This window comes from Esox lucius, chromosome 11 (genome assembly GCF_011004845.1).
Source record: "Esox lucius isolate fEsoLuc1 chromosome 11, fEsoLuc1.pri, whole genome shotgun sequence".
Classification (NCBI taxonomy): Eukaryota; Metazoa; Chordata; class Actinopteri; order Esociformes; family Esocidae; genus Esox; species Esox lucius.
The window spans coordinates 5,423,017-5,494,217 of NC_047579.1; the positions used below are offsets into that span (position 1 = coordinate 5,423,017).

The window sequence follows — 71,201 nt, forward strand, 5'->3', positions numbered from 1 at the left end:
AATTATGGCTTCAAAGGCTTTTTGAAGAGGATCATTGGACTTTTCCATATGAATATTGAAATCGCCAAAAAGACAATAATTCTGGAAACTCAGTGAGGAACATTGTGTATGGCCCGGGGGGCCTATAAATAGTAACTATGTAAAACGATTAATTGGCGTGGTTAACTTTCATTAGTAAAACTTCAAAAGAAGGAAACTCAGTGATATGTTTGAGAGTAAATGTATATTTACTGTCATAAATATTAGCGACACCCCCTCCTTTTCGGGATGCAGGAGGGATATGATCACTAGTATAACCAGGAGGAGAGGCCTCATCTAAGGCAGTGAATTCATTAGGCTTTAGCCACGTTCACATAAACCAATAACATCTAGTTTATGGTCAGAGATTCATTTACGGCAATTGCCTTTGGAGCAAGGGATCTAACAATTAGGAGTCCCATTTTGAGATGCGAGGTGATACAGTCATTTTTATTTTTATTTGTGACCGAGGCGGAGGAAGGGTTTATCTTAATAAGGTTGTTTTTGTTAGCACAACCTTGTTTAACTTTCCTCAGCCTGGAACGAGTCACAGTGGCAATAGATAAAGCTGTACTAACTACTCTGGCTATGCAATCGACAGACTCCACTATGCTAGCAGGCTGGCTAACAGCCTGCGGCCTGACCCGCACCCTATCTCAGATGACACCACCACTGTGGTGTCATCTGTGAACTTGACGATGGTGTTGGAACTGTGTAAAGGAACGCAGTCATGTGTGAAGGGGGGTTACTGGAGTCATGTGTGAAGGGGGGTTACTGGAGTCATGTGTGAAGGGGGGTTACTGGAGTTCCTGCCTTGTGGGAATTCAGCTTTAATGGCTCTTTGTTGTCCCTGTCGAAGCGGGGCCTGTTTAACTCACCGGGGAAGGAGACATCTGGCTGTGGTGGTTCCAAGCACAAACAAACAAGACTATTTTGGGTGAATATGGAGTATGGGTTCTTTCACTGTTCCAAGGTCTAGTTCTGATGCCCATGTGCCCATTGTGGGTGCGTTTGACGGTGGTCACACGGGTCATCATGGGCACTCTGACCCGTCTGCAACTATGCAGCCTCATACGCAGCAGGGCGCGATTCACTACAATTAGCCATCATTAACATTTTCTGAGTTTAATGCCACAGTAGCCCTTCTGTCAGTTCAGACCAGACAGGACAGCCTTCATTGCCTTTTTTTTTATGCGTTCCACTATTCTATTAAGGTACAACGCAATGGATTTGTCCACCATAGGTGGATTACAACAAGTTTATGCTTTATTCTAACCCTCCTAGTCTTCATGGATTGGTTGATTTTTTTTGTTACGAAATTGACATGGCCCTATAGGGTGAGGGTGCCTTGCTATGTTCAATAATGATTATGTCCCTTATAAACGTCTAGTCAACATTTTATTGTTGATATTAGATTTTTGTTACTGTAATAGCCCTACATTTTGGTCATTATTTATAATTTCTATGAAGATAATAAAGAATGCACACTGTTGATAGAGGTCTTTGGTCTCATTGTAACTAGAATTTGCTGTAAAACCAAAAAGCAGACAGCAAACCCAGCTCAACATTTATTCAACAAATTCAGGAGTAGGACTTAATGTTTTGTGATGCTCGAAAAGAACAGTGCTTGCATAGACTGCTACAACATCCATTACTCTAAAACATTGGCATATATTTACCAGAAGCCTTCCTCCACAAATCTATTACACAGTTATTGACCATCTATAGGTATCAATATATTTTGTTACATTGCTCTGTAGTTGATTACAGTAGACACTTATTTTCATATATGAAAATCCATCAGGAGAGAAAAAAAAAGCCAGGGGTCCTGGTACGAGCCTAGAGGCTGTAGTTTAGCTCTTGCTCCCCAGGGTGTGCTTGTCAAACAGGTACTCTGCCATCTTATTGTTGGCGGCATCCATCTTGGTGAGGTTGGTGATGTAGTTGCCCAGCTTCTTAATGGCCTCCACCTGCTCAATGAGGTAGTGGGTCTCCAGGAAGTCAGATAGCTGATGAGGGAAAGGTCAGAGGTAAGACAAGAGAGTGACAAAAAAGTTTTCCATTTGTGGTCTAGAATAGTGAGGGGTTTGAATACCGTATGGTGCCATAAAGCACCATAAACAGAGCTCGGTCAACAGGTAAAATTGTTAAGCTTGTTTTACTTAACCCATTTTAATTGTTGATATACTGTGTCATTTATATTCTCTATAGGAATTATGTGGAGGCTACTAGACCGCAAAAACAAACCAGAGTGTTTAAGTTTGCATTTACCTGGAATTTCTATACATGTTGAAAATATTATACTGTGACAAATACAATGTACAACCTCAACTGTTGGGACAGTCCTGCTATGTTCCATGTGTTATACAGCTCTGTATACAATGAAGAGACCACTGCACCTTTTTCTTTCCTTTCCAAAAAGTTGAAAAGGAAAGTTTTGAGTGAGGAACAAAAGCGTTCAATTTGCAGTGGTCCCTTCACGGAGCTGTATATGTGATGTGTCCGGACATGGTTACAGCATGGAGGACATTACTTACATGGGGGTCGACCTTGTCAGAGGAACTCTTGTGCAGGTCCAGCAGGGCCTGGTTCACAGTCTTCTCCAACTGCAGAGCACACTGCATGGCCTCCAGCCCACTGCCCCACTCATCACGATCAGGCTTCTACACAGGACAGATGGAACACAGGGGGGTTAGGGACCTACAGATAATTGAAACTTGGAACCAATGCCAGCAAAGTCAGTAATCATCAGTTCATAGTCCATGGTGCTTCCACATTGTCCACATTGGCGCCATGTCACGTTGTAATTTGCTGATGTTAAGGTTGTGGATGTTTTTGTCATGGCATTATGTTTGTTGTTGTTGTTTAACTCCTCCAGCTAGGTTGACGTGTTGTTGGTTATCAGGCTTAGAACCATAGTGTCATCTGCAAAGTTGATTTCAAACATGGCAGAGCCATGTAATCGTGGCTGAACTGGGAGTAAAGCAGAGGGTTGAGGACAAACACCTGGGGGGCCCCAGTGTTAAAGTGATGCGTTAATGTGATTTAGGACAACATTTTGTTTCCAATTCTCTTAGCCTGAGGTTTGCCCTGTCGTGAAACCCGAAATCTACATGCATAAGACTGTGACAACACGCAATGCTCCAAACTTGGTGGCGATTTGCAGAAAAAAATATTGTTGGAAAGAGAACTATAGTGAGTCAAATGGGGAATAGAGGTTACACAGTAAGGATAAAGATGCACACCAGCTGGTTGGCGTACACAAAAGAGGTGTCGGGGGATGCTTGTTGGAGACAGTTTCTAAAAGGGCTTACTGGCCACCTTTCTCTAACACCATTGTGTCAACTTAGCATGCGTTACAAGGTCTATCTCTATTGACATCCAGCTGCTCACCTTGATGTCCTGCAGGAAAATGCGTCCTCCTCTCTTGTTCTGGAAGGAGAGCAGCTTGTCAGCGTGCTCACGCTCCTCATCGCTGTTCTCCTTGAAGAAGTGAGCGAAGCCAGGCAGAGTCACGTCGTCACGGGAGAAATAGTAAGCCTAAGGAAACAAGAGCACATTAATAAAAAGTGATAAACATGAATCAGAAAACTGTTGTCAACAAAGGAAATAAAACCTGAACACTTAGAAATATGATCCTTGGGAGCTCCCAATTAACTTGTCAAGCTCCTAGAATAGCAATTTCCAAGCTTTATTTGAATGATACAGAAAAAAGCAATACCTGGGCCTTATATTATTCAATACCAAATTGTAGTGCAACATTGTCTTTTAGTAACCAACTACAATGTCCTTACCATTGATGTGTAAGTGTAAGAGGCATACATCTCCATGTTGATCATCCGGTTGATGGCTGCTTCACAGTCACGGTGGTAGTTCTGGCGGATCTGAGACTCCATTTCAACAAATTTTCTTACTTTTTATCAAAATGAATGATAAAAATGTTGTTTATTAAACTATTGTTTTAAAGAAATTGGATGAAGTGACAAAGACAGAAGAGTTCCGTTCAATCACTGTTGAAGCAAGAACTTCTTTATGGGGTAGTGAAGTTGAAGTTTCTCTGCTCGCTCTATTTATTGTTCCAAAAGCAATGCGTCATTGAAATTCAAGCAGGTGAGTGAAATGAATCTCACTTACAAACTCCATGACATTTAGAATTTCAGCAGAAAATATGCAGATCATGTCATTCATACAGGTGTTTGGATGGTACCAACATAGAGGTTGTAGCTGACTTAGGTTGAATTATTACAAAACGTGGCCTTTTACATTATTTCGTATAAATGTTTTATTGAGAAATAGCCTTGCTGTAGATATATATTACACAGTTCTGGAAACCTATCTTTAATATAACAGCCTTATTGCTCATTTTCAGAATGCAATCCAAAGAAAAGCTTTATTTTTATCACACTTTCATAACTAAAATATTTACATTGTGAGATGTGGTTTTTGGATGGAGATAGATACAGTGTTTTGGATTCAGTAGATATGTTATTTGACTGATACACTTTTCTGTTTCAAATGACAATAATTGAGCAGTTGTCTATCTGTAGATCATTTTAACATCCATATAACTATAAACACAGAAACTATGAAAATCATTAGTTACAGAGTCTGATCTTTCCCCGCCCTGAAGGACAGATGGCACACATAGTCCAGTCGTTTGAGCCCTGAAAGTATGCTGGTCGACCTATTATCTACCTAGCAACCCAGAAGAGGAACATTCCTTCCTTGTTTCATTAATTGACAGTTGTTTTAATTGACAGAATGTTTAAATTACAATTGGTTTTCATGGAACTAAGAATCTACTTTAAATAGTTAATGAAAGATAAAAAATGGTCTTGGAATGTGCAGTAGTTAACATTTTAATTTTGTCCTCCTCTGTTACCTGGATCTCCTCTTCTACAATGAACCTCACTTTATTTATTTTATTCATTAAAACCTGACATAGCCATGTCAGCATATCATCTTCATTTACAGTATTTACACCAGGCACAAACACTTCTAACTCTTCAAAGATACATTTTGTGCAGTATGCAATTAATTATTCACTATGTAAATATTGAAATGCAGGTTTAAGTCAAATGAAAGAACTAGAAGCCCCTGTATATTATTGAGTGACAGTAGACAGTAGTAGTGACCAGTGTTACAAGAGGGCTGGCAGACAGTACTTGGGATTGTTAAGTGAAAAAAATCTACAAAGAAATCTATTATAATTAGAATATGTATGTTTTTTTTTTTACATTTGGTATACCTTTTTACTGTTCCTTACTATAACAGTACAACAGAACAATTTTTATCCAAGGTCTGAATAAGTATTATATTACTTCACAAATCAGTGTCACACTATTTCCCTGTCCCAGTTCATTTCTGTAATTTGAGCAGTGTTGACTCAGGAACAGACAGTATATATTCCGTATCAGTCTTTCTAATGGACTCAGGTTCACCTAGCTGGATTTCTGCATTATCATAGTGACTATGCATTTTGGAGTTTGAGGCATCATCATGGCAATGATGGAAGGAAGTGGGATCTTGTTTCTGAGTAAACAGACTTGAAAAGAAAATGAAAAAGACAGATCTTAACAGCCTTGTGACTTGATGGTGAATGTTGTTCAAATTAACAGATAATCTAACATATATTTATTGTTATTACCAGTAATGTGAGAGGTGTCAGAAGAAGAAATGTAATCAAGTGACAACAGCAGAATCAGCTATGTAACTTAAGTTAAACCAGTCACCATGACATAACTTTGTGTGGCATGCTTCTTATTAACTTGATCTGTATATTTATTTCCGTATTTTAGCAGACACTTCAGTCTGGAGTAACAGACAGTTGTGATTACATACATTTTCATACTGTGTAAAATGCAAGCACAATTATCTTTTAACAAATGAGCTACACAAATACTGACATTGTCCTATAACCAGTATTATTGTTCAAATTCTGAATGCTGATTTGCTGAAAGTCATGGTATATGTAAGCAGCACAAGGGGGTGTGGTATTGCGGTACTGTTGGTGTGCCTAGACACAGCACTGGTATATTAGCAATATATTACAAACTCCTGAGATGCATTATTGCTCTTATAAGCTGGTAACCAATACAATTATGACAGTACAATGTCATATGATGTCATATCCGTGTTTTCTCGTTTCATATACCACAGCTATCGGCCAATTAGCAATCATGATTCAATCCACTAGGTTTAAAAGAGACCATATGAACTTAGTTGTTTGAATCCGGATTACTGATTGGATGATATTTAAGGCATGTGAACTTTACCACGGGAATGACATCACATGCCTTTATACTGTTCTAAGTGTGTTGTTAAACAGTTCATAATAGCAACACTGCAAAAAATGCTGCCTCAAAAAAAGGGGGGAAAAAAGGACACAATGCTTGAATCAAGTAAACAGATCAGCCAACTGGGTGATAAAATGTGGTCAGTCATTTTGCTTAATTACACAAAAAAATCTGATTTTCTGATGTTTTGCCTTATTTTTGATGAAGCATATTTTGCAGGGAATAGGTCATGCTCGAGACAGTTTATCGTTATTAATTATTACAGGAAACATACAAAGCATGTGTTCACTTTGACGCTGGTTTTGATTGAATACTGTATATAGTACTGATGATAACACCGATCAGCCATAACATTATGACCACTGACAGGTGAAGACAATAACACTGATACACTGATCAGCCATAACATTATGACCACTGAAAGGGGGAAACAATAACACTGATACACCGATCAGCCATAACATTATGACCACTGACAGGTGAAGACAATAACACTGAGACATCGATCAGCCATAACATTATGACCACTGACAGGTGAAGAGAATAACACTGATACACCGATCAGCCATAACATTATGACCACTGACAGGTGAAGACAATAACACTGATACACCGATCAGCCATAACATTATGACCACTGACAGGTGAAGAGAATAACACTGATACACCGATCAGCCATAACATTATGACTACTGACAGGTGAAGACAATAACACTGATACACTGATCAGCCATAACATTAGGACCACTGACAGGTGAAGACAATAACACTGATACACTGATCAGCCATAACATTATGACCACTGACAGGTGAAGATAATAACACTGATACACCGATCAGCCATAACATTATGACTACTGACAGGTGAAGACAATAACACTGATACACCGATCAGCCATAACATTATGACCACTGACAGGTGAAGACAATAACACTGATACATCAATCAGCCATAACATTATGACCACTGACAAGTGAAGACAATAACACTGATACGCCGATCAGGCATAACATTATGACCACTGACAGGTGAAGACAATAACACTGATACACCGATCAGCCATAACATTAGGACCACTGACAGGTGAAGACAATAACACTGATACACTGATCAGCCATAACATTATGACCACTGACAGGTGAAGACAATAACACTGATACACCGATCAGCCATAACATTAGGACCACTGACAGGTGAAGACAATAACACTGATACACTGATCAGCCATAACATTATGACCACTGAAAGGGGGAAACAATAACACTGATACACCGATCAGCCATAACATTATGACCACTGACAGGTGAAGAGAATAACACTGATAATCTTGTTATCATGGCACCTGTCAGTGGGTGGGATATATTAGGCAGCAAGTGAACATTCTGTCCTCAAAGTTGATGTGGTAGAAGCAGGAGAAATGGCAAATCTGAGCAACTTTGATGAGGGCCAAATTCTGATGGCTAGACGACTGGGTCAGAGCATCCCCAAAACTGCAGCCCTTATGGGGCGTTCCCAGTCTGCAGTGGTCAGTACTTATCAGAAGTGGTCAAAAGCTCATTGATGCGTGTGGGGAGTGAAGGCTGGCCTGTGTGGTCTGATCCAACAGACAAGCTACTGTAGCTCAAATTGGTTAAAAAGTTAATGCTGGTACAGATAGAAAGGTGTCAGAATGCACAGTGCATCGCAGTTTGTTACGTATGGGGCTGCGTAGCTGCAGACCAGTCAGGGTGCCCATGCTGACCCCTGTCCACGGTCGAAAGCACCTAAAATGGGCACGTGAGCATCCGAACTGGACCACAGAGCAATGGAAGAAGGTGGCCTGGTCTGATGAATCACGTTTCTTTTACATCACGTGGATGGCTGGGTGTGTGTGCGTCATTTATCTGAAGAACACATGGCACCAGGATGCACAATAGGAAGAAGGCAAGTGGGCAGAGGCAGTGTGATGCTTCGGGGAATGTTCTGCTGGGAAACCTTGGGTCCTGCCATTCATGTGGATGTTACTTTGACACCTACCTGAGCATTGTTGCAGACCATGTGCACCCTTTCATGGCAACGGCATTCCCTGATGGCATTGGCTTTTTTCAGCAGGATAATGCGCCCTGCCACAAAGCAAAAATGGTTCAGGAATCATTTGAGGAACACAACAATGAGTTCAAGGTTTTGACTGGTCCTCCAAATTCCCCAGATCTCAATCCAGTCGAGCATCTGTGGGATGTGCAGGACAAACAGGTCCGATCCATGGAGGCCCTACCTCACAACTTACAGGACTTAAAGGATCTGATGCTAACGTCATGGTGCCAGATACCACAGCATACCTTCAGAGGTCTAGTGGAGTCCATGCCTCAACGGGTCAGGGCTGTTTTGGGGGCAAAAGGGGGACCTACACAATATTAGGCAGGTGGTCATAATGTTATGGCTGATTGGTGTGTTGTGCTTACTTTATGGTTTATTAGTTGAGACCTTAGAATCTGGTTAATTTAGATCCTGATCTCTTTAGGATCATCCTACTGCTTTTTGACAAACTAGAGATGATCCTTCTTGTTCTGGGTGAACATTTGCTTCCGCCTTGCAACTCGTGAATTCCCGTTTAGTGCAATTTCTTTCATATGGTGGAGTCATAAACACGGACCACGTTTTTGAGGTAGTGTTAATAATTTATTTTAACTGTGACATGATGTTGCTTTGGAACATGTGTGCTGACAACGTCGAACTGATGGTAAGGTTAGTCAGATTTATTATGGGCAGGGCTAGTCCTTTCTCCAAAAAAGACTGGGAAAATATGCATGCATCAAGCAAAAGAATCTGCCAACCAGGTGAAAATATTTGGCAAAATTATTTTACTCAATTGTAATTTTTTTCAAATGTTTGGCTTATTTAAAAGAAAAAACATGTTTTACAGTGAATAAATCATGTTGGAGCCAGTTAATCATTATATATTATTACCAAAAACATACAAAGCATGTATTCACATTGATGATTATTGATACAATCAATGTATTCAGACATCAAACCCTAAAATTCTCCTTTAAGTTTGAATTCACTAAGGAGGCATTAACTTTTCCATTCTGGAAGATTTTACATTTGATTACCTAGCACACCAAATAAATCATACTAGCACCAACTAGCATTTAAGTACAGGTAACATGGGCAGCAGCCCAGGGTGGCCCCTTACTGGTGGCGTCATAAGGCGCCCACACAAACACATTTGGCATGGTGCCATTTGCATGATCTCCCACTCATAAGTACAAATGGGAAGGTCCCCCCAAGGAAGCTTGAGGTAGTAGAGGAATCTATCAAATTGCACACCTCTAACTTTGTACAGTACTAACCCAATTAGTAAAATCAGTCACACTATCAAATGTTCCCAAGTAAACCACAATTCATTCATAATACTGTGAATATGTTGTTTCACAGATAGTTATTGTTGCATTTTTTCTGGTTAAAAAAATCATAAAATCAGTCTGCACACCACCAAGGAGAATTGGTTTAGTCTTGACTCTTGGTTGACATTACTGGGGGATGTATTGACGCTTGAGGGCCAAATCAACACAAATTGAGAAGAAAAAGTCTAAGCCTTAAGTGCCCAGTTTAGGAAAAAATATGAAAGGAGAAACGAGTAAAAGATAAAAGTATACAGCTATGTCATCTCATTATTAATATAATATTATGCATGTAGTGAAATAGGCTAGTATAACACTGTTTGTTAGTTAATGTTGTTTGCTATGTAATTATACATAGGGTGACTATATTACATTTTCTGTCCAACAAGCTTACATACCATTGGATGCAGTTTCACACAGTTTCATCATGATAATGTGTGTAGCCTACAGCAAAACCATTACAACCTATCTAGCAACTTTATTGATTTGGTTAACTTTCATTGAGGTGACAGCATAGCGGTTTTCTGTGATTGTGTTGCCTAGGTCCTGAGCTCAGTGAGGGAAATTCCAATGCTGTAGGCTAACTTAGAGGACGTCTATATTATGCTCAGTATTCAGGATTCAAATCAGTATACAGGATACAAACCACACGTTTTTTATGAGACCAGGGCACCTCTCTGTGGTTTTTAGCTAAGATGTCCCTTATCAACATTTCCAGTTGCAATGATCTTCATTCACTGTAAAGGGCCAATATCCATCCATCCATCATCTTCTGCTTATCCGGGGCCGGGTCGCGGGGGCAGCAGTCTAAGCAGGGATGCCCAGACTTCCCTCTCCCCAGACACTTCCTCCAGGGCCAATAGTTTTGTCAAAATGGATTATTTTTGAAGAAAATATAGAATGCACACAGACGATAGATGCCTATAGACTTATTGTAATGTTTGCATGAGGGAGCATTTGCATTAAAATACAACAGCAGACAATTAATCCAGCTCAGAATGTTTTATTCATCAGTTACACTGAATGTATTGGGATGCTCCAACAGCAAAGCTTTTGAGTACACTTCTACAACATCAGCAACTACAACTATGTTTATTTTACCAGACACTTTGCCTCTTAATAGAAAAGCCAGCCGGGAAGATCTGAGAAACAGTTGCATGCTGTGGTCTGTGGTGGGGTTGTAGTTTAACTCTTGCTCCCCAGGGTATGCTTGTCAAACAGGTACTCTGCCATCTTGTTGTTGGCGGCATCCATCTTGTTGAGGTTGGTGATGTAGTCGCCCAGCTTCTTAATGGCCTCTACCTGCTCATTGAGGTAGTGAGTCTCCAGGAAGTCACAGAGCTGAAGAGAGAAAGGTCAGAGGTCAGACAAGAGTCAATATAGTCTTCCATCAAATCCAAATCTAGGCTATGTGCCCCCCCATACTTTATATTGGCATGTTGCTGATAAAACTCAGACGGTGACTTCCACTCAGTGGCTATGGCTTTAATAAACCTTTCAACTTTAGACACACACCCAAAGTTGAAATGATGTATTTCCTGATCCACTTTTAATAAAACAATAATACAATTCAAATAACAAATTCCTTAAGATTTAGAGGAAATAAACCTCATTAATAAGTGAACGTTTGTTTCGTATGTGTGAAAATCAGACATAAACAAATTGAAATGTTATCATTTTGAATGCCTATCCATTCTTTGGTGTGAAATTGCCCAAACTAAAACAACAACATGGTGCCTTATGGGATTCCATTTCTCCCCACAAAGGGGGTGCTTCAGAATGAAACCTTATATTTTCTGGTCGAAGCAGGGTGAGTTTGGGGAGTGGATGTAGATGCTTTGGGGTAACAATAAGCAGCCTGGATTTAAAAAGAACGAAACCAAAATGTCATCCAGTCGTTGTTGTTTGTTACGTCTCTTGTAAATCAAGTATGCCATAAAAGTTATGTTATGTCTTATTATTAATAAAAGCCAAAATAATGCATGTGGTCCAGATTTGATTGAATTTGGGAATTATGCCATTACAACACAAGTTAAAGTGTATTAAAATAATGCTCACTTAGAGCATAAACTGCATATTTTAGGAATAGTATTTTGATTGTAAATTAAGATGAATTCTATTGATAGAACACAGAATGTGTATGAAGTAGAATTGCATTGCATGTTTTATACATGCTCTGAAGTTTAAACTGTGACAAAATACATTGTACAACCTCCTGGAACAGTCCCGCGATATGGTGGTATGATGAATGACATGTATTCATACATTACTTACATGGGGGTCGACCTTGTCAGAGGAAATCTTGTGCAGGTCCAGCAGGGCCTGGTTCACAGTCTTCTCCAACTGCAGAGCACACTGCATGGCCTCCAGCCCACTGCCCCACTCATCACGATCAGGCTTCTACACAGGACAGATGGAACACAGGGGGGTTAGGGACCTACAGATAATCATATTCATAAATACTAACAATTAGCACAATGCAACATAAATCAGTAATCCAAATCATTGTATTCCATTGCGCTTCCAATAAACATTTTAAACCGTTGATAACAAAATCTACAACTAAAAAGTTCTACTTTTGTCCCTTGTATTTTAACAATTTATCATGCAAAGGTCAGTTTCAACACCAGCTGCTCACCTTGATGTCCTGCAGGAAAATGCGTCCTCCTCTCTTGTTCTGGAAGGAGAGCAGCTTGTCAGCGTGCTCACGCTCCTCATCGCTGTTCTCCTTGAAGAAGTGAGCGAAACCAGGCAGAGCCACGTCGTCACGGGAGAAATAGAAAGCCTGGGTGGAGAAAATAGTAGGGTTAGAAAAACATGGGATGAGATAAGAAAAACATGGGAAACATGACTCTCTTGTTGTGGTAACAAATTCAACTAAGCCCCTGGGGTCAATATGATTCTTGGTGACATTGCAAAATGAAATTAACCAATAAACGAGATCTGTCCTGGGATGGAGATTTCTCTGCTTTTTTTTAATGATTAGAAATACAGCAGGATTTTATAATACATACTACCAGGTAGTAGAGCAATATTCTCTTTTGGTAACCTACTAAAATGTCCTTACCATTGATGTGTAGGTGTAAGAGGCATACATCTCCATGTTGATCATCCGGTTGATGGCGGCTTCGCAGTCACGGTGGTAGTTCTGGCGGATCTGAGACTCCATTTTCTTTTTTTATATTAAAATAAATCTTACAAAAATAAAGTTTCTTAGACTTTTCTGCTATCAGAGTTCAAGTAAAGTGGGACGAAGATGAAAGAGTTCCGTTCAATCACTGTTGAAGCAAGAACTTCTTTATGCGTCTTCCCAGTGTAATGAACTGGAAGAGTCTTTGCTCGCTCCATTTATTGTTCCAAAACCATTGCGTCATTGAAATCCAGTCAGGCAAGTGTAATCTTTCTCACAAGCTGCACCCTTGCACGTTTTGATTTCAGCAGGAAATGGGCGGATCATTTGAAGGCAGTCAAATGATCTCTGTCATACCCATTACCTGAGGTTAACAATACAGTATCACGAACATCTTCAACACAATTCAATTGTAGAAGTTCAAAGGTCTAGCTAGATAAGTTGTGGTTTCCGCTGTTGTGTTTATTAAGCTACAGTCAAGTAAAATGACTGTAGCTTAATAAAGAAGACTTTGATATTTGATATTGATCAAATATTTGATACACTGCCAATTTTGCAGGTTTTCCTATTACAAAGCATATAGAGGTCTGTAATTTTTATCATAGGTACACTTCAACTGTGAGAGAAGTAATAAAAAAAAAAATCCAGAAAATCACATAGTATGATTTTTAAATAATTTATTTGCATTTTATTGCATGACATACATATTTGATCACCTACCAACCAGCAGGAATTCCGACTCTCACAGACCTGTTAGTTTTTCTTTAAGAAGCCCTCCTGTTCTCCACTCATTACCTGTATTAACTGCACCTGTTTGAACTCGTTATCTGTATAAAAGCCACCTTTCCGCACACTCAATCAAACAGATGCCAACCTCTCTACAATGGCCAAGACCAGAGAGCTGTGTAAGGACATCAGGGATAAAATTGTAGACCTGCACAAGGCTGGGATGGGCTACAGAACAATAGGCAAGCAGCTTGGTGAGAAGGCAACAACTGTTGGCGTAATTATTAGAAAATGGAAGTTCAAGATGATGGTAAATCTCCCTCAATCTGTGGCTGCATGCAAGATCTCACCTCGTGGGGCATCAATGATCATGAGGAAGGTGAGGGATCAGCCCAGAACTACACGGCAGGAACTGGTCAATGACCTGAAGAGAGCTGGGACCACAGTCTCAGAGAAAACCATTAGTAACACACTACGCCATCATAGATTAAAATCCTGCAGCGCATGCTAGGTCCTCCTGCTCAAGTCAGCGCATGTCCAGGCCCGTCTGATGTATGACCATCTGGATGATCCAGAGGAGGAATGGGAGAAGGCCATGTGGTCTGATGAGACAAAAATAGAGCTTTTTGGTCTAATCTCCACTCGCCATGTTTGGAGGAAGTAGAAGGATGAGTACAACCCCAAAACACCATCCCAACTGTGAAGCATGGAGGTGGAAACATCATTATTTGGGGATGCTTTTCTGCAAAGGGGACAGGACGACTGCATTGCATTGAGGGGAGGATGGATGGGGCCATGTCTTGCAAGATCTTTGCCAACAACCTCCTTACCTCAGTAAGAGCATTGAAGATGGGTCGTGGCTAGGTCCAAAACACACAGCCAAGGCAACTAAGGAGTGGCTTCGTAAGAAGCATCTCAAGGTCCTGGACTGGCCTAGCCAGTCTCCAGACCTGAACCCAATAGAAAATCTTTGGCGCTGAAAGTCTGTATTGCCCAGCGACAGCCCCGAAACCTGAAGGATTTGGAGAAGGTCTGTATGGAGGAGTGGGCCAAAATCCCTGCTGCAGTGTGAGCAAAACTGGTCAAGAACTACAGGAAACGTATGATCTCTGTAATTGCAAACAAAGGTTTCTGTACCAAATATTAAGTTCTGCTTTTCTGAAAGTATCTAATACTTATGTCATGCAATAAAATACAGATTAATTACTTAAAAATCACAGTGTGATTTTGGGGATTTTTGTTTTAGATTCCGTCACTCACAGTTTAAGTGTACCTATGATAAAAATTACTGACTTCTACATGCTTTGTAAGTAGGAAAACCTGCAAAATCGGCAGTGTATCAAATATTGGTTCACTCCACTGTAGCCCTGGGTCTGTATTTTAGCCTAAACCTTTGCTCTTCTGTGGCTATCATACAGTTCTGTACATTTCTGTATCCTTTTTTTCAGATAGCCATCAAAAGAATGGGTTTCTAAATCTTTACATCAGGCAGCACATCTAAATCCCAGTGTTCAATCCACAACAGGAAGACAAATGACAATAAGAATGACGTTTGTCTAAAAATTTATTTTCCTCACCCTGATGCGCTTTAATTCAACATTTGAGTCAGGATTAGATGAGGACATGTGTTTTGGAGTTGAAACTATTTTCCATGGTGTCAGGTATGGAAAATAGTCTGAGCAATGTTATGTCAGGAACAGTCCCTATATGTTCTCAGTCTACTTGTCACAGGTTATGCCTTGTCCGCATTTCATCCTTGTCATTGTGACTCAGCATTCTTGAGTCTCAAGGAATCACCATGACAATGGTGGAAGGTGGCTCTGGGACTATGGAAACATGATAGGTTGTGGAAGAAAGGCCCTGGGGATGACATGTGAAGGGATATGTGGTTACTCAAAATATGTTTATGTAAAATCATCAACCCTGTGGACTAGATGTATTATGTAGCTAGTTGGCCATCATATCTGATAACATTTAGATTCTTTAAAGAACTATCTGTGAAAACTAAAAATCAGGTACAGAAGGCTACACATGAGAATGAGAAGAAGAAACACAAGAAATGGACAGAGTGGTGGAAATTAGTCCTTTTGTCTGATTCCTAGTTTGAGAGTTTTGGTCCCAACCGCCGTGTGAGATGCAGAGTGGGTGAACGGATTATGTCTGCATGTGTGGTTTCCAACCGTAAAGCATGGAGGAAGAGGTGTGATCGCTAGGTGTCCTTTGCTGGTGGCACTGTCTGTGATGTATGTACAAACCCAATTCCAAAAAAGTTGGGACACTGTACAAATTGTGAAAAAAAGGAATGGAATATTTTACAAATCTCATAAACTTATATTTTATTCACAATAGAATATAGATAACATATCGAATGTTGAAAGTGTGTAACGGTCCCAGCCTGAGGGACACTTCGCATCTCAAAATGGGACTCCTAAATATTAGATCTCTTGCTCCAAAGGCAGTTGCGGTAAATGAATTAATCTCTGATCATAAACTAGATGCTATTGGTTTATGTGAAACGTGGCTAAAGCCTAATGAATTCACTGCCTTAAATGAGGCCTCTCCTCCTGGCTATACTAGTGATCATATCCCTCGTGCATCCCGAAAAGGAGGGGGGGTCGCTAATATTTATGACAGTAAATATAAACTTACTCTCAAACATATCACAGAGTTTCATTCTTTCGAAGTTTTACTCATGAAAGTTAACCAGGCCGATAAATCATTTTACATAGCTACTATTTATAGGCCCCCCGGGCCATACACATTGTTCCTCAATGAGTTTCCAGAATTCTTGTCTAACCTTGTAGTCATGGCAGATAGTATTCTAATTTTTGGCGATTTCAATATCCATATGGAAAACCCCAATGATCCTCTTCAAAAAGCCTTTCAAGCCATAATCGACTCAATGGGTTTCATCCAACATGTCTCGGGTCCAACACATTGCCACAATCATACCTTAGATTTAGTCCTGTCACGAGAAATAGATATTGTAGATCTAATAATTTACCCCCAAAATCCTGGATTATCGGATCACTGTCTTATTACATTTACCGTTAAAACAAGAAATCCACTTGCCCCCCAAACAATGAGTTTCAAAAGCTGTACTATTAATTCTCGGATTACAAATAAATTCCTTGATATTCTTACTAGTTCGCTCATAAATGACAGAGTAAATAAATCTGTAAACGATCAAATCGAGGATCTAAACTCAATACTGCGAAATACATTAGACATAGTTGCACCACTAAAAACTAAAGAAATACGCAACAAGAAACTTGCTCCTTGGTACACCGACAATACTAGAGCACTTAAGCAAGCCTCCAGAAAATTGGAGCGAAAGTGGCGCTCCACCAAGTTGGAAGTATTTAGACTAGCCTGGATAGACAGTACAGTACAATACCGAAAATCACTCATGTCTGCTCGATCAGCTTATTTCTCCAACCTGATTGAGGCGAACAAAAACAATCCAAAATTTCTCTTTGATACAGTTGCAAAGTTAACAAAAAAGCAAAGCTTAGCAAGTGAAGTGGGTCTTCACTTTAGTTGTAATGAATACATGAACTACTTTGATGAAAAGATCGTCACCATTAGAAAACAAATAACTGAATCCTTAAATAGTTATGGTCCTAAAATCTCAGTTGTCCAAAAAATTTCCGGAACCTCCCTGATCAGGTGTCAATGGGGACACTTGAGTTTTTTGATACCGTATCGCTCGACACATTTACAAAATTTGTAATGAGTTCTAAACCCACAAACTCTCAGCTAGACCCGATTCCTACAAAATTACTTAAGGAGTTATTTCCTGTGCTAGGTCAGCCAATGCTGAACATAATAAATTGCTCCCTTTCCTCCGGATGCGTACAAAACTCACAAAAAATTGCAGAAATTAAGCCTCTTCTAAAAAAATCTAATCTAGATCCCGACATATTAAACAATTATAGGCCAATATCGAACCTCCTGTTCCTCTCAAAAATCTTAGAAAAATGTGTTTCCCTACAACTGAATGCCTTCCTAAAGACAAAAAACATTTATGAAATATTCCAGTCTGGTTTTAGATCCCATCATAGTACTGAGACTGCACTCGTGAAGGTAACAAATGACCTTCTAATGGCCTCAGACAAAGGTTCCGCATCCGTCCTGTTGCTTCTTGATCTTAGTGCTGCTTTTGACACCATTGATCACTCCCTTCTCTTAGAGAGACTGGAAACCAATATTGGGCTACATGGACATGTTCTAGCCTGGTTTAAATCTTATTTATCTGAAAGATATCAGTTCGTTAGTGTGGATGGCATAACCTCTGACAAGTCAAAGGTATGCTTTGGAGTTCCTCAAGGCTCGGTTCTGGGCCCATTACTTTTCTCACTATACATGCTCCCTCTGGGTGATGTAATCCGAAATCACAATATTAACTTTCACTGTTATGCTGATGACACACAGTTATATATTTCAATGAAGCATGGAGAAGCCCCTAAATTAGCTATTTTGGAAGCATGCGTTTCAGATATTAGGAAGTGGATGACAGAGAATTTCTTGCTCTTAAACTCAAATAAAACAGAAATGCTCCTTTTAGGACCCAAAAAACAAAGAGCGTTGTTAGCAGATCTCACTGTGAACCTCGACGGCTGCATGGTCGTATCCCAAAAAACTGTAAAAAACCTTGGCGTTACCCTTGACCCTGACCTCTCCTTTGATGAACATATAAAATATGTCTCAAGAGTTGCTTATTTTCATCTTCGAAACATCGCAAAAATTAGAAACTTTCTATCAAAAACTGATGCAGAAAAATTAATTCATGCTTTCGTTACTTCTAGATTAGATTACTGCAATGCTCTTCTCTCTGGTTATCCAGACAAATTAATAAATAAACTTCAATTAGTGCTGCACACAGCTGCTAGAATCCTAACTTGAACAAATAAATTTGAACACATTACTCCTGTCCTGGCATCCTTACATTGGCTGCCTGTTAGGGTTAGGGCTGATTTTAAGGTTTTACTCTTAACCTATAAATCAATACATGGACTTGCTCCTACTTACCTTGCTGAAATGATCCAGCCATACATACCTACACGTAACCTTAGATCGCAAGATGCAGGCCTTTTAATTGTACCTAGAATTTCTAAACAAACAGTTGGCGGCAGGGCCTTTTCTCAAAGAGCTCCACTCCTGTGGAATGATCTGCCAATTAAGGTTAGAAATGCAAACTCAGTGCAAACTTTCAAGTGTCTACTAAAAACTCTCTACAGCACGGTTTATAATTAGGTGTAGCCTGGCCCGGGGGCGTGAAGGTGACCAGTAGGCTTGATACTGTCCACCCTTGCTGTCTTGCCAGGTGGGCTCTCGTCGCCACTGGGATGCCCTCCCTCCAATGCCCTTCGGGGGAAGAGTCAATGGCTTGTTGTTGACTCTCTATTGCGCACTTGTGCAGTTGGGCTGTACGCTGCTAGCAATACTCGGCCCTTATTGGTGGGTGTCCCTTTGGTTGATGCCTGGCAATGTGGGTGGATTGATTTCCTGCCTGTTGGGCCCTGTCCGGGGCCTCCCCCGGGTAGGGCCACAGTGTCACCGGACCCCCCCGTCTCAGTTTCCAAGGTGTTACGCTGCTATATTATTGTGCTGGGGGACATGAGGGATGTACTACTAACTTTTCTCAGTTTCCTCCAATTTTAAATTTTAGAAGGAGATGAGGTCCTGGTCCACACCTGCGGATTACCTGGTTTGGGGGGACCATTGCTGTTCCTGTCCTTGTCCACCTGGTCATACTTCTGACCTAGTCTAAAATCGAATATACTCTGGATTTAGCCAAGAGAAATGTATTTATTATTCCAATTGGACTCTTAATATCTCACCCGGCACAGCCAGAAGAGGACTGGTCACCCCTCTGAGCCTGGGTCCTCTCTAGGTTTCTTCCTAAAATTCGACCTTCTTAGGGAGTTTTTCCTAGCCACTGAAATTCAACACTACTGTTGTTTGCTCCTTGGGGTTTAAGGCCGGGTGTCTCTGTAAAGCACTTTGTGACAACTGCTGTTGTTAAAAGCGCTTTATAAATAAATTTTGATTTTTGATTGATTGAATGTTGAAAGTGTGTAACGGTCCCAGCCTGAGGGGACCGTTCCACTTCGTGTTTTCTGTTTATCCTTGACTTGTCTTGTCCTTGTATGGTTTTTCCTGTTCTTGTTTCAGTTAATCGGTCTATTCCTTTCACCTGTGTTTAGCCCCCACCTGTTTCTGTTCTCCTCGTTAGTCTGTGTATTTAGTTTAGCCATTTTCTCCATGTTCCTGTTGGTCATTGTGCTTGTGTGTGTGTCTCATGTTTTCTGTACTCCTGAAATGCTGAGTATTTTGTAGTGCCCGGCACTCTGTTTTGCTTTCTTTGCGTTTGTTTTCATAAAAAGAGAAACGCCTCAATTCTGAGCCTGCCTCCATCTCCCTCTATGAAACATGACAAAGTGAGACATTTTGTAATGTCATGCCAAATATTGGCTCATTTTGGATTTCCTGAGAGCTACACATTACAAAAAAGTTGGGACAGGTAGCAATAAGAGGCCGGAAAAGTTAAATGTACAGATAAGGAACAGCTGGAGGACCAATTTGCAACTTATGTCAATTGGCAACATGACTGGGTATAAAAAGAGTTTCTCAGAGTGGTAGTTTCTCTCAGAAGTCAAGATGGGCACCAATTCCCCCAATGCTGCGGCGAAAAATAGTGGAGCAATATCAGAAAGGAGTTTCTCAGAGAAAAATTGCAAAGAGTTTGAAGTTATCATCGTCTACAGTGCATAATATCATCCAAAGACTCAGAGAATCTGGGACAATCTCTGTGCGTAAGGATCAAGGCCGGAAAACCATACTGGATGCCCGTGATCTTCGGGCCCTCAGACGGCACTGCATCACATACAGGAATGATACTGTAATGGAAATCACAACATGGGCTCAGGAATACTTCCAGAAAACATTGTCGGTGAACACAATCCACCTTGCCATTCGCCGCTGCCGGCTAAAACTCTATAGGTCAAAAAAGAAGCCGTATTTAAACAGGATCCAGAAGCACAGGCGTTTTCTCTGGGCCAAGGATCATTTAAAATGGACTGTGGCAAAGTGGAAAAGTGTTCTGTGATCAGACAAATCAAAATTTGAAGTTCATTTTGGAAAACTGGGATGCCATGTTGTCTCTTTCAGGGAAGACCTTGCATTTTCCAACATGACAATGCCAGACCACATACTGCATCAATTACAATGTCTTGGCTGCATAGAAGAAGGATCCGGGTACTGAAATGGCCAGCCTGCAGTCCAGATCTTTCACCCATAGAAAACATTTGGCGCATCATAAAGAGGAAGATGCGACAAAGAAGACCTAAGACAGTTGAGCAACTAGAAGCATGTATTAGACAAGAATAGGACAACATTCCTATTCATAAACTTGAGCAACTTGTCTCCTCAGTCACCAGACGTTTGCAGTTTGTTATTAAAAAAAAGAGGGGATGCCACACAGTGGTAAACATGGCTTTGTCCCAACTTTTTTGAGAGGTGTTGATGCCATGACATTTTTCCCTTAAAGTGATACATTTTCTCAGTTTAAACATTTGATATGTCATCTGTATTCTATTGTGAATAAAATATAAGTTTGAGATTTGTAAATTATTCCATTCCTTTTTTACTCACAATTTGTAAAATGTCCCAACTTTTTTGGAATCGGGTTTGTGGAATTCAAAGCTCACACAACCAGCATGGCTACCACAGCATTCTGCAGTGATACACCATCCCATCTGTTTTGCGCTTAGTGGGACTATCATTTAGTCTTTCGACAGGGCAATAACCCAAAACATCCCTCCAGGCTTTGTAAAAGCTTTTTGTCCAAGAAAGTGAGTTATGGTGCTGCATCAGATGACTTGCCCTCCACAATCAACTGACCTTAAACCAATTAAGATGGTTTGGGATGAGTTGGATCACAGAATGAAGGAAAGGCAGGTGACTACCCTCATGAAGCTAGTTGAGAGAATGCCAAGAGTGTGCAAATGTCTGTCTTCAAAGCAATGGGTGGCAACTTTAAAGAATCCAAAATATGAGTTTATTTTGATCTGTTAAACACTTCATTATTTACTAAATTATTCCATATGTGTTGTTTTATAGTTTTGATGACTTCATTATTGTCTGTCATTATTTGACAATGTGTATACTAGTAAAACTAAAGAAATACCTGAGTGGTAGAAGAATCTATCAGTAATACAATTATAGGAGCATTGAATGATTTGGTCCTATTCAGGTCAAGGTCTCTTTTGGTTGGCAGCCCTGTATCATACAGTTTTGCAACAAACATAAAGATAGATCAGTATTTTGTTGGTCTAATTTATTCCTCCAAAGCAATTACAATATTTTTCCCTATAGAAATGAGGCCAATAACATATTGGTCTATGTTTCATTGTTCATGGTTGCCCATCTTCATTTTCCCATTGTGCATTAGGTTGATCATACACTCTGAATTCCGGTTAGAAACATAGGCTATTGATGATAGCTCATCATCTAAACATGCTAAAATATTGTCCTAACATTATAATGTACTTTTATCATTTTCACCCAGCACCCCCAGAAGAGAATTGTCCACCCCTTCGAGTCCGGCTCCTCTCTAGGCTTCTCCTACCCACTATGGGGTTTTTCCTTGCAGATGCATCAGTTTCTTGTTGTTGTTAGCTCTTTGATATTTTTGTCTGGTTATGTGTATAAGCAGTATGTGACAACGGCTGATGTAAAAAGGGCTTTATAAAATACATTTTATTTACTGGTTTATTTTATATGCCCAATGCACCACAGAAAAGGAGTATATTAGGCACCGGCCAACTAACCTCTTTCTATATTGGAACGGCTGTTGAATGACTAAAATGTCACAATGTTAGTGTCAGGAATTTTGTAGCAATATCTAAAGGCATGAAGTTAGAGCCGACACTCCTCCATGACCTGTATCAGGGCATCAATAAGCTCCTGGACAGTCTGTAGTGCTATTTGGTGGTGTTGGATGCACTGATACATAACATCCCAGAGGTTTGGATTCGGGTATTGGGAATGTGAGAGCCAGTCAATGGCATCAATGCCTTCATCATTCAGGAACTGCCCACACACTCTGGCCACATGATATTGGGCATTGTCCTGCACCAGGAGGAACCCAGGACCCACTGCACCAGCGTAAGGTCTGACGATGGGTCTGAGGATTTCATCCCGGTACCTAACAGCAGTCTGGGTACCGTTGGCTAGCATGTGGAAGTCTGTGTGAACCTCCAAGGATATGCCTTCCCAGACCATCACTGACCCACTGCCAAACAAGGTCATGTGACGGATGGTTGATATTTGAGAGAGGACACTACTTTTAACCAGTGCAAATTTATGCCAGTTAGCCTGTAGAAAAATCAATAGGAGATTTTGGAAAGAGATGAGATCCTTTTCTTTTCAAATGAATAGGCTACAAAAATGGCACGTCTTTGCGGGTCTCTCACAGGGGTTCTGATGGGGAGTCATTTCAAAGCCATGCATAGGTCCAAACCAAGAGGGGGTTTGGGAAAATTAGATCGCTTATATTACAAGTCTTATCTCATACACTGGCACTGAAATTAACCCATTTCAATGCCTGGAAACCTGGGAGGTTGATTTGAGATTCAGACAATGCTTTTGATTTTCTCATTGATCACATAGCGTAGTGGTAAGCAATTGAACTGTTACTGTACAGTATGGACGACCATCTACAGTAATCTTTGTACAAAAGAACACTTTAGTTCCGTCAATGTAGTACGTTTTGTCATATGTTATTTGAGATTCTGCCAATGCTTTGACTTTCAATATTTTGACCCTGGTTTGATTCCCCTCTCAGACGTTCCAATTTTTGTCTCTCAGAAATATTCATCCACTCAGTTCTTTTCAGCCATCACACAACAATATACATCCACTCTGTAATACCATGAATCTCATATATTTAAAAAAAAAATTGTATTATGTGATACAATTATATTTGTATTGTTTTCTAAAGAAATAAAACAGCCATGGAGTGATTGGAGTCATTGTTTTTGTTATAGGTACTGTAATGTAATGTATAGCCTTTAGCTAGCCATCTACAATAATGTTTGTACAAGATTATACTTTAGTTCTGTTAATAAACATTCTGTTGTCCATATTATTTCAGCAAAAATGTAATGGCTGAGTTGCATTCCTGTTGTTTAAATAGTATAATAGTTAAAGACACAGTCTGCCACTTAGAAAACCACGTATTGAAACCAGCCAGGGAGAACAATATTCATCCCTTCCGATCATGGCCTGGCTTAACTAGGCTTGCCTGGTTCATTTTTTATATAAATGTATTTATTGAGACATTTATTTATTTATTTCTAATTGTGGCAGGTTTTGTCCTCCAAATCAGTTATCTTGTCATGTTAGCACTGTTTAGTCAGGAAAAGTCCTTCTACGGTACAGAATGTTACCAGCCCATTTCAAAATGTTCACCTTTTGTTACCTTACAGAATGGGCAAATATTTCACATATTGTAGATGTGCAAAGTTAGTCGAGTCATATTCAAAGAGACTGTCAGTAATTCAACAGAATAACAACAAAGAAATCCAGGAAAACCCATGTCAAACATTTTCTAAATTAATTTGCATTTTAATGAGTGAAATATGTATTTGATCCCCTTTCAATCAGTAAGATTTCTGGCTCCCAGGTGTCTTTTATACAGGTAACGAGCTGAGATTAGGAGCACACTCTTAAAGGGAGTGCTCCTAATCTCAGCTGGTTACCTGTATAAACAACACCTGTCCACAAAAGCAATCCAAACTCTCCTCCATGGCCAAGACCAAAGAGCTGTCCAAGGATGTCAGGGACAAGATTGTAGACCTACACATGGCTGGAACGGGCTACAAAACCATCGCCAAGCAGCTTGGTGAGAAAGTGACAACAGTTGGTGCGATTATTCGCGAATGGAAGAAACAAAAAAGAACTGTCAATCTCCCTCAATCTGGGGCTCCATGCAAGATCTCACCTTGTGGAGTTGCAATGATCATGAGAACGGTGAGGAATCAGCCCAGAACTACACAGGAGGATCTTGTCAATGGTCTCAAGGCAGCTGGTACCATAGTCACCAAGAAAAACAAGTGGTAACACATTTTGCCGTGAAAGACTGAAATCCTGCAGCTGAAACCCTCCTGAGATGTGTGCAAACCTGGTGGCCAACTACAAGAAACGTCTGACCTCTGTGATTGCCAAAAAGTACTAAGTCATGTTTTGCAGTGGGGTTGAATACTTATTTCACTCATTAAAATGCAAATCAATTTATAAAAATGTTTACATGCATTTTTCTGGATTTTTTTGTTGTTATTCTGTCTCTCACTGTTCAAATAAACCTACCATTAAAATTATAGACTGATAATTTCTTTGTCAGTGGGCAAAAGTAAAAAAAAATTTTTTTTCAAATATGATATTTTACTATAATTAAAAACTCTACATACGAGTTTTAAGAATTCGTTTTTTTCATTTTGATATTGTCGATTACAGTTTTAATTTGTTTTAATTTCTGGCAGTAAGGCAACAAAATGTGAACATTTTGAAAGGGCTTGATGACTTTCTATATAGCCAATGTATATTCAGTATATCTCATGCTAATGGTCTCAGGTTTTGCCCTGTTAAGATTTCTGCTTTTTCATTATGACTCAGAATTCTGCGTTACAGGCATGCTAATGACAATGGTGGAAAGAGAAGGAGACTTTGGAGTGTGGAAAATACACGATGCACTATGGATGCTGGAAGAAAGGGAAAACAATAAACATAATTTCCTTTATTCATCAAGTACATTTGCACATACCCTGAATGTTACTTGATGTTAAAGGTATTGCCCCTTAAAGTAAAACAAGGGCATAACATTGTGTTAAATGTTTCCTGATAATTTGGACAACATATATATTTACAGTAATTTGAAAAATTAAGTGTACTGTACCCGTTTTCTTTTTTCTTAATTTCAAACATGTGGACATTTGGATATGTTCTTCTTCGCCATTGACGGATTAAGGTAACCTACCGTTAACAGATTTTTGTTTTTATATTTTTGAAAAAATAAGCACACCACTGGCTTCAATAGGTGATGTTTCCCCTAAAGAAACAGCTACATTAAGTTATTTAGTTGTTTCTTCATGTAGGCACCCAAACTGTTTATTAGTTTCTTATTTTGTTGCAATATTTTTACCCCATATTCCTTACAGTACTGCTTCAACCGTGTCATGCTTGAGGACTTTCTTGCATGGTTGATTAACTTCAAGTCAGCCAACAGCATTTCAAAATGAATGAGATCTGGGCTTTGACTCTGCCATTCCATAAACTTAGGTTCAGCTTCAGCTGTCTGACAGGATTAATAGTTGATTCAATAATGGCAAGTTGGCCAGGTCTCGAGACCGCAAAGCAGCCCCAAACCATAATGCTACTTCCTCCATACATTACAGTTGGTGTAAGTTTCTTCTTTTCAAAGACAGTGTTTCCTTTTTTGCTAAACATGGTGTTTGTCATTGCATCCAAACAAATCCACATGTAACCCATCTTTCCAGAGCAAAATTAAATTGTTTTGTATGATTTCTTACATTTGGTTACCTTTATCAATGATTGTTGTTGAAGCTTTTACCATTACAAGATATGGTGAAGGAGACATTGCTAGGGTAATAAGCAAAGATATCCCTTATCAATATCCTTTCTACATTTCCCTCTTATGATCCTCATTCACTGTAGTAGGCCTACAGTTTTTTCAGTATTTAATATGTCTACAACAAAAATAAAGAATGCCAACTTATTAGAGGACATTTGTCTCATTGTAATTAACATTTGCATTAACATAAAAAGGCCAACAGTGAATCCAGCTCAGAATTTTTTATTAAAGAAATGTATCAGTTAGACCTGTTGTATCAGTTAGTATGTTGGGATCAAAGAGAAAAGTGCTTGAATCGACTTATACATCTACTACCCCAAAAATGTCAGTAATTTTTTTTTACAGATAAAATCCCTCCTGAATCTAATGTGGTGTTTTCAAACCAAAGGTGTCAACATTTTAGCTGTTCTTCACTGCTTTGCAACTGTTAATCAACACACTTCTGTTTTTATAGATGAAAAGTCAGCAGGAAAGATCAGTGAAGCAGCTGCAGACAGGACCCTGGGGGCATTGACGTTATTTAGCTCTGGCTCCCCAGGGTATGCTTGTCAAACAGGTACTCCGCCATCTTGTTGTTGGCTGCATCCATCTTGGTGAGGTTGGTGATGTAGTCGCCCAGCTTCTTAATGGCCTCTACCTGCTCACCAAGGTAGTGAGTCTCCAGGAAGTCACAGAGCTGAAGAGGCAAATATCGGTCATGTTAAATGAGAGTGATTGTAACCTTTACTTTTTGATGTATCTGATATATCGCAAAGTTGTAGGATTGATGGCAGGTTGACTTGTTTGACAAAAAAATGATAATATTCAGACAGGGCCACTGCAATCAATATATATTCCCTGCTCTTCAGAAGAGGTGCAAAAGAGTAAAAAAAAATAATGATTGAATATGACTGACATTTCATCCTGCTTGTTTATTCTGTTTATTTGGTCATGTGTATAACCCAAGTATGCCTAGAAGGCTGTCTTCTGTGTGTCTTGAATGCAGTTCGGTTCCTATTTTCAATGTATTTAGGAGGACCCCATTGGAAATTGGTTTTTAAACTTTTTGTCATCCTCAATGGTTTCTAGTTCATATTCCAGTGTAGGTGGTACCGGCCTGACCATGGGGTGGAGGACATTACTTACATGGGGGTCGACCTTGTCTGCCGCAATCTTGTGCAGGTCCAGCAGGGCCTGGTTTACAGTCTTCTCCAACTGCAGAGCACACTGCATGGCCTCCAGCCCACTGCCCCACTCATTACGATCAGGCTTCTATATATGACATAGAAGACACAGGAGGGTTAGTGTAGCAAGTTGGGGGATAAAATAAAATGCACCAGCACAACTGAAGTTGGCAGTTTATATCTCTTTCATTGCGCCTCCAATGCCAAAAATTATGTGTTCAGTTCCTAGCAAACAAATCCACGTAGACGTGATGTGGACCAGATACATGCTACAATATCAGCGTTTCGTAAATAGTAACAGAGTAAGCATTAATAAAAAGCATAAAAAGGATATAGTAGCAGCAGTTATATTGTGTAGGTCCCACTTTTGCCACCAAAACAGCCCTGACCCATCAGGGCATGGACTCCACTAGACCTCTGAAGGTGTGCTGTGGTATCTGGCACGTTAGCAGCAGATCCTTTATGTCCTGTAAGTTGCGAGGTGAGTCTTCCATGGATCGAACCAGTTTGTCCAGCACATCCCACCAAAGCTCAATTGAATAGAGATCTGGGTAATTTGGAGGCCAAGTCAACACCTTGAACTTGCTGTTGTGTTCCTCAAATGATTCCTGAACATTTTTGTTAAATAAAATGTGATTCATCAGACCAGGCCATCTTCTTCCAATGCTCTGTGGTCCAGTTCTGATTCTCACGTGCCCATTGTAGGCACTTACGGCAGTGGACAGGGGTCAGCATGGGAACCCTGACTGGGTTACGCAGCCCCACACGCAACAAATTGCGATTTACTGTGTTTTGACACCTTTCTATCAGTACCAGCATTAACCTTTCCAGCAATTTGAGCTACAGTAGCTCGTCTGTTGGATCGGACCACACGGGCCAGCGTTTGCTCCTTACGTGCATCAATGAGCCTTGGCCGCCCATGACCCTCTCGCCGGTTCACCGCTTTTCCTTCCTTGGACCACTTTTGATAGGTACTGACCACTGTAGACTGGAATACCCCACAAGGGCTGCAGTTATGGAGATGCTCTGACCCAGTCGTCTAGCCATCACAATTTGGCCCTTGTCATAGTTGCTCAGATCATTACGCTTGCCCACTTTTTCTGCTTCTAACACATCAACTTTGAGGACAGAATGTTCACTTGTTGTCTAATATATTCCACCCACTGACAGGTGCCATAACGAGATTATTAGTGTTATTCACTTCACCTGTCAGTGGTCATAATGTTATGGCTGATCAGTGTATGTGTTTGTTTGTATATGGTCAGTTCAAATGTTGAGGAGTCAAATAGCTTGCAAGTCTGTTGGTATCCAATCGCATGCCCTGATACAGACTCCTGTCTGAACATCACGTGGCTTGGTTGTGCTGTCTTGACAATGCTCTGGCAGGCATTTCTTTAGATAAATGTCTTGGATGGCTGGGAGGTTGGTACCACTGATATAATGGGGTTCTGTCACTACTTTCTGTAGGGCTGAAATAAGTTAGATGAAAAAATTAAATTTCCAGATGGAGTGGGCATACATGTTAGAGACAAAACTGTTTAAGCTTCTTGTATTTCAAGTCTATAATGTTCTCAAATGTTTCAACACCAGCTGCTCACCTTGATGTCCTGCAGGAAAATGCGCCCACCTCTCTTGTTCTGGAAGGAGAGCAGTTTGTCAGCGTGCTCACGCTCCTCATCGCTGTTCTCCTTGAAGAAGTGAGCGAAGCCAGGCAGAGCCACGTCGTCACGGGAGAAATAGAAAGCCTGGGTGGACAGAACAGTGTCATTTGAAAATGATGCTAAACATGATTCAGCATTCTGTTTCACACTGGCGGCAACCATGGCAACACGGCCCCTGAGGAGAGCAGCAATGTGATCCATGGTCACCCACCAACAAGCAATTAACCGATCAAGGAGTTCATATCGGTCTTAGGATAAAGATTTCTGCAGGTCATTTTAATGAGACAGAAAAAAAGTGGGACATTAAGACATGGGCCTTACAATACACAATATCAGGAAACAGAGCATAATTGTCCTTTTAGTAACTTACTACAATATTCTTACCATTGATGTGTAGGTGTAGGAAGCAAACAGCTCCAAGCTGATCATCCGGTTGATGGCTGCTTCACAGTCACGGTGGTAGTTCTGGCGGATCTGAGACTCCATTTTGAGAGAATGGTACAGAGTTTCTTTGACTATTTTGCGATTAGCGATTAATTGGAACAACGGGAGGAAGGCAGAAGAGCTCCGTTCAATCACTGTTGAAGCAAGAAACTTGTTTATGCAGCTTCCCTGTGTTGTGAACTGAAAATGTCTCTGCTCGCTCTATTTATTGTTGCCAAAGAAATGCGTCATTGAAATCCAGTCAGGTGATTGAAATCAATCTCACAGAATCACGTTTCGGTGGATCATTTGGCAAGGAAGCCACTGATCTCAGTTGTACACATGATCTTTAGGCTACAATGTTATTAACATCTGAATATGTAGACTCATATAACAGTACAAACATATTGTTTTAAAAGTGGTGTATACATTTCTACCTATGTAAACATAATTTCAGTTAACTGTTTAATTGAGAAATAGCCTAAAAATAGGTCTATATTTTAGTCAATGAAAGTAATTGAATTTCGCTCTTCTATGCTTCTGACATAGTTCCGTAAACGTACTTTTAATTAAATAATTCAAATGATTGCTTATTCTCAGAATGCAATCAAAAGAAAAATGACAGGGTATATAACACCTTTCTTTTATCTATAAAGTTTTGTAGTATAAATTGTGGGAATACAGTTTTGGTGACGGAGACAAGTATTCATGCTTTTGAAAAAAAAAATATACATTTGATAAAATGCTTTGGGGTTTTAAATGATGGGTCATGACAAAATCAATCCCCTTTATAAATGAACCCAATAACCAGAAGTGTAAAAAGTACCCAGTAAAAGTACTTGGCTCAGTTAAAATTACCTTAATTGATAATTGAAATAAAAAGGAAGAGTGAAAAAATATTGATTAATGTTACTGGTTGAGAATGATCTCCCTTTACATGGTCATTTAGGTCTAAACTAGGGCATTTCTGTCACCTGGTGAACACTGACAAGAGCTTTAACTTTATTATTTTTACACCTCTGCAAATAACCCATATATCGGTCAAGTGTTCTATTTAGCTATAAACATGATATCTTGATCTGATGCAACATAGAGGCTGTACATAAATATAGTACATACAAAAGAGTCAAGAGAAGCATTGGATGGCATACCTGTATTTAACCCACAGTGCTCATCATTAGCTAAATTACAAACTTGATCCTTGATCCTCCACGGACAAATCGAGGATGTACAAATATACACTGAATTATGTAATCATAGATCTTTTACAATTAACTCATGTTATATTTATCCTAGTATTCTTCTATGCAAAAAGCAAACGTCCCAGTATGTCAAGTGTAACGACCACCCCTGCCATCCCCTCTGTCTACCGTTCATCCTCCCCGGAGTACTAGTTATGTTTTGTTGTTATTGCTCTTATTACATTCAGTCCTGTCCTGTGTTATAGTCAAGCTACAAGTCCTCTACCTATCTCTGTGCTATCAGCACCAGAGCACTGTGAACAGGTGTTTCCAGTTGCCTTGTTAGTATGGTATTTAGCCAGTGTTGTTCAAGGACTGTTTGTGGATTATTGTTTCATGTGCTGTTTCTAAGCTTGACGAGTCTTTGTTTTGGACTATTTTCCATTAAATTATTGTTGATTGCACTTGCCTCTGCTTCCTACCTAAGAAACGTTACATCAAGAGCCTCTTGTAGACTATGTAGTTAGCTAAAACAAATTAATGAATGTTTTATAAATTAAATGCAATGAGAAAAAAAGCGGGGTTGGTCCATAAGATGATGAAGACGTGGGCTTTAAAGAGTAGACAGGGAAGGACATAAGGTGATGAAGACATGGGCTTTAAAGAGTAGACAGGGAAGGACATAAGGTGATGAAGACATGGGCTTTAAAGAGTAGACAGGGAAGGACATAAGATGATGAAGACAGGGAAGGACATAAGGTGATGAAGACATGGGCTTTAAAGAGTGGACAGGGAAGGACATAAGATGATGAAGACATGGGCTTTAAAGAGTAGACAGGGAAGGACATAAGATGATGAAGACATGGGCTTTAAAGAGTAGACAGGGAAGGACATAAGATGATGAAGACGTGGGCTTTAAAGAGTAGACAGGGAAGGACATAAGGTGATGAAGACATGGGCTTTAAAGAGTGGACAGGGAAGGACATAAGGTGATGAAGACATGGGCTTTAAAGAGTAGACAGGGAAGGACATAAGGTGATGAAGACATGGGCTTTAAAGAGTAGACAGGGAAGGACATAAGATGATGAAGACATGGGCTTTAAAGAGTAGACAGGGAAGGACATAAGATGATGAAGACATGGGCTTTAAAGAGTAGACAGGGAAGGACATAAGATGAAGAAGACATGGGCTTTAAAGAGTAGACAGGGAAGGACATAAGGTGATGAAGACATGGGCTTTAAAGAGTAGACAGGGAAGGACATAAGGTGATGAAGACATGGGCTTTAAAGAGTGGAAAGGGAAGGACATAAGGTGATGAAGACATGGGCTTTAAAGAGTGGACAGGGAAGGACATAAGGTGATGAAGACATGGGCTTTAAAGAGTAGACAGGGAAGGACATAAGGTGATGAAGACATGGGCTTTAAAGAGTAGACAGGGAAGGACATAAGGTGTGGAAAGCTTGGGCAAATGTGGTTTACTTCAACGTTTGCGGCGTTCTGTTGCCGTTTGTACTGAACATCACATTCCCCTGAAACATTGCATGTATGTAATTCTTCAATAACTTTTGCGGTACAGTATGTTTGCTCCTGTTTGATGGCTGGGTCAATGTGTAGTGTGGTACTATCAATATCAGTGTGACAGCAAAACATTTGCAACAGACTAAAAGGAAATTATCCTTTGGGCCACCGCAATCACTACTTAAACTGTTACTGTGACGGTTTCTGAGAAGGCACTGTTTTCTTTACACATTGGGTGAGATAAGATAATAAATGCCTAACAATGTTTGAAATCAAAGTATGTGTGGCACGTGACGCGAAAGCTGCAGGTCTACACTGGAAAAGCCAGTTGGTGATACCTCTGAGAAAAACCAGGGTGTGCGGGTGGAGTTAACAAAATTCATTCACAGGTGCTAAGATGCTTAACACTGCTTATTGATATAATGACTAATAAAAAGTAATCCGTTTTAATCTATGTTTTTCAGGAAATTGCTACTGCTGAACATAAAAAAAGATATGGCTGATTAGGCAGATTTTGGATACACTCAGTGCAACCAAACATTTCTGTATTGACCAGACCTGTGTGTGATTGTGTGATTGAGGTAAATATCTTAAATACAACAAGAAAATGTTGTTGAATTTGTGCATAGAAAAACACAGTATTTCTGTGTTTTCTGTGGTTTTGATTTACATTATGTCCAGTAGCAATCTCTAAAACTCACAGAATCTCCACACATGTTTTTATATAACTGTCACGCCCTGATGTGTTTCACCTGTTGTCTTGTCCCCGCCCCTCACCAGGTGTTCCTATTAGCCCAGTGTATTTAAACCTTGTTCTCTGTTCGGCAGTTGCCAGATCGTCTTGTCTTGTACAGTCGTTTCCAGCGTTCTATGTGTGCATCGTCCAGTCTACCTGTCCTTCCATTCCCCGGATTACGACCCTTGCCTGTATTTCGGGCAACGAGCCTGCCTGCCCTCCCCTGTACCTTCAACCATCCGACCGCCCGACAACGAACACTGCCTGTCCCCCACCACGTGCCTGCCTGCTCTCCCCTGTACCTTCGACCATCCAACCGCCCGACAACGAACACTGCCTGTCCACCACTACGAGCCTGCCTGCCCTCTCCTGTACCTTCAACCATCCGACCGCCCGACAACGAACACTGCCTGTCCCCCACCACGAGCCTGCCTGCCCTCTCCTGTACCTTCGACCATCTGACCGCCCGACGACGAACACTGCCTGTCCCCCACCACGAGCCTGCCTGCCCTCTCCTGTACCTTCGATCATCTGACCGCCCGACGACGAACACTGCCTGTCCTCCACCACGAGCCTGCCTGCCCTCTCCTGTACCTTCGACCATCTGATCTTCCAATAACGACCCCTGCCTGTCCACCACTACGAGCCTGCCTGCCCTCCCCTGTACCTTCGACCATCTGATCGTCCGATAACGAACCCTGCCTGTCCACCACTACGAGCCTGCCTGCCCTCCCCTGTACCTTCGACCATCTGACCGCCCGACGACGAACACTGCCTGTCCTCCACCACGAGCCTGCCTGCCCTCTCCTGTACCTTCGACCATCTGATCTTCCAATAACGACCCCTGCCTGTCCACCACTACGAGCCTGCCTGCCCTCCCCTGTACCTTCGACCATCTGATCGTCCGATAACGAACCCTGCCTGTCCACCACTACGAGCCTGCCTGCCCACTCCTGTTCCTTCGACCATCTGTTCGTCCGATAACTACCCCTGCCTGTCCACCACTACGAGCCTGCCCACTGCCTGGTTGTTCAATAAATACCTTGGACCGCCCTCCTCTGCCTCTGTGTCCGCATTTGGGTCCCCACTCGTTCATCGTTGTGTCAGTTACTTCAATACCAAAATCTATCAAATGCAATGGTTCCTTATTTCAAATTCGAATAAATATTTGAATATTTGTAATGTGTACATCAAATATAATAATGTGTACACTTGCATTGTTCTCTGCATCAAAATAAATAGCTATTACAAGCTAAATATAATTGTTTCCATTCCTTTGTGTATATGTGCATGTACAATAAGTCTGTAAGGTCTAGGAATGTAGGTGGAGGCTAGCGCAGGATCAAATCAGGTGTTTTAATTCCACACAACAACTAAAACCGAGCGCCGTGTGCTGGAAATACAAAGATGCGTAATTCGCTAAACAACTAAGGTAAACACGAGACATACAGGAACGTCACACTATAACAATGATTGACCATGACTGGGAGAAGGACTGAACTAAATACACAGACTAACGAGGATAACAATAACAGGTGAGGGCTCAACACAGGTGAACAGAAAGAACTGATTAACTGAACTCACAACAGGAAAGACCAAACCAGGACATGACAAACCACCAAAACACACATAAAATATGTACCACAACGATCCCATTCGGCTGGGACTGTGATTCCCTCGACATGACAGCAGCACTCAAGGGCATTGTAAATGATCCTTTCAAGACAGATGGGCTATTTGTATACAGAACAAAGAACAGATATAAGCCTATCCTAAGGTCAAACCAAGATCTCTTAACAGATTATCAGAAAGCTCTATGATCTGTCAATTACTTGCTCATTGACCCAGGTCACCGCAAGATCCCTTTCACAGATGTGAGCCATAAACAAAGACCAGTTAATTATTTTGTTTTTATTAATTTATATTTCCATAGCTAAATGAGACCGGGTTGGTTGCATTAAGAGTGAGCACTGGATAACACAGACTGTGGAATGACAGAATAAAAAAAAAAACATCCATTCAAATTCAGGTCTTTTTTTTTTTTATCATAGTTGCTAGCACCAGTAAAGAAAAGGACTGGGTTGATCTTGATGGCGTTAACTGTCAAGCCTTCCAAACTATCACATTTCTTTACATTTTGGTAGAATATCGATGTAATTTGCTAAAGATGGGAAAAATGCGCTATATCTGTAGATATTCAAGTAACTTGAGTAACAATCTTTCTCCACAGAGTGCCTCTGGTAAAACATTTACATGAACGTACATTGAGCAGCGAGTTTGTCTGACTGTACAGCAAACCAAGTGGAAGCCACGCTCACTAAGATGTATGCCAGGTGAAATGTCATGTTTTTAGGGTGACCAGTAGGGAGACACTTTCCACTCTGTAATTTCAAACAGCAGGATTCTCAAACACCATCTTCCACCACTAGGTAAGTATTTATCTTAACCACAAATTTGTTCCAATTTGGATAAGGGACAAATAAAACCCTCAAAACTGATCACCTTTAGTTGTATATATTTATAAACCGAATGATGAGGAAGTCATGAAGTTTCCTGCAGAACAAATACAATGAAACATTATTTCAGAAAGAAGCTAAGTTAGGTACCTGGTGCTCCTGTAGATCTTTCTTTGCTCCCATCCTATCAGTGACGTTTTGGCAGAGGTGTTCCGGGATGTGAATCACACAGAGGCCATTGTGCTGTATTCCCTTAGCACCATTTACCTGCTGCAAGATAATGAGACAGCTGTTGGCAGAACTCAGTCGAGTGATGGATAACAAAGACCCCTTTTTGGAAAACCTCAGAGAGGTCTGGGCTATGGCAGAATTCATCCTATGTTTATTCATCCTCTGTTATTGTTAACCTATAAAGCATAACATGGACTTGCTCCTACTTATCTCACTGAGAGCCACATGCCTACACACAGAGTTGGGGAGTAAAGGATTACAAGTAATGCGTTACATGTACCTGATTACAAAGTAGCTGTTATCCGTTACGTTACCAATAAAAATATTGTCATCGGATTACAGATACTTCTGAAAATATTTATGATCACTTTTGGATGACTTCAATAGAAAAAGAATAGTTGCGTGAAATACTTAAGACACATATGTTTGAATGTATTATTTAATGTTATAAAAACATTGCCATTTGAACCCGAATATGAATTGCACGCCTCAGTTGTGTGTGTGATCAGCATTCGCGCAAAGGTGGATTAGTGATGGAGGAAGCGTTAGTTTAAATATCTTTGGTTGGTTGGATGGCTGGTAAAAGAGTCATATAAAATGTTGTATAGTTATCAGAGAGCTGTCTGAGCATCTGAACCAAAATCAACAGCTCTACTCTCTAGTGTCAGCAAACTACTTCAGCCCTGCAATGATTCACTTTCAAGCCCCTCCACTAAACTTGCCAACTATTCTTTGCAGTTTTTTAAAGATAAAATAACAACAACAAACTTTTCACTATCTAATAATTCTACCACAGCCCCCCCTACTGTCACCTCTCCTCATTCAGTTGATTCCTCTTACATCACAAAACTCATAATGACATCCAAAAATACTACCTGCTCTCTCGATCCACTTCCCACAGTCCTGCTTAAAGCCTCCTTATCTGCTCTCTGTCCACACATCACAAGCATAGTCAACCTCTCCCTCAGCAACAGTACTGTCCCCTCCTGCTACAAAGCTGCTGCTGTCACCCCCATCCAAAAGAAACCTGGACTAGACAACACCATCCTTAACAATTTCCGTCCCATCTCCAACCTCCCCTCCCTGGCAAAAACTCTTGAAAGAATTGTTGCCTCAAAGCTCCAAACTTACCTCCTAAAAAATAATCCATATGAGCCTCTTCAGTCTGGTTCCCGGCCAATCCATAGCACAGAAACTGCAATCCTCAAAGTCGTCAATGACCTTCTCCTTTCTGCTGATGCCGGTTCCCTCAACATTCTGATTCTCCTCGACCTGAGTGCCACCTTTGACACCGTTAACCACCAGATTCTGCTCACCAGGCTCAAGAGGCTGGGTGTTGAGGGAACTACACTCTCCTCGCTCAATTCCTATCTCACTAACCAAACCCATTTAATCTCACTCAAAGGTCTAAACTCCGACTCAGCCACAGTCACTCAAGGTGTCCCCCAGGGCTCAGTACTTGGTCCCTTAGTCATCATCATCTACATCCTTCCCCTTGGTCAAATCCTCCACAACTTCAACCTTAATTTCCACAGCTATGCTAAATATACACTCACCTAAAGGATTATTAGGAACACCTGTTCAATTTGTCATTAATGCAATTATCTTATCAACCAATCACATGACAATTGCTTCAATGCATTTAGGGGTGTGGTCCTGGTCAAGACTATCTCCTGAACTCCAAACTGAATGTCAGAATGGGAAAGAAAGGTGATTTAAGCAATTTTGAGCGTGGCATGGTTGTTGGTGCCAGACGGGCCAGTCTGAGTATTTCACAATCTGCTCAGTTACTGGGATTTTCACACACAAACATTTCTAGGGTGTGAAAAGGGAAATAACCACTCATTACAACCGAGGTATGCAGCAAAGCATTTGTGAAGCCACAACACGCACAACCTTGAGGCGGATGGGCTACAACAGCAGAAGACCCCACCGGGTACCACTCATCTCCACTACAAATAGGAAAAAGAGGCTACAATTTGCACGAGCTCACCAAAATTGGACAGTTGAAGACTGGAAAAATGTTGCGTGGTCTGATGAGTCTCGATTTCTGTTGACACATTCAGATGGTAGAGTCTGAATTTGGAGTAAACAGAATGAGAACATGGATCCATCATGCCTTGTTACCACTGTGCAGGCTGGTGGTGGTGGTGTAATGGTGTGGGGGGTGTTTTCTTGGCACACTTTAGGCCCCTTAGTGCCAATTGGGCTTCGTTTAAATGCCACGGCCTACCTGAGCATTGTTTCTGACCATGTCCATGCCTTTATGACCACCATGTACCCATCCTCTGATGGCTACTTCCAGCAGGATAATGCACCATGACACAAAGTTCGAATCATTTCAAATTGGTTTCTTGAACATGACAATGAGTTCACTGTACTTAAATGGCCCCCACAGTCACCAGATCTCAACCCAATAGAGCATCTTTGGGATGTGGTGGAACGGGAGCTTCGTGCCCTGGATGTGCATCCCACAAATCTCCATCAACTGCAAGATGCTATCCTATCAATATGGGCCAACATTTCTAAAGAATGCTTTCAGCACCTTGTTGAATCAATGCCATGTAGAATTAAGGCAGTTCTGAAGGCGAAAGGGGGTCAAACACAGAATTAGTATGGTGTTCCTAATAATCCTTTAGGTGAGTGTACCTTGCCACGAAGTCTCCCACCAACCCACCTTTGACCCATATTGAATCCTGTCTGACTGCAATAAAAGCATGGATGAAGGAAAACTTCCTCAAACTAAACAGTGACAAAACAGAACTCATACTCATTGGAACCGAATCCACCCTCACCAAAGCTGGCACTTTCAATCTCAGCATCGATGACACCGTTGTTTCTCCATCCCCCCACGCACGTAACCTTGGTGTCATTCTGGACTCTACACTCTCCTTTGATCAGCACATTGAGCAGACTGTAAAATCTTAATTCTTCCATCTTCGCAACATTGCCAAACTCAGACCTTCCCTCTCCCGTCCTGCTGCTGAAACCCTAATACATGCATTCATAACCTCCCTTCTTGACTACTGCAACTCACTACTTACCGGCATCAAATCTACATCTCCATGAGCTCCAAATGGTTCAGAACACTGCAGCCAGACTACTGACTCACACCAAGTCAATCACATTTATTTATAAAGCCCTTTTTACAAAAGCAGTTGTCACAAAGTGCTTTACAGAGACACCCGGCCTTAAAACCCAAGGAGCAAACAACAGTAGTGTTGAATTTCAGTGGCTAGGAAAAACTCCCTAAGAAGGTCGAATTTTAGGAAGAAACCTAGAGAGGACCCAGGCTCAGAGGCTGTGCCGGGTGAGATATTAAGAGTCTAATTAGAATAATAAATACATTTCTCTGGGCTAAATCCAGAGTCTATTTGATTTTAGACTAGGTCAGAAGTACGACCAGGTGGACAAGGACAGGGACAGCAACGGGCCCCCCAAACCAGGTACTCCGCAGGTGTGGACCAGGACCTCATCTCCTCCTAAAATCTAAAACTGGAGGAGACTGAGAAAAGTTAGTAGTGCATTCCTCATATCCCCCAGCTCAATAATATAGCAGCGTAACACCTTGGAACTGAAACGGGGGGGGGGGGGTCCCGGCAGCATATCACCCCTATCCTCTGTGAGTTACACTGGCTTCCTATCACCCAACACATCAACTACAAGAACCTCCTATTGACATTTAAACCCCTAAACAACATCACCCCTGCCTACCTCTCTCACCTTCTTCTTCCATATCATAGTTTTTCTTTTGTTTTTGTTTGTTTTCTGTTCTATGTCACTTTTGTACAGCGTCTTTGGGTCCCTGAAAAGTTCTATATAAATATAATGTATTATTATTATATATTCAAGGCATATTTTCAAAAACCAAGTAGTATAATCTAATAGAACTTTATCTTCCTAAGAAAAATCTACATTATTCTAAGTATGGTTCGATTTTCAACCAGAAAACAAGAGAAATATACTTGATAATACATTTTCTGCAGTGTGGTTTTAGCATAATTTAACCTTGTGAAGTATTTCTGAAGTAGGTTTGTGGACACAACCCCAGTTTCTAGGTTAGAAATGACATGGATGTTGGGCTTGTAGGTGTCTTGTCAGAGGTGTTAAAGCTACGACAGAGGGGGCTGCAGCACCCCCAGCACTCATACGTCCCACGGTTATGACAGGCCTACAGTTCTGTATGTTCATACTTCCCACGGTTATGACAGGCCTACAGTTCTGTATGTTCATTCTTCCCACGGCTATGACAGGCCTACAGTTCTGTATGTTCATTCTTCCCACGGTTATGACAGGCCTACGGTTCTGTATGTTCATTCTTCCCACGGTTATGACAGGCCTACAGTTCTGTATGTTCATTCTTCCCACGGCTATGACAGGCCTACAGTTCTGTATGTTCATACTTCCCACGGCTATGACAGGCCTACAGTTCTGTATGTTCATACTTCCCACGGTTATGACAGGCCTACAGTTCTGTATGTTCATACTTCCCATGGCTAAGACAGGCCTACAGTTCTGTAAGTATGTCACCTATATGAAGAGAATAAATAATGCACACAAATGATAGTGGTCATTGGGCCTGTTACAACTAGCATTGCTTAACAAAGACATTGACTCCAGCTCAGAAATATTTATTTTGATTCAGTGCAGATAAGAAAGGATAAGTTACTCTTTAGGGTATTTAGATTCTCCATGTGCAAAGCACTTGAATAGACAGGTTCTGTAGAACATTTCTCCAGATGGTAACACTTGTATGAGGCTGTAGTTTAGCTTTGGCTCCCCAGGGAGTGCTTGTCAAACAGGTACTCAGCAGTCTTGTTGTTGGCTGTGTCCATCTTGGTGAGGTTGGTGATGTAGTTGCCCAGCTTCTTAATTGCCTCCACCTGCTTATTGAGGTAGTACTTTTCAAGGAAGTCACACAGCTGAAGAGGGATAGGTCAAAGGTCAGCGAGAGCGTCACATTATCCACATTGTCCAAGATTGTGCTGGTTTGATTAAGGTTAGTGCATTATCTAGTTGCTCAATTGCTTTTACATTCTAAGGACTAAAGTGTTTAGTTGACATGCATGCAGTAATATGTACGTGACAAATAACATTTTATTTTGTGCACAGATATTCTGATTAAATAGCACAAGTGTCTGGTGGAAATGACAAAAGGGCAGAACACTACTTCAATTTGGCAGGTTTTTCCTATTTAAGTATTAGCTGTATTTTATGCAAATGATTTTGCACCCATTAGAGCATAACTGAGGTATCCTCTGTTAGAGCTTTGAGCCAACAACTAAAATATTGTGGATTCAAATCCCAGAGCCAACAACTGTTGATATGCATTAGAGTAAGGCATAGAACCTTGTAACACATGTCAGGGTGGGAGTGTGTGCTAACTACACTGAGTGCACAATTATTAGGCAAGTGAGTATTCTGATCGCATATTTTCTCCAAACCATATAAACTTGAATGCTCATTGGATTAAATCATTTTCAGGTGATACATATTTGTGTAATGAGGGAGGGTGTGGTGAAAGTGAATTACACCTTATTTCAACGTGTGCATAATTATTAGGCAGCTTCATGCCCTCAGGTAAAATGGGACAAAAAAGAGATTTAACTGACACGGAAATTCTAAAATTGTAAAATGCCTTTCAGACGTATACAACACTCTTGAAATAGCTAAACTATTGATGTGTGACCACCAGACAATCAAATGTTTTGTTGCGAATAGTCAACTTGTGGCACAGAAAATGCATAGAGAAAAGACACAAATTAATTGCAAAAGACCTATCCTCCAGTGCCACCATATTCCAGGACTGCAACCTACCTGGAGTGTCCAGAAGTACAAGGTGTCAAGTGTTCAGAGACATGGCCAAGGTCAAGAAGGCTGAAAGAAGACCACCACTGAATAAGATTCACAAGTTGAAGCGTACAGTTTGGGCAAAGAAATACCTGAAGCCAGATTTTTCATGGGAGAGACTCTTGATGGACAAAATGGATGGGCCCGTGGCTGGATCACTAATGGACACGGCACCACTTTGAGGCTTCGAGGCTCTAGCATGGTGGAGGAGGGGTACTGGTATGGGCTGCTATAATTAAGAATGAGGTAGTTGGACTTTTTTGGGTTGATGATGGACTGAAACTCATCTCCCAAACCTACTGCCAGTTTCTGGAAAATACTTTCTTCAAGCAGTGGTACAGGAAGAAGTCCTCAGCATTCAAGAAGGCCATGATCTTTATGCAGGACAATGCTCCATCACATGCATCCAAGTACTCCACTGTTTGCTAGCAAGCAAGGGCCTCAAAGATGCCCAAATAATGACCTGGCCTCCTTCCTGTCCTGACTTAAATCCTATTGAAATTGTGGGCCCTTTTCAAATTTGAGATTTACAGTCAGGGAAGACAATACACCTCTTTGAACAGCATTTGGGAGGCTGTGGTTGCTGGTTCAGCAAGAGTTGATCATGAACAAATCAAAAACTGACAGACTCCATGGATGGAAGGCTCATGGCAGTTATTGAAAAGAAGTGTGGCTATATTGGTCACACAATATTTTAATTAATTGTTATTTTGTGTTACTTTATTTGTTAGACTTACTTTAAAAATGTAGAATAAACAAGTGAGTTTGGAGACATTTTTTTTGTGATTTAGTTGCCTAATAATTCTGCACACCAATTGTTGCCTGATAATTCTGCACTATGTATTCCTCTGAGAAAGATCAAAACTCTCTTTTGTTAACATTCAGGTTTGAGGTTGAATTATATTTTGGATTGACATAAAGCATTGTGATTTTTCAACAATAAAATAAATCTTGAGGAATATGATGTGCCATAAATAGTTGTGCATGCATTGTAAGTCACCAACAATTAGTTAACAGAATTAGACAACCTCCTATATTCAACATGTCATGCATGTCCAGTTGTGATCACAGCATGGAGGACATTACTTACATGGGGGTCGACCTTGTCAGAGGAACTCTTGTGCAGGTCCAGCAGGGCCTGGTTTACAGTCTTCTCCAACTGCAGAGCACACTGCATGGCCTCCAGCCCACTGCCCCACTCATCACGATCAGGCTTCTACACAGGACAGATGGAACACAGGGGGGTTAGGGACCTACAGTTAGTCATTCTCTAGTAACAGTTAGGAATATAGTTAAACAGCATGAGGTATCCGAGGCCATGGTCCTCAGTCGGAAAAGGGTGGCTTGCCCACTTCAGGTTGGTGGAGAGTGCTTGCCTCAAGTGGAGGAGTTTAAGTATCTAGGGGTCTTGTTCACGAGTGAGGGAAGGATGGAACGGGAGATTGACAGACGGATCGGTGCAGCTTCTGCAGTAATGCGGTCGATATATTGGTCTGTCGTGGTGAAGAAAGAGCTGAGCCGCAAGGCGAAGCTCTCGATTTACCGGTCAATCTACGTTCCTACTCTCACCTATGGTCATGAGCTTTGGGTCATGACCGAAAGGACAAGATCCCGGATACAGGCGGCCGAAATGAGCTTTCTCCGCAGGGTGGCTGTGCGATCCCTTAGAGATGCCTCCACCTGCTTATTGAGGTAGTGCTTTTCAAGGAAGTCACACAGCTGAAGAGGGATAGGTCAAAGGTCAGCGAGAGCGTCACATTATCCTTCGTCTCTGATGGTCCAAGATTGTGCTGGTTTGATTAAGGTTAGTGCATTATCTAGTTGCTCAATTGCATAGGGTGAGCCTTATAATGAACTCAAACATGAACATACAGTATGCAATATAACAAATACTAGAAGTCTACAGTTTTAGAAATACACGGTTCTATGTAGAACCACAGTGTTCTTAGGCTTGTCTTCATTGATTTAACAATGTCAATCATGGATCCCATGTCTATGTAGAAGATGTTAAAGAACACTATATTATAGAAGTCTACAAAGTAAATGAATGTTCTGACACCCAGCTGCTCACCTTGATGTCCTGCAGGAAAATGCGTCCTCCTCTCTTGTTCTGGAAGGAGAGCAGCTTGTCAGCGTGCTCACGCTCCTCATCGCTGTTCTCCTTGAAGAAGTGAGCGAAGCCAGGCAGAGCCACGTCGTCACGGGAGAAATAGAAAGCCTGAGGGGACCAAACAAAACAGTATAGTAAACCATGGCAAACCAGACATTACATTCTGTTCCACAATTGTGTCCGCTAAGCATGGTGGCAAAGGCAGGAAAGACAAAGCTTGACAGCAAAATATAATCCAGAAAGACCATTCCCACAGATTTTGTTCGTTTTAAGACCGATTTTTCTGTATAATTTGAAGGTTACAGTGGAAAGGCAAACATTTTGACCCAGGCCTTTTTGCACCAGAACTGTCTTAGTGATGTCCTTACCATTGATTTATAGGTGTAGGAAGCAAACATCTCCATGTTGATCATCCGGTTGATGGCTGCCTCACAGTCACGGTGGTAGTTCTGGCGGATCTGAGACTCCATTTTGGAAGATTTTCTTTGTTTATATAAAAACGGTACTTGCTATTAAAGTAACAGTCAGCGTTTAAAAGTCAGTCCAGAATTTTTGTGTAAGGCTTATGTAGAATTATTTTGATTCACTGTTGTTGCAAGACCTTTATGTGTTTAAACCACTGAGCATTATGAAATGAAAGGCACTTTGCTCACTCTATTTATTGTAGCAAATGGTATACGTAAGGGAAATTGATATCACAGAGCCAGGCTCCCCAACCCTGTTCCTGGAAATCTACTGTCGTGTAGGTTTTCCCTCCTACTCTAATTTAGCCCACCTGATCCTTATAATTAGCTAGATGAAAAGCTTAACTGGGTTTGTCACAACTGGGGTTGAATAGAAAACCTACAGGACAGTAGATCTCCAGGAACAGGGTTGGGCAGCCCTGCCATAGAGCATATCCAATCATGTTTTGAATTTCTAAGTAGAATAGGCTTATAATTTGACAAATTAGGTAAATTGATGGTCTCTTATTACAAAGTAACGCTATAATATTTTAGTGTGAACAAAAGGTGCTGCTGTCATGTAACTAAAGCTGCTACTGTTACTAAGGTGTTGTATTTAAATTTTTTATTGTTACCCTCACCCATCCAACTCAACAAACAGAAAACAATCAAAAGCTTCACCTCTGTAGTGATCTGTGGTTTACAGGTACAATATGGTGTCATAGTTAACCTCATTGGTCTTAACTCTCCAACAGCCACAGATAAGCCTATAATTATAAATATGTTATTGTTTCATTTTGCCTTACATCCCTCCATTCTGCTTATATAGTTTGACAGTCATTGCTGGACTTGACTCCAAAAAATATCCACAGATGCATTAGACCAGAACAGATTATTTATTTTTCAGTTTTTTAGAAACTAGTCTGCACAATTTGGCCTGCTCAATGTCTCAAATCAACATTTTGTAGCTAGGATTCTGTATCATTTCCTAATATGCAATTGTTTTAATCTCATCTAGATATTTGGGTTTTGGTACATTCCCATACTAGTAATTTTAAACCATGCCTGGCATTTGATTGGTGGCAGACACACTAATTCAGTAGTACATCTAGGGTTAATGTGTCACTTCGGTTATTTTCTTTGACGGGGCTTCCAGATTGATTTGACAGGTGGGCGGGACATCCGGTTTGTAGGGTGGGACTTCCGGTGTGACGTATGGACTTCCTGTATGAAGTGTGTTAAGACGGGACTTCTGGAATGACATACGCATGTCTGGAGACTTTGTAATTTATGATTACATTGATGTTTGATGTTTTACAACGATTGATAAGCACCCCGGATCAGTGTTATAACAGGTGGGTTATGTTTAATGCTTAACAAATGGGTCTTAGGGTTCTGGAATGTTAAATTCCCAGGCAATAAATTAGTGTTATATCAGCGGCAAGATGTTTGGTGTTTAACACAAGGGCGCCAGGGTTCAGCAATGCTATAACCCCCCCGACATTTTATGTTCCGATATGTGCTACAACAGAAGGCCTACAACGGGTGGGTGTTAACCTTTCATGTTTAATGGGATGATTGGCGTGGTCTGTGTATTTAAACCACACAGACATTGTGATGCTCATTCAGTCTTGCCTGAGTAAACATACCTACACAATACAAAACATGGAGGATTGTGCGGAGATCAATGTTTGGGTGAAACACCCTTGAAAGCTAACAGCTTAACTGCTGCTCTGCAAGTCAGCAAGAGATTACAAATGGACAGCAGAGACGCAATCAACAAGCCAGCCCCGAAGAAACCGATGCAGAGTTTATCCCAGATCCATCATCTACACCGGGATATGTTTGCACGGGAATGGAAGTTGGATGACGGTTGGATTGGTGGATACATTTCATCCCAGGGGGCATCATTGACTGGTATCGGCAGATTATAAGGTTACTCATTAATCTGCCCATCTGCATAACTCACCAGGGCATCTATTGTCTGTCGAGCTCTTTAGAGTTCAAGAGGTTACACATGTGGGGGAGGACATCTTGCCCCTTGTGTGAAGCCTAGGTGGTAGTAGAACAAAGGGAATGAGTTTTATTTACATAGGACAGCTGAGCAGCCTCTTACCACACCCCTTTTAACCACAGCCTCTTACCACACCCCGTAATAAATACGGAATGTTCATGTATCTACTTCAGAGAGACACCTCGGATGATTATTTTGTAAGTGTTTGACGCGTCTCTCTATTTGTAAATACGCTTTTAATTGTGCCAAGAGCATTTTGTCTCTGTACTTACTCTTTTAAATGTTTGATTGATGAAATTACCATCACATTATTACATTTTTGACTCCATTATCGAAGTGTCAAACTGGTGACAAGTCATGGTTGACTACTATTAGGAAAATGGTGTGGAAATGAATACAGCAGAGTTGACAGGTGTGGTGAACCAATTTTAATCTAGGACCCATTTCTGTGGTGTGCTGGAATGCGACCAACTACTTGAAACAATCCGAGATGTTGCATCAATGATGAATGTAATCACCCCGGTATTACAATCATCATGCCATGGCCTCTGAAAACATCCCCCACCCCAATGGCCTTCTATCGTCAGCAATTATATTGGTTGCTGTCAAACTTTTAACCAGATTCAACAGGTATGAACGTCAACAGGTGTGAATGTCAACAGGGGCCACTAATGACACAGCTGAACGGGTGTTGAAGTCGCTATCCATCCTATAATGTGGATTAGTACCTGTAAGGCCGTAAGGCTGTAATCAGGGAGCAGTACATGCTTGTTGTACACAACTCTGTAACTCTTAGACACTACTAGTTTTTTTTATTCACCCAAAATATTCTTGTTCGTTTGTGCTGGTTTGTGCCGGTAAAAGTTTCGTTTGTGGAGCACAAATACAGAGCTGTCTATAACTATTTTTGATCTTGTGACCATTGATTTATCTATTTTATTCAGTCAGCCTTATTCGTAGCCTATAGGTCTAATAAATATTAACATTCATTTGATTTAATTTCTGATATTTTAAAACCCAACGCAGCACAAACGAAAATTTTAATGGCACAAACCTACGGTGGCCCTATTTGGCGCTGTGTTTCATGATTTGTTGAAGTGTTTTCGTATTTGTTGTTGTGTTCTGCACTTCAGGGCCACCGTACAAACCAGCACAAACGAAGCACAAACAAACAAGACTATTTTGGGTGAATTTGGAGAATGTGGGGGTGCTGAGTGACCTCAGATTGACCAAAAAATATTATTTTAATATTTAAAAAACCGAAGCAGCACAAACAAAACTTTTTACAGCACAAACCAGCACAAACGAAGCACAAACAAACGAGACAATTTTGGGTGAATTTGGAGCATGTGGGGGGGCTGAGTGACCTCAGAGTGACCAAAAAATATTATTTTAATATCTAAAAAACAGAAGCAGCACAAACGAAACTTTTTACAGCACAAACCATCACAAACAAACAAGACTATTTTGGGTGAATTTGGGGGGGCTGGCATGTGGGTGGGGCTGGTGACGTCATCTTCTATAATAAAATTTCTCCATCCATCCATCTTCTTCCGCTTATCCGGGGCCGGGTCGCGGGGGCAGCAGTCTAAGCAGGGATGCCCAGACTTCCCTCTCCCCAGACACTTCCTCTAGCTCTTCCGGGGGGACACCGAGGCGTTCCCAGGCCAGCCGGGAGACATAGTCCCTCCAGCGTGTCCTAGGTCTTCCCCGGGGTCTCCTCCCGGTGGGACGGGACCGGAACACCTTCCCAGGAAGGCGTTCCGGAGGCATCCGAAAAAGATGCCCAAGCCACCTCAGCTGACCCCTCTCGATGTGGAGGAGCAGCGGCTCTACTCTGAGCTCCTCCCGGGTGACCGAGCTTCTCACCCTATCTCTAAGCGATCGCCCGGCCACCCTGCGGAGAAAGCTCATTTCGGCCGCCTGTATCCGGGATCTTGTCCTTTCGGTCATGACCCAAAGCTCATGACCATAGGTGAGAGTAGGAACGTAGATTGACTGGTAAATCGAGAGCTTCGCCTTGCGGCTCAGCTCTTTCTTCACCACGACAGACCGATACATCGACTGCATTACTGCAGAAGCTGCACCGATCCGTCTGTCAATCTCCCGTTCCATCCTTCCCTCACTCGTGAACAAGACCCCTAGATACTTAAACTCCTCCACTTGAGGCAGGCACTCTCCACCAACCTGAAGTGGGCAAGCCACCCTTTTCCGACTGAGAAATCTAATATTTTAAAACCCAACGCAGCACAAACAAAACTTTTACCGGCACAAACCAGCACAAACGAAGCACAAACAAACAAGTCTATTTTGGGTGAATTTGGAGCATGTGGGGGGGCTGAGTGACCTCAGATTGACCTAAACATATTATTTTAATATCTAAAAAACCGAAGCAGCACAAACAAAACTTTTTACAGCTGAGTTGATTGGACGGTGCTTCACTGCACCGTATCAGTGCGTGGTATCAGCATATTTCTATGAGTATGAGTACAAGAGCCCAGTATCGACCCGATACTGGTATCGGTGCATCCCTAGCTTGGGAAAACCATAGCTAGGTTGGCATAAATCAGCAAGCGTTCGGAGGCCTGCTGCCGTAAACCGTCCATGCAGGGTCGCAGAATAGACAACAACCAAAGGGATCAGCAGGTCCCAAGGTCACCCCAGGTCCCTCTTCACGCGCCAACTTCGGCAACCTCCAGGCCTTCATAACTGCATCATAGAATTCAGAAACACCAGCCAGTTTCAGCCCCTGCAGTCTCATCAGGAAGAGCTGTAGATCCAGTCCCAGACCACCAGTCCTCCTCAGCAGTGCAAAAGCCAGTTCCCTCCAACTGACACCTGTGTGGTATAATAGTCTCTGTGCTGCTCTCAAGGTCGACAAGGACTTGACCACCCTCCCAAACCTGTAAAAACTGAACTGCCACTGTCAGCCAGTGTTGACCAGACCAGAAGACGTCTAGCCTACTCTGTAAGATGGCCAACCGCCCGGCTGGGGGATTAAGAACAGCAGCTTTGTGCAATAGGAAGGACGCCACCATGTTGGTTAGCACTTGTCCTCTATACGACACCTGGGAGAGGAGCCACCTCCACTTCGTCAGCTTAGCCACCACCGCTTGAGCCACCCCTCCCAATTCTTCATGACCCACCGCTCCAAACCAACACCTTTAAACATGAAGGTATTGCCAGAATATCCCTGTCATCTCTTAACAACTGAGACATCATCAGCATAAGCAGACACCACCAAGCCTGCCCTCAGTCTCATGCTTGTCCAGTCCACTTCCTGCAGTCTCCTGCGTAACAGACCCAAAAAAGGCTCAATAGCAAGGATGTACAACTGTCCAGATAGCGGACATCCCTAACAAAACTCCACAGCCCACCCCCGCATCTCCCCCATGACAGAAGACACCATCAGCCATACGTAAACATGTAACCCTAGCTCTTACCAGTACCCCCTTTGCTTTCAATTGAAAAAAGCACCCAGGTCCCAACACAATTCAGCTAAGTTTGAAACCAACCCCACCCCATTTTGCCCCAGCAACTTAGCCTCCGCCTTGCTTATGTTTTGCTTCCCCAACATTAGTCCAGACTCGGTGGAGGACAATGCAGTAAATTATTGACAGAAATGCCAAATCTGTGCCTTCCAAACATCCCACATAATCGTCTTTCTGCTACCCCCATCTCCCTCAAAAGGTGAGAGCTGATAGCTGAGCCATGGTAACATGATGGTCAGAAAACCCAACTGGGAGTATCGAGGCTGACACCAGCCTATTGCTCTGGTGCCTGAACATATAAACACGATCCAGGCGAGAAGCACTAACCCTCCCCCCAACTACCTTCACCCAGGTATATACTAACCCTCCCCCAACTACCTTCACCCAGGTATATTGTCATACTGAGTCAATACATCATTCAGCACCCCTGCACAGACTGCACCATTCTGTTCCCTGATAAAATCAATTGTGCAGTTCCAATCCCCCCCTAAAACTAGCACCACAGACAGATCTATCAGTGTCAGCTCTTTACGTAAGTACACAAAAAAGGCCCTCAATCCTCATGCCCTTTTGCACAGACCTCACAAACCTCACAGTCAACCTTCTTCTTACCCTGAGTGTTAGCCAAAAACTAAAGACAGCTCCCTCACAGTATAAGTAGGGCCTGCCACCTGACTGGGAGGACACCTCCTCACACTCCTCTTCTCCTGACTCCCCTACATCCTCTTCCTGTCCCCACACCAGACTGACCTGCACTCCCTCCTTACTCAGGCCCTGCTCCCCAATGCTAGACGAAATACCCTGGGACACCAACCCCTCCTGCAGCACACCAACCACACCTTTCCTCACACCCTTTTTCTTCTTTGGGGAGATAAGCCCCACAACCCCACCAACCCGTTTATTAAGTCCCTCCATAATCACACCTCCCACTAACCTAGCATCTGCTGCGCACCACCACTCAACCCAGCTACACTCTCACAGGTAATTACGACCCCAACCAATTTCCTGCACCAAACGGGAGCTACAACCAGCCACAACAGGGAACTACCCCTCCCTGACTTCTGGTTAGACACTCCGTCCGGCAGTCACAAGTGGCTGCTCTCCCAATCCTTGAGTCCTGTGCGGGCATGCCCTAGATCACCATATTCAAAACACTGCAGACTGTCCATACTAGCAAAGCCTGCGTACACACCATCCCCACGGATCTTAAATTTGACATTAAGCTGTTGATCTGAATAGTTAAGAAACATAATCACCAGCCTACGAAAGGAGACAACTCTTTTCGGATCTGCTCATACTTAATAAACGGCGCCAAATTAGCCACAACTACTCTTGTTGATGGCATAGAAAGGGGCGAAACCACCTACAATAGGCTCTGTGCACCAGCGTAGTAACGAACTTCTGCTTTTGTCTAGAAGTCTGCATTGCAGTTTCCGGTTTACTTACTAATACTCATTAGTATACGCATTAGTAAACACCTAAACTCACAACAAGATGATTGATACTGTTGTACGGAAAAAAAAGAAATAAACGTGACTCATTTAATTTTCAAGCTACAAGTGGGGCATAATTTTAATCAGGAGAATGTCCTCTTTTAAATAAAAAATGGCTTGCGCCATTCATTGACTTCAAACGCTAGACTAGAAATAGTCAGATAAAGGCGATTCTTTATATACTGAAATGAGGTTACAGTAGTAAAATAAAAGAGGAGAACTGTTTTGGTGCTTTTTTAGGCTATGGAATTTTAAACTTAATTCAGGTTAGAAGAGGCTAAACGAAGGTTAGTTTCAACTCACTTGCTATGGGGATGCGCTAGTGTTCCAGCTCAGCCAGCGTTCTTTTGCCGTTTTTGAGGCTAGGGTGAATTTTTATGCGTTCTATTGTCCTGCCTAATACTAAACTAAAAAGGAACACATCGCTAACTAGCTTACACCACAGTAAACTACTTACCCTCGTAGTTGTGCAGATAACTCAAAACGTAGAGTTTGAATCCCTTGTGCCGCTTGCTTGATGGAGCAGGGGACCAGGCATCAACAATTCAATGGACATCACTGATGTTTATTTTAGGCAGGTCTTGGAGACATCTACTAAAAAACAGAAATTTTGGGCGACGCGGGTGATCGCCTTATGTAAACCGGAAACTGATATGCCAACATCTGGCTAAAGTGGAACTTCGTCCATACGCTGGTGCACAGAGCCTATTCATTCCAAACAATAAGCCAACTAGCAATCAGCATACCTATCAAGGCCACCTTCTTTAGGAACACAACAATGGCTTTGTTCATTCTAGAAGCCATGTAAATATGTTCAGCACCTACCTGTTCGCCAATGGCCAGCAACACTTCCTGAACTCTAACTCTATTCGCCGGTACACACCTGAAACCTGCCATACCGTCAGGACCCAAACAAACTGCCACTTCCTGTCAAAAGCTACCTGCTAATTTGGTATAAAGAATCAAAGAAACTCAAAATTAAGGAAAGGAGAACTAGAAATTATGCAAAAAACAAATAAAACCTACAGAAAACCAAAAAAAAGCCCCAAACCCCCAACCCACAGACAGAGAGAGATAGAGAGAGAGACAGAGAGAGAGAGAGAGAGAGACAGAGAGAGACAAAGAGAGAGAGAGAGATAAAGAGTTACGGGGGAGACAGAGATTGGACAGAAATGAAAAACCTGCAGGGTGGGTTACTGTATCCCGCTCTTTGCTACCCTCTGGACTGTTTTCAAGGGCCCCATTTGGGGGGTCTCCCTTGCGTGCTGGCCCAACAGTGATGCAAGATAGGGTGTGTTCTTGCCTGCCAGAATGATTCTTTAAATTTCTACATAATTTCTTTACAAAAGTTGGTACTGACATTTCTATCCAAACCTAGCGATTTGTATGAAAGCCAACTTTTGAATGATGTTCTGAGCAATTATTAATAAATAAATAACACCAAAATTACCAAATGGCCTACCATATAGGCTATATTATCTAGAAGCTACATTACAGCCATTGTTACCATCATCACACTACAGAATTCAGTGTTACCAACAGTCGTCAACAGTTATGAATGCCTCCTGTGAAAAATATGACAGCTGCTACTCGCATTATGTCACGTGCAATTGTAGTGCCCAATCTTCATGAAACAGGTTCAATTCTTCATTGGCTGAAATTTTTTCAGTCTTGTTAATGAAAATGTATATTAATATACATTTTTCCCCCAACATCTTGTTAACATTTCCCCAAAAAGCATATAAAGCAATCTATTTTCAGAGACTTCTTTACTGGTCTTTTGAACCTTAGCCGTCTATTTTTTTATGTACTAATTTTGCAACATTAATTCTTAAGCTCAAACAAGTCCACGGAAAGCCAAATAATCTGGATATTTATTATACTCTCCCCACTCTTTTGGAATCATTAACTACCAGCAGTAAGCAAGTCATAAATCTAAACCTATATATTAATCCACTAGGAAAGAATAATAGACTTTATACAGATTGCAAGATGCTGGGGAATCGCTAGAGGGGAGTATTGAGCCTCTGATCATCAAGGACAGGTCATCTCAGTGTGCGGCTTATTTTAGCTTTCTTCAGTGTAAACGGTATAAGGTGTAATCTTTTTTTTTATCATGTGTGAAGTGTATGACAGCCACCTCATCACAAGCCAGCCACTACCTGTAGGTGCAACAGCAAATATTTTGGGTAACCTTTAGGGTGACCTTTACATTGCAGCCGTATCATAGCAACCTGCCAGAGATCCAGAAAATACACTACTTTGATCCCTGCCAGGCTAATAACAATCACAACTAGAATGTTGCATTAGGAGTCTCAAGTTATTAATACTTCCATGTTCAATTGATGTGTAAGCTCCAAGAGACCAATCACAGTATAAAGGAGCTTGTATGGCTATGTTCTCATAAATACTGTGGCACACCAATGAGAACATACCAAAAACATGAATCCAGTTGTGTTAGTAACATTTTATACTCAAGTGTAAACACATTAAATATCTTATTTTAAGGCGTGGTCTACAAAATTCATTTGGTTTGTGCCCTGAATGTTGACTGGCTGAAAATGTGTTTCAGATTATGTCACCAGTACTAGAGGCACTACATCAGGAGTACTGGAGCCAGCAAGTTGTCTATCCCTCATCATTAATTGCACCCACCTGGTGTCCCTGCTCCAATTAAACCCCCAATTGCTAGGTTGAAACAAAAAATAAAGCTACAGGCTTTGTGATTGAGGGCACTAGATTATGCCATTCTATTTGCATTGGTAATGGTTTGACAGCAATAAGGCATAAACCAAAAATAAATTCACATTAAAGGTCTTGCTCAAAATTTTATTCAGATTCAGTGCCAAGTAAGGGAACAGCTTCACTGCTTATCAAAATGACCCAAGAGAAAAGCAACTGACTAGACCGCTACAACATCCATTACTTCAGATAACACTTAGAACACATCAGGAATAACCAAAAGTAACAAAATTACAGCAGTTTTGCACTACTCATACATGTTAAACACTCCCATTTTAATAGAGGAAAAGACAGCAAGACAGACAAGAGACAGCTGGATGCTTGTAGACTGGTGGGGGAAGGGTATAGTTTAGCTCTTGCTTCCCAGGGTATGCTTGTCAAACAGGTACTCTGCCATCTTGTTGTTGGCGGCATCCATCTTGGTGAGGTTGGTGACATAGTCGCCCAGCTTCTTAATGGCCTCTACCTGCTCACCAAGGTAGTGAGTCTCCAGGAAGTCACAGAGCTGAAGAGAGAAAGATCATGTCAGACAATTTAGTCACTATCAGATGTTGGTTTTAGTGATGTTTGAATTAAATTGATAGGATGCGCCTTAACAGTCTCACTACTTTGTACACAGAATGACTTTGGTTTCATCTTTAACTAGGAAAGTCCATTGAGTTGTGCATCAGTCATCCATTGTATTAGTGTAGGTTATGAGCACTATAGGCCAACCTCAATTCCTATTCATATGATATGAACACATGTTGGACATTACTTACATGGGGGTCGACCTTGTCTGCTGCAATCTTGTGCAGGTCCAGCAGGGCCTGGTTCACAGTCTTCTCCAACTGCAGAGCACACTGCATGGCCTCCAGCCCACTGCCCCACTCATCACGATCAGGCTTCTACACAGGACAGATGGAACACAGGAAGGTTACTTACAACTGTATTTATACCAAGTAACAGTTAAACAATACATGTTGAGCCCATCTATAGGTCACAAGTACACATTGTGGCTTTGGGAAAGAAAAACATCAGTTTTGAGGTTATAAAAGAATGAAGCATTGTATTTAGGAGTATTACTGACAGGCCTATACTATCTCTCCTAGGCACCTTACACAGATAACAGGGCAGTCACATAGGGCGTGCCTTACCATGAACTCAGAATTAACAGTTCGTGACCTCATCCAAAATGACTCCACACTTTAAATGAACAGTATGGGGGGGGGACAAAAATATTTTAACAAGCTACATTGTAAGGCACACACACCTTAATGTCCTGGAGGAAAATGCGTCCACCCCTTTTGTTCTGGAAGGCCAGAAAGCGGTCAGCGTGCTCACGCTCCTCATCGCTGTTCTCCTTGAAAAAATGAGCGAAGCCAGGCAGAGCCACGTCATCACGGGAGAAATAGTAAGCCTGGGAAGAGAAAACAGTACGGTTAGAAAAACATGTAAAACATGACTCATCGTTTTCCAGGCTTTATCACATGGGGGAAGTAAGACGAAGCAGCATGACGCAGCAGTGTGACCTGAAATCATCAGGCGTACATAGTAGCCTGCCAATTAACCTGTCGTGTAGATATTCGGTCCTAGTGTACAGAACAAAATTCTAACTTAATTTTAATAACACTGGAGAAAAATACGACATTCATGCCACCTATCAAACTACCAGGATGATTAATCAAATGTATTTAAAGCCTTTTATCTCAGCAGTTGTCACAAAGTGCTTTCACAAGAGTGCTTTTAATGAAGTATTAACATAAATCGACGTCAAATTCCAGAACTACGGACGGCATTCATATAATACTATACCAGATAACGTTTAAATAATACTGGTTATTATTTAAGTGTTTTAATCACTTTATAAAACGAAATATTATGGTAATTCCTTAAAATAAAAATATAAGCCACTCTTACAAAAATCAAGATTTTCTTACCATTGATGTGTAAGTGTAAGAGGCAAATAGCTCCATGTTGATCATTCGGTTGATGGCGGCTTCGCAGTCACGGTGGTAGTTCTGGCGGATCTGAGACTCCATTTTGGCAGATTATTTTTCTTTTATATCAAAATAAATGGTACAAAAATAGAGCTTCTTATACTGTTTTGCTGTTAGAATTCAAGTAAGTGTTTAGTTATCGATCCAAAATGTTAGAGTTCGGGACAAAAGCAGAAGAGTTCCGTTCAATCACTGTTGAAGCAAGAACTTCCTTTAGCGTCTTCCCAAAGCTATTTGTAATGTAATGGTCGCCGACTGCTCTATTTATTGTTACAAACGCAATGCGTCAGTGAAATCACCCCAGTGAGGGCAGCCAATCACGTTTAGAGTTTCAACAGGATATAGGCGGATCCTTTGGTTAAAGCAGCGAATAGAATAAATCACAAATAAACAGTAACGAACGAAAAGAAGACGAAAAATAGTGCCGGAGCTGAGTAACCAAGTCATGTGATTAGGGGAAGAAATTTTATTTTACAGATGACGATTTCCATGTAAACGGTTTTTTGGCAGTGTTAGTCTGACTAAAAGCATCTAATCACTAAAGTGTTAAACCCGTTGTCTCAGGTTTGTGGCAACTTCACAGAGTGAAGAAATTAGACAGTGCTGCAGTTAAAATAAAAGGCGCTGTTATTGTTGCAAGATGTGTGAAAATATAATAGTATTATTTAAGACAGTGAGACTCATAATGGTTTAATTGAAAAATAGCATAGGTCTACATTTATTTAGGTAAAAAAAATGACTTGAACTGCCGTGACGCAGTTCGTATTCATTCATAGAGATGGTCAGAGGACTTAAGTAGGAAAACCTTCGGTCTGTATACAGTATAACCTTTGTTACCTGAGCTAGGACACGAGGTGACACCATGTGGATACAGGCATGCATCAAGCATTTACTTGAAAACAAATAGACACTGATTAGGCCCTATGGGGTTGTAGCAGCCGGGATCTCTAACTCCTGTGTAAATTCCCGGCTGCCTGTATTCACTAAATTCAGAACCGCTCTTCACCCTCCAAAGCCTGGTGTCTTAGGTGCTTTCTTCTGCAGATACGGATGACCTGCCAGCCATTAGGGGCTCTTTTTCCTCTGGCCCCTCTTTTTAGGCAGTTTGCCACGGGCCCCTTGCGTCAGTATTCTGCCCCTTCCAGCTCAGCAGTACTGTGTATTCTACCCATATGCTGCGTTTCCACTGTTGCTTTACCCCGGCACCAGGGCTACACCAGTGATTTATGCTAACGTTGGCTCCAGACATTCCTGTTTCGACTATACATTTGGTACCAAAGGACTTCACGTGGGGAGGGTGGAGTAAACTATCAATACGATTTGGTTTTCCAGTTACTAAATTCATGTCCTTTATTTCATATTCTTTATTTTATCAGGGATCTGTTTGGTAGATCAGAAGAAACCATTGCGAGAAGCCTAAAGCAAACGATACACATCGGCATTCGAATAGAACAACATGGTGTGTTTTCACACGTCAACCCGCAAACCCCTAAAGTCCGGGGCTTGGCACCAAGTGAGAGCCGGACTACTCGGTCCTGGCCCGTGTCAGTGAAAACAGAATAAAATATGGACAAACACCAGTGTTTGGCACCAGTGGAAACACGGCCATATATGATACCTCATTCCCTCTCTCTGGGAACAAAGGTTATACCTAAGAGCTGTTAGCTCACAGCTAACCTATGTAAAATAGTCAGACAATTTGGCTAATGGCAGATAGAATAGGCCAGCCCTAGTCTCAAGCGATCATACTTCAATTAAATGTTGCTATTAAGTATTAGTGGACTAGATTATCAACTGCTGATTTAAAATTGCCCATAAAATAGTAGTAATCCCCAAAAAGTGCATCTTAAGTTGAAATAACTTTTTTTGGATTAATAGACTGTAACTATAACCTTTAGTGTTTAACATACTTGAGACATGACTTGGACTTGCATGCAGTGACTTGAGACTTGACATAGACTTGTCTGAAGTAACTTAAAGACATGTCTGAATTGAGCAACATCAGTACATAATTGGATTGTATTTATACTGTATATATCTGTTTCAATTGCATATATAGTATGCCTGTTGTCAGAATGCAGTTAAAATACTCACACAAAATCAATATACAATACAACCCTGTTTCCAAAGAAGTTGGGATGCTGTGTAAAATGTAAAGAAATACAGAATGCAATGATGTGCAACTATTTTAAACCCTTTATTCAATAGAAAATAGGAAAAAGACTTTGGGTGCTCAGGAGGCAATGCATTAAAAATAGACACTTCCAAAAACCATTGTCTGTGAACACAGTACGTCGCTGTATTCACAAATGCAAGTTAAACTCTACCATGCAAAGAAGAAACCAGATATAAACAAGATCCAGAACCGCTGCCGCCATCATCCAGACGTCTTTTTGAGGGAAGGCCTTGCTTATTTCAGCTAGACAGTGTTGCACATTGACACATTCTGCACGTATTCCAACAGCATGGCTCCGTAGTAAAAGTGCTCTCCCTGATTTAACATTTGTTATTGTCTTTCAAATATAGGGATACATGATTTGCACACCATTGCATTCTGATTTTATTTGCATTTTACGCAGTGTCCCAACGTTTTTGGAAACAAGAATGTACTATTTCAAGTGTGGGAGTGTTTTTTTTTACATTGACGGCCACCAAGTGATATCTGTCAAAACATTTAAGTTGTCAAACAACAAGGTTGACAGACACAGATCGATATGTTGACACATGGATAAATAAATGACAACATTTGTACGCTGACCAACACTGAGCTGTATTTTACTGTAGATAATGAATTTGACAATACACGTAATACACCATCTAAGTTAATCACATTAACCTCCAAATAACTTCACATACTTAGGGTTAAACACGTTTATTTGGAAAACGAAGATCGACAGGAGGCCACAGTAATCTGGTCTTCCTAACAACTTCAGTTTACATGATCTGGTCCCTCATACTTGCTGACACAGTGCTTTCAACAGACTGGCTTATTGGCGTAATTCATCCATGGTGTTGCAACATCATTAGGATTCAAATGAATCTCACCAAAACACATATTCCTTATCCATTAGTTTGGTCTTTGCTACAATGTTGGTTTATTGTTTATTGAAAACCTGCCTTGAACATAGATATCCATTGAAATTGAATAAAATATTATGTCATGCCTTTTGTAAACAACAGGTGATGACTAACAGTGAAATATTTACTCAAGGTCTTTTAATAGAAATGCTTATTCATGTTGAATAGATTTTATGATATTTATGATAGAAGTTATTCAGAATCAGAATTGCCAAGTACATTAACATATACAAAGATTTTTTCTAAACAAACGACAACAACACATAACAAATACAGAATTATGTATCTGTTTACAGTACTGAGTCGATGTGCAGAGGTAGGAGGTTATTTAAGTTTATGTACATATAGGTAGGTGCTGGACTGTATTTGTGTGGGTGTATGGCTAGAGTCAATACTAAAAAGATGTAAAACAAAGGACTACATGTGGATTACCAGGTGGACTTTGGGATGTGCTCTTTGACCAGCTCTTCTACACTAAAACTGCCTCTATTTATCTAATGTTTTTGTAACAACTGTAAACAAAGTATTTGAGACAAAAATATGAAGCCCTTCAGACTGTGGGTAGAAATTAGAAGTAGGCTTGATCCAAAGTTACATAATGACATGGCAAACATTAGTTTTCTTTTGTGAAACCACTTTTATGACTAAATTATTCATCTGGTATTTTAGACCCGAGCATACCCTATGTTAGCTATGAAAGTAGAACTACTGTGGGCCAGGACCAATTGCAGTGGTTCAGATCAGAAGAATTTTAATAGTTAACCTTAAATCTCCATAACTCATTATAACAAAAGGACAAAATGTCCTTAACATCTCTGTCATCTCACTGTTGTTAGTGACAAGTACACCCTATGAACTGTTGTTAGTCAGCAGCATGTGACCTTGTTTTAACATAGGGGCCAAAATAACTAAATTGCATCATATAAGGACATTTATTACTGAACTACAGGGAAGTGTGTTAAGTTGTAAAATACACAATAGGGTCCATCATGTGATTAGTTTTTGACTAATCACATACTATAAACTGAATTGATAGTAACCTAATGCTGTAATGGTTAACCATTAAAACACTAATCTTTAAAAGTGCTGAGAAGTGACAGGGTTTTTACTCTGCCGGCTAGGCTTTCCCATTACTCAGCTCCTTCTGGTTCTCCCCCTTCTGCTCTGTTCCTGAATGTACCTCCTGTTTGTTCTACATTGTGGACTGACTCAAGTTCTGCCTCGGCTGTATTTCTGCCTTGTCATTGTGAATGAGCATTTTGGCGCCTCATGGCTGTTCTGTTTGGTTATCACTATGACATTGCAGAAAGAGGCGGGATCTTGTTACTGCAGAAACCTGAGTTGTTTTTTTTGTTTACGTGCTGCCTCTACATTACAAATGTCAATGACAGAACTGAACTGTTAAGATAAAAGTAATAACTATAATATTAAAATACCAAAATATATAACTTTCATGAAAACTCTCATTTATACGTTCACTATGCCTATAAAGTTAATACATTAAAGGGAAGGAGAAAAAACCAGAAACACTTCCTCCACTCTATAAAAATATAACTTTGTGTTGCATATAGAAATGCTGTGAAACAGTTGGAGGGAAATTAGGCTTAACAACATTGAATGAAATACTTTTGCTGTATTACCTTTAACTGCTTTGTCTAAGAATAATTCTGCTTTGTCTAGGAAAATTCCCACTTAAGCCCTTCACCAAAGGCAGAATTAAGCAATTTTTACCTCAATATCCAATCATTTCTGGTTCACAAATACCTGATTTAATTAAAATTGTCAACAACAACAAAAAGAAAACATGTTAGGAAAAAGCAATTTGGGTAGGACAGTCTGTGGAGGGCCATTGTTGTTCTTATTACACTTATCGCTCAACCAGGACATTTGACCTGGAATTCTTATGGCACAGAAGAAACATAATCTCTAGACCTACCTTGATTGAGCTCACATGCTTGATTCAGATTTCAGTGGTAGGTTCCTAAAACTATTAATTTCTTTATACCAAATTTTGACTTTAAAGGAGCTAAGACAATCTATGGAAAATCAACTTGGTGCAGTATTAGTTCATAAAAAGGATTTGATTAAACTTTGTTATTGAACAGTACAAGTACTGAATTTTGTTGTACTGTACTTGTACTGTTCAAAGACAATAAGGTTGAAACTAATCTAATCTAATAAAAAGGATGTGTATTTATTTGTAATATAGGAAAACAATTCTACCTGAAAAAACTGAAGATATCATAATGAATTACATACTTTGTCTAAAAACAGAACGTTTGATTACATTGTCTTGCTGTGTATAATATTTTCTTCTCAAGAAATCTGTCCCAAAACATTCTGGTCCATATTACAGTTTTTCTCGATTGCTAGGACACTTTCAATGAAATTGCAGCCCAGTTGATCTCCATTGTAACCTAAGGAGCACAACAGTTAGCAAAACAGTTAGTCAGCTCAGAGGCTCAAAGGGAAAAACAAAAAACGAATGTTTCAAGTGACATTTATGCCATAATAATAGGCCATGTTGTAAATCTCAATGTTTCCTTGTTTCCAATTTCCATGAGAAAGGCTGAGCAGTATGTCAACTGCCATCAATAGTAGGAATATTCAAGAATGACAATAAATAAGTTCCAAAGTTTTAGTATTACTTTACTAGACAATATACATTTTTCACATTGCTTTGTTTTTGCAGTTATTTGTTAGCTTAGTGCATTTATTTTTATTCTCTCTGTATATACAGCATCATTGTAGCTAAGGAATGCAAAACATTCTCTTGAGTGCTGGACAAAATGTTCTCAAGCAATCAGAAAAACTGTATCAGGCATGTGTGCTATTTAACAATAAGCATAATATCCCAATGTCCCCACAGATGCAGCATACTAGAATATGAATGAATAGACTGAAGCATGAGTTTGTTCATCTGTATTCCCCACATAGTGCATTAAACCTCTGCGTAATCATGTTTTTAACATTGGTTTCAGTGAGATCCAAAACCAAAACTAACCATGAGCCTTTTCCATCTGTGTTGTCCAATCGCAGAGCAGATATGTCATGTAATCTGTTAGCAAACAAATAAAGCATTATGATGTTTGCTGACAGATTATTTGACTCTTCTCTGGGATTGGAAGACAGTGTTGAGCCATATTGCGCTGCCCCGTTCTAGACCCCCGCACACGGTCAGTATGCTGTGACCAAGATTCAAACACGTGCTGAGGACACAGGTGTTCTACAAGGCAATGACTTAGACTAGTGGTTCCCAAACCTCTCCTGGTGCCCCCCCAGCCATACCATCTATTAGATGTATCCCAGAGCTAGCTCACCTACACAGGTAAGGGCTTGCTAATTAGTTAATCAGTTGATTCAGGTGTAGGCTAGCTCAGGGATACATCTCATCTAATAGAGGGGGGGGGGGGGGGGGGCACTGATTCAGACCACTGCTCCACTTGGTGGACCTACATTTCAGAATGATAATTTTCCACATTTTACAGTTTCAATATCCATACACCATGTACATGTTAACCAAATGTTGATTGTTTAATGCAGGGGTTCCCAAACCTTTTTGGCAAGCGACCCCATTTCGATATCTAAAAATTCTTGCGACCCCAACAATTTGAGAGTCACTTTTGAAACCTTCTCCCCCAACCCCATTTTCATCTCAGGTGACCCCACCTGGGGTTGTGACCCCTAGTCTGGGAACCTCTGGTTTAATGGGATTATTCATTTACATCATGCGTTGTGCAAACATTTTAAACAAGAACATCAAATACGTACCTGGTAATAGAATCAATACACCAATAACAACATAAATACCAATAATTTTCTATATTACATACTATATTAATAATTACGTTTGGTCTAAAATCTAAATATTTAGTTGTTGCTGATAAGAAGGCTGATGAGTTCACTGTCTGAAGCTTTCCTTTCTACTCAACCATAGATGTTAACACTGAACAATGCAGCCCCACCTAACTGATACAACTGGCATTAAAGTGCTCATGCAGCTATGCCTATCTCTGATAGCAACAGAATACTGAGATGTCATTTATTTAAGAGTCTGTTGCCAGAAACATTGGTTAATCAGACCTGAAGTGTTTAGTATCCAAAAAAATTTTGCTGCCAAAAAAGGTGTATCCATATTCTCTAGGAACAGTATTAGGTCCTATTTTAGTGCTCGGTTGAATGTTTCCATTGCTATCAAATCATTGCTTAAAACTACCAGTTACCATCAAAGTTACTTTGAAAGTGAGTTTTTACTCCATATCAGAATGCATGTTTCTCTCCCTGTGGGGAGAGATTTAGAGAAGATATTACACATTTGTTCTCCTGACTAATATTCCCTTTGACGAATATACTCCCACACCACTCTGTTGTTCAAATATGTGCACACAATTCCTACACAGAACAGCTTCACTTCATAAAAAAGGAAGTTGAACGGTATCCCTCAAATTGTATGTAATTGTAGGTAATAAGTAATCTGGAATCACAGGGCAGTTACTCTCAGTGGGTCCCAACTTTTTTCAGTTACTGTACCACCGACAGAATTTTGCACTGCTTGGAGTACCCCTGAAGTACCCCTCATGTTAATATCATTAGTAAGCCTATGGTGCCATAAATGTTTTCAAGTACCCCCTGTGGAGAGCTCAGGTACCCCCAGTGGTCCTAGTACCACCCAGTCTCTTTTTGTCACATGACTTTCTCTCAGAAGTCTCTTTCCAGTTGAAAAAACCCACCTCGCATCATTGGTTTAAGACATCAATAAGAGCGGCAACTGAGTCAACTTTGACATCACGTAAAGTGGCTAACATTAGAATCAGGAGCACCAAAACAGGATAAAAAGGCTAACATTAGAATCAGGAGCACCAAAACAGGATAAAAAGGCTAACATTAGAATCAGGAGCACCAAAACAGTAGCCAATGACAAGAAGTCATTATAGCGTAACTTGGGAAGATTGAGCATTCCATAAACATTATGCACCTGGTCTTTAACAATATAGTTGTGTGATAACACATCATGCCATGATCAAGCTACATATCCAAGATCATCTATAAATGGAAAAAATTCCATAACACAGGCAATTGATATAGGACCGATCTTTCCACAAAATTCAGTCCAAAAGCTGATTGAAAAATGCGTATAGGAACTATACATGAACCACACGCTAATGTCAGTGGATCTACATACAGTTGGGTCCAGACATAATTGGACACTGACACAAGTTTTGTTATTTTGCCTGTTTACCAAAATATATTCAAGTTACAGTTAAATAATGAATATGGGCTCAAAGTGCAGTCTCAGCTTTAACATGAGGGTATTCACATCCAAATTGGAGGAAGGGTTTAGGAATTACTTTTTAAATGTAATGTAAATGTAATGAACTCTTTAAATGTAATATAACCTCCTCTTTTTCAAGGCACCAAAAAATGACTCAAAAGCTGTTTCACAGACAGGTCTGGGCTAAACGTTTATTTCTTCATCAGTGAAGCAGATAAAAGGTCTAGAGTTGATTCCAGGTGTGGCATTCACATTTGGAAACTGTTGCTCTGAGCCCACACCTCGCAGTTTCAAGGAGCTCTCAATGCAAGTGAAACAGGCCATCCTTAGGCTGGAAAAACAAAATTCCATCAGCGAGATAGCAGGAACATTAGGAGTGGCCAAATCAACAGTTTGGCACATTCATAGAAAAACGTTTTCTCAGAATGTGGCCAAATCCATTGTGGTAGCTTACAGTGCCAAAATAATGAAAATGGTGTCAGTGTCCAAATATTTCTGGACCAAACTGTATGAATTCCAAGTTTTACCAGATAATTCTTGAGGCCAGTGTGAAGCTGAATTGGAATGGATCTTGCAAGAGGACAATGATCCAAAACACTTGGATCGAAGCTACAGTATAATAGAACGGTTCAAAAAGAAGAAATGGAGTGTTATGAAATTGCAGACTCAATGTCCAGATCTCAAGTCCCATCAAAATGCTATGAAGGGACTTAAAGTGGGCTGTGCCTGCAAGAACACCCTCAAACATGACAGTGGAAGCAGGACTGTAAAGAATAGGGGGCAAAAATATCCCCCAGTTGATGTAAGACACATAGACTGTTTCAGCGAAAGAGACCATCACCAGCTATTGAAGCTAGGGGCGTAATTATCTTTCCTCACAAGAAAATAGCATAATATTTATGAAAAAACAAATAACTGTAATATCTAATCTTCCAGTTTAATTTGTTAAATTAGAATACCTTTATCTGTCAATGGTGCTGAAGTAAGAATTACACATCAATGTCCCAATAAGCAAAATAAATATATACACCCCAGAGGGGTATTTACTTTTTTTACATGACTGTTTGTCTGAGACAAGGTGAGGTCAGTTTTGGATGAGGTGAGGTCACTTTAAGAACAGTGTGTTTTTAATGGAGCTCTGCAATTTCAAAGGGTGATCACATGACTGTAGTGGTGAATTCAGACGTGAGATACGTGCGCAGAAATTGAATTCCTTTATTACATTCCCCTTGGCCTGCATTCTCAACTTTGAAATGTGGGAAAATCCAAGTCCAAGCCGGCTGTGTTTAGGGTGGAGATCACAAAAATGCTTGTGTGGCAAAGATACTGTACATATTCTGAGCATGATTCCCTCATAATTGCACCAAATGTACATTCAATGAAACCAAACAAAAAGCATTATAATAATACATGCGATTGCATTAGCAATTAAGCTGTTGCATGGTTTCATGTTAAATACACGTCTCTCGGAGATCCCACAGTTGGTTTATATAATTCCCCCAAAGAAACGACATCACAAAGATGAAGAAACATTCAAAGCAAATCCAGAAACAGGTTCTCAAAAGCATTAATTGGGGTACAATATAACAATATTTCCAAGGCACTAATCTAGAAAAAGGGTCTCAAAAGCATTAATTGGGATACAATATAACAATATTTCCAAGGCACTAATCCAGAAAAAGGTTCACAAAAGCATTAATTGGGATACAATATAAGAATATTTCCAAGGCACTGAATATCCTTTGGAGCACAGTGAAGATATTCTCTAAATTTACGTTATTCAGAAATTCAGAAAATATCTACGACAGGCTATTCTCAAACACTAGTATCCAGGCAAGAAAGGCAATAGTCAATGGCAACTCTAAAAAGGTTTTTCTCCCATGTTTGAGCAGGGAGACTGTGCACACTGCAACAATGTCCTTCATGGAAGTGACTAAAAGAAAGCCATTGTTGAAAACAACATAACTCTCGACTTGAGTATGCCAGATGTCTGAAACCAAAGGGAAGATTCTCTGGTACGATAAGACTAAAATAGAGCTTTCTGGTAGATGGCTGTGATTGGCAAAAATCCTGGACCTCAATTCAGTTGAGAATATCTGGAGTTAAAAAGTGGTCTCCATCCAACTTGACAGAGTGTAATAATTGGCAAATATTGCTGTATCCAGATGTGCAAAGCAATGCATAATGACTTTGACATTATGGACTTCTGTGTTGTTTAGTGGCAAAATCTCCCAAAGAAATCAAGTGACACATCCAATGCTGGTCCTCCACAACACTCACAGTCTTGAATAATCTGAGTGCACACAAAAAAGCAATAAAATAAATATTTGACTATCAACACATTAGTTCTGAAACATACACAGATAGGCCAAGGTTTTGATGGATTTCTTTAATTGATTTTCATATTTTCCGAACTCACTGGGCAGAATATTTACTCTGTGCGTGAAGGCACCACGTCTGAAGGGCTGAGTACGTACATGCATGGAGTTAAGTCTGAACATCTACGACTGAGAAGTGCTTAAAACATAACATCTAAAAAGTACCCCCAAATAAGGATTCATCTAGAACAATCTGATGTCATGTCAATGTAGCTGCCCTTTTCATTATGGTTTTCACATCCTCAAAAAGCGGTTTCAATACCAGCCATTTTGAAAAACCCTTTACAAAGAAAAACGAGAAGTATCAGCTGATAACCTTCTCAAAACGGGTTTTAAAACATAAATACATTATAATTTAGAATCATTTTCCTTTAAAGGTTAAACTGAATAGTAAAGTTTGACAAAGGGTAAAGATTTCTGATGCTGAAAAAGTTAGCAAATCAAGCATGATGTAGGTTTGGAATTTCTACTTTCCATATTACTGTAAACTGTACTGATAATGCAAGATTGTCTGGTTAACTGCTGAGCTCTTAAAGTTCTCATCATGTGGCACCTTCTAGGCTACCGATGAGACCTGGAACAGGGCTTGGAGTCTCTTAGATGTAAGAGGTGCATGAGGCCACCCAGCTCATCAGCAGCAGGTGGGTGGAACATGGTGTGTCGCATGAACTCTTTGGGGTGCCTTGACATTTCCACTACAGAGAATAGCGATACAAAAGAGAATGTCAACTTTGATGGACGGTTCCCATTTGGTTCGAACGACGACTTATAACTAAGCAGGACAAGGTAGAGCCTGAACCGAGCATTAGAAATGTCGTGTCAGCTGTAAGTCCATAAAGCACTAGGCCTGGAAATGATCACAATGTGGGAAAGGCACAACCCTTGTAAAGCAGCAAAACATTTTATAGCAATGAATCAGCACAAAAAGGATCCACGCTCACGGTGACACTGAAATGTGAGTCAATGCCATCGGACTAGGAAGGATATGTGGTCTTAACATGACGTAGGCACGTAGCAACATGTTTTAACCCGTCTTTACATGGATATTCAACATGGTTGAAAAACGTCGTTTTTAAAACTTGTGAGGAACTGGCCACAATCTAGTTAAAAATACCATGTCAAAAGGAGGTGACAGTGTTGGCGTTTAATCACAAAAGGGGAAGTTTAAGAGGAAATATTGAGCCTCTGTTCTCCTTTCAAGCCAAGCAAAAAGTTTGACCTTAGGACGAAGCCCAACCAAAGCTATAAATGGAGGTAGGAGGGTATAAACATGAGGAATTTAATCTCATGACCAGCCTTTGCAAGCAGAGATGACGTTCCACATTAAGAGACCGCATAACAGTGTAAGGTTACAATAGTTTTATTACAGGTCCTAAAACTTTACAACTACATGATCATTAACAATCATAATACTTCGAACATGAACAATAAAGAAAATAAATGAATAAGAAGGCCTAATGTATGCAACACCGTTGAAGACTTCGTAAGAACAGAACTAACTGTTTTAATAAACAACATTGGAATGGCTAGATTAACTTCTCATGGGTACCAACACCACCAAACATATTTTATTTTTAACTGAACATTATAGATAAGGCTATAAAGGAAAACATTTTGGTTATTGTTGGCTAAGGCTAAGTTCCTGTAGCAGACCATGCATCAGCAATGCCTATAACAAGGCATAACAGAGAGGTAGTAGTAACCGATGCATAAGGGTTATAACCGTTTATAACAGTTTTCCATAAAACGCCATAACATAGCTCCATCTATTTGCTGTGATTACATCAGAGTCATCATGACTGTCGGAAAATGCTGGAACATGTCTGGTTTTTATAGTAACCACAGCCTTCGTCATGAAAGAGGAAGTTGCGTATGATTGAATATTCCCAAATCGTCTGCCTGACCGGCAGTCCGTTTTGTTGTTGGTCTATTAAGTGCATTTTAAAATGGAATGTGAAAGACCCACTCAAACAAATAGTGTCTCTCACTACGATGTCCTCCAACGCTCACCTTACCCCCCCCCTTCTCCCCGTGGTTAATTCCCAGAATGGGACTAAGGACCATACACACCCTCCCTGTTCTTAGAAATCTGATTTCAAATATTCCTCATTACTCATTCTAATTCTCCAGCTTTCTCTCTCCCTTCTCCCTCCCTCCACCTTCTTCTTGTTCCTCTCTCCCCCCTTTCTCCTCTCCCTCTCTAAGCGGTGGGGATCCAAACACTCTTCCACTGGACAGCCCGTCTCCACCTCTCCTCCAGAAGCGAGGGAGGAGGCTGGCTCCAGACTCTCCCTCCATCCTTCTCCTCCAGGCAGTGAAGCCACAGGTTCTTCAGAGGGCTGGCACATGTGTGCTGGAGGTACTGGCAACCCTGTGTGTGTGTGTGTGTGTGTGTGTGTGTGTGTGTGTGTGTGTGTGAGAGAGAGAGAGAAACTAAATAAATTAACACTAAAACCCACTTAAATCATTTCTCTACTTAAAACTGATTAGGTGCTATGTATGCACGTGAGCGTGCATGCGTGTGATGTGCGTATCGAAGCAAACACACCTCCACACTGCCCCAGTACCATATGGCTTTAATGACACTGTGATTGGCTAGAGCTTGGGTCAGCTGATCTCTGCCACCAGTTAAAATGTTGACCACACCTGCTGGAATATCAGAGGACTGGAGAACCTAGAGAGAATACAAGAAGGAGGAATGAGGGGAATAAACACACATTTACAATACCAGTGGGCATAAGAGAGGAATAAACATACATATTCACAATGCCAGTGGGCAGGACTGGACTTACCTGGATAAACTCTAGAGCTGGCAACGGGTTCTTGGGACTGGGCACCATGACGACAGCGTTGCCCATGGCAACAGCAGCCACCAGCAGGGAGACCATAGAGAGGAGGGGAGAGGAGTCAGGGAGAACCACACCCACCACCCCTAGGGCCTCTGGGATGGAAAGAGCCGAACCTGACTGTGGGACAGGCTAGAGGAGAAGGGGAGGAGAGAAACAGAGGAGTTCAGTATGTGGGTTTCTGTCCTTGTTCAAGTCAGAACAGATGATGGAACCAGGAGTCTCTCTCCTGTTTATTTCATAACTACAACCACTGGACTGTAAGAAAGTGTAAGAAAAGAAGCTGGAGAAATACTAGTTTCTCAACTCTGGTGCGGTCTGCACGAATAAGCCAGATTCAAATGAATACCGGGTCTTACCAGAATTCCGCCCGTTTCCTTATCGCAGCGAGCTGCCCAATCATAGAGCTGAGCAATGCTGAGCTCCACCTCCTTGTCCACCTCCTCCAATGAGAGACCTGTCTGAGAATGAAGTGACGCGGCCAAGTCCCGCCTCTTCATCTCCAAAGCTTTGGCCAGGGTGAAGAGGGACTGAGCCCGATCCGTAGGGCTCCTCTTCATCCAACTGACATGACCCAAAAGAAAAGAGTTTTCCATAACATTTATGAACACAAACACACACACACACACACACGTCACTGAGCTTGTGGGGACGCAAAATAGAATTCCATGTTCCCTAAACCTAACCTAGGTATAATGGTTAGATTTAGGGAACCATTAAACCTAGACCGAGCCCTGATGCCTAAACCTAACCCAACCATTAAACCTAGACCGAGCCCTGATGCCTAAACCTAACCCAACCATTAAACCTAGACCGAGCCCTGATGCCTAAACCTAACCCAACCATTAAACCTAGACCGAGCCCTGATGCCTAAACCTAACCCAACCATTAAACCTAGACCGAGCCCTGATGCCTAAACCTAACCCAACCATTATACCTAGCCCTGATGCCTAAACCTAACCCAACCATTAAACCTAGACCGAGCCCTGATGCCTAAACCTAATCCAACCATTAAACCTAGACCGAGCCCTGATGCCTAAACCTAACCCAACCATTAAACCTAGACCTGATGCCTAAACCTAACCCAACCATTAAACCGAGCCCTGATGCCTAAACCAAACCCACGCACTGTAACGCTCCACAACAGCTATTTGAAAGGAAGATTAGAAAGCAAAGACGCTTATATGACTGGCTACACCTTTTTCATTCTCTATACATTTTCAAGATCTTTAAGTGTGTGGGAGACATTAAAAGCACTTGATATAAACGATGATCTGAATTGGATTCAGTCCACAGTTTGGCTCTGAATATTAAATAGTACATGGAAACAGAGTACTATTTGCTCTGCATAGAGCATTTGGAGTAGGCCAAAGGTGTGGGTGATGTTTGGCGGACTATCAACCCACAGACAGCAAACAGGGACAGAGCTCACCCAGGTTGGACTTTAATGGCAGCCTCCACGGCGTTGCGCACGTCTTTCCTCCCCGCATCTGGACAGTAGGCCAGCACAGCGCCATCTGGTGCCAGGACGGAGACACTGCTGCCCGACTCAGACTTACACTGCTTTCCCCCCACATACTGCAGGTAGGAACGAGGGCAACTGAGGGAGAGAGAGGGTGTGAATGTTATTTAGAAGTCTGTGTTTATAATATGAACAATATTGGCCCACATCATTAATAAGTTTCCTTCATTGTAACCGACCTAAGAAGTTCAAACTTAAACCGTTTTTTTGTCCAACGCCTCCGGCAAGGCTCTGACACCCCGCCCTGAAACCCCGCTTATAAATCCAGCATCATAGAGACAGAAAGATACAGACCGACACACAAAAGGAGAGAGCCAAAGAGAGACAGAGACAGACCCATGTTCGGGGAGAGATTAAAGTTTCACTGAAAAGAAAACACGAAACAAAATGTTATGAAAAGAAAAG

The 71,201-nt window shown here is 41.0% G+C and overlaps 6 protein-coding genes across 8 annotated transcripts in view; all 6 read right to left on the reverse strand.

Moving 5' to 3' along the window:
- Window positions 1-1,520: 1,520 nt before the first annotated feature.
- LOC105008971 (ferritin, middle subunit-like) lies at window positions 1,521-4,045 on the reverse strand. Its single transcript, XM_010868350.3, has 4 exons — window positions 3,813-4,045; window positions 3,412-3,558; window positions 2,556-2,681; window positions 1,521-2,027 (listed from the first exon to the last, which is right to left on the reverse strand). The coding sequence occupies exons 1-4, from the start codon at window positions 3,912-3,914 to the stop codon at window positions 1,872-1,874; spliced, it is 531 nt and encodes a 176-aa protein (XP_010866652.2). The 5' UTR covers window positions 3,915-4,045; the 3' UTR covers window positions 1,521-1,871.
- Window positions 4,046-10,685: 6,640 nt separating this feature from the next.
- On the reverse strand, window positions 10,686-13,065 carry LOC105008970 (ferritin, middle subunit). The gene is made up of 4 exons (XM_010868349.5): window positions 12,766-13,065; window positions 12,337-12,483; window positions 11,973-12,098; window positions 10,686-11,039 (listed from the first exon to the last, which is right to left on the reverse strand). The coding sequence occupies exons 1-4, from the start codon at window positions 12,865-12,867 to the stop codon at window positions 10,884-10,886; spliced, it is 531 nt and encodes a 176-aa protein (XP_010866651.3). The 5' UTR covers window positions 12,868-13,065; the 3' UTR covers window positions 10,686-10,883.
- Window positions 13,066-26,415: 13,350 nt separating this feature from the next.
- Window positions 26,416-29,633, reverse strand: LOC105031444 (ferritin, middle subunit-like). The gene is made up of 4 exons (XM_010905872.4): window positions 29,418-29,633; window positions 28,971-29,117; window positions 27,335-27,460; window positions 26,416-26,885 (listed from the first exon to the last, which is right to left on the reverse strand). The coding sequence occupies exons 1-4, from the start codon at window positions 29,517-29,519 to the stop codon at window positions 26,730-26,732; spliced, it is 531 nt and encodes a 176-aa protein (XP_010904174.2). The 5' UTR covers window positions 29,520-29,633; the 3' UTR covers window positions 26,416-26,729.
- Window positions 29,634-40,264: 10,631 nt separating this feature from the next.
- LOC105031443 (ferritin, middle subunit) lies at window positions 40,265-51,891 on the reverse strand. Of its 2 annotated transcripts, XM_020051256.3 has the most exons (5): window positions 51,805-51,891; window positions 43,907-44,002; window positions 43,500-43,646; window positions 42,519-42,644; window positions 40,265-40,500 (listed from the first exon to the last, which is right to left on the reverse strand). In XM_020051256.3, exons 1-5 carry the CDS (start codon window positions 51,874-51,876, stop codon window positions 40,345-40,347), a joined length of 597 nt encoding a protein of 198 aa, XP_019906815.2. In that variant the 5' UTR covers window positions 51,877-51,891; the 3' UTR covers window positions 40,265-40,344. The 2 variants fall into 2 exon arrangements, with proteins under 2 accessions (XP_019906815.2, XP_010904173.2); XM_010905871.5 differs by lacking the exon at window positions 51,805-51,891 and having other exon boundaries at window positions 40,269-40,500; window positions 43,907-44,143.
- Window positions 51,892-53,787: 1,896 nt separating this feature from the next.
- LOC105031442 (ferritin, middle subunit-like) lies at window positions 53,788-55,957 on the reverse strand. Its single transcript, XM_010905870.2, has 4 exons — window positions 55,641-55,957; window positions 54,974-55,120; window positions 54,483-54,608; window positions 53,788-54,226 (listed from the first exon to the last, which is right to left on the reverse strand). The coding sequence occupies exons 1-4, from the start codon at window positions 55,740-55,742 to the stop codon at window positions 54,071-54,073; spliced, it is 531 nt and encodes a 176-aa protein (XP_010904172.1). The 5' UTR covers window positions 55,743-55,957; the 3' UTR covers window positions 53,788-54,070.
- Window positions 55,958-67,772: 11,815 nt separating this feature from the next.
- The window catches only part of aldh16a1 (aldehyde dehydrogenase 16 family, member A1), a 23,542-nt gene continuing 20,113 nt past the window's right edge, over window positions 67,773-71,201 (reverse strand). For both annotated transcript variants that reach the window (XM_034295102.1, XM_010905874.4), the window contains exons 13-17: window positions 70,707-70,874; window positions 69,634-69,838; window positions 69,221-69,406; window positions 68,977-69,102; window positions 67,773-68,799 (exon numbers count right to left, since the gene is read on the reverse strand). In XM_034295102.1, the coding sequence (XP_034150993.1) occupies window positions 68,629-68,799; window positions 68,977-69,102; window positions 69,221-69,406; window positions 69,634-69,838; window positions 70,707-70,874 (856 nt within the window). In that variant the 3' untranslated portion in view covers window positions 67,773-68,628. The remainder of the gene's footprint in view (window positions 68,800-68,976; window positions 69,103-69,220; window positions 69,407-69,633; window positions 69,839-70,706; window positions 70,875-71,201) is intronic.

Bases quoted from the DNA above. Each gene is read 5' to 3' on its own strand.
- LOC105008971 (XM_010868350.3), bottom strand. From the start codon at position 3,914: ATGGAGTCTCAGATCCGCCAGAACTACCACCGTGACTGTGAAGCAGCC. The intron at 2,682-3,411 runs GTGAGCAGCTGG...TGTCCTGTGTAG, and splicing joins TTTTCCTGCAGGACATCAAG to AAGCCTGATCGTGATGAGTG. The intron at 2,028-2,555 runs GTAAGTAATGTC...TTCCCTCATCAG, and splicing joins CTGACAAGGTCGACCCCCAT to CTATCTGACTTCCTGGAGAC.
- LOC105008970 (XM_010868349.5), bottom strand. From the start codon at position 12,867: ATGGAGTCTCAGATCCGCCAGAACTACCACCGTGACTGCGAAGCCGCC. The intron at 12,484-12,765 runs GTAAGGACATTT...TTCTCCACCCAG, and splicing joins CTTACACCTACACATCAATG to GCTTTCTATTTCTCCCGTGA. The intron at 12,099-12,336 runs GTGAGCAGCTGG...TGTCCTGTGTAG, and splicing joins TTTTCCTGCAGGACATCAAG to AAGCCTGATCGTGATGAGTG.
- LOC105031444 (XM_010905872.4), bottom strand. From the start codon at position 29,519: ATGGAGTCTCAGATCCGCCAGAACTACCACCGTGACTGTGAAGCAGCC. The intron at 27,461-28,970 runs GTGAGCAGCTGG...TGTCATATATAG, and splicing joins TTTTCCTGCAGGACATCAAG to AAGCCTGATCGTAATGAGTG. The intron at 26,886-27,334 runs GTAAGTAATGTC...TTGCCTCTTCAG, and splicing joins CAGACAAGGTCGACCCCCAT to CTCTGTGACTTCCTGGAGAC.
- LOC105031443 (XM_020051256.3), bottom strand. From the start codon at position 51,876: ATGGCAGGTTTCAGGTGTGTACCGGCGAATAGAGTTAGAGTTCAGGAA. The intron at 42,645-43,499 runs GTGAGCAGCTGG...TGTCCTGTGTAG, and splicing joins TTTTCCTGCAGGACATCAAG to AAGCCTGATCGTGATGAGTG. The intron at 40,501-42,518 runs GTAAGTAATGTC...ATCCCTCTTCAG, and splicing joins CTGACAAGGTCGACCCCCAT to CTGTGTGACTTCCTTGAAAA.
- LOC105031442 (XM_010905870.2), bottom strand. From the start codon at position 55,742: ATGGAGTCTCAGATCCGCCAGAACTACCACCGTGACTGCGAAGCCGCC. The intron at 55,121-55,640 runs GTAAGAAAATCT...TTCTCTTCCCAG, and splicing joins CTTACACTTACACATCAATG to GCTTACTATTTCTCCCGTGA. The intron at 54,609-54,973 runs GTGTGTGTGCCT...TGTCCTGTGTAG, and splicing joins TTTTCCTCCAGGACATTAAG to AAGCCTGATCGTGATGAGTG.